Source organism: Rutidosis leptorrhynchoides, chromosome 9 (genome assembly GCF_046630445.1).
Source record: "Rutidosis leptorrhynchoides isolate AG116_Rl617_1_P2 chromosome 9, CSIRO_AGI_Rlap_v1, whole genome shotgun sequence".
NCBI lineage: Eukaryota > Viridiplantae > Streptophyta > Magnoliopsida > Asterales > Asteraceae > Rutidosis > Rutidosis leptorrhynchoides.
Genome location: NC_092341.1, coordinates 293,317,107 through 293,389,195, shown reverse-complemented (window position 1 = coordinate 293,389,195; position 72,089 = coordinate 293,317,107). Strand labels below are relative to the sequence as shown.

At 36.5% G+C, this 72,089-nt stretch overlaps 1 non-coding gene across 1 annotated transcript; it reads left to right on the top strand.

Moving 5' to 3' along the window:
• Positions 1–44,627: 44,627 nt before the first annotated feature.
• Positions 44,628–44,734, top strand: LOC139869779 (small nucleolar RNA R71). The gene has a single exon (XR_011766359.1). It is a non-coding gene; the product is annotated as a small nucleolar RNA R71 (small nucleolar RNA).
• The last annotated feature ends 27,355 nt before the right edge of the window (positions 44,735–72,089 follow it).

The following is a 72,089-nucleotide window of genomic DNA, read 5'->3' as shown; positions in this document are numbered from 1 at the left end:
GAAGTTGAACAAAATTGAAGAACCCTTACCCGAAGCTCCTCCTGAGACAACTACTGCTGCTCAAAAGAATGCTTATCAGAAGTTGTTTGATGAGCAAAAGAAGATAGCTTTAATCATGCTTGCTAGTATGACTTCTGACCTCCAAAAGGAAATGGAAGATCGTACAGCATATGATATGATGACTGAGCTGAAAAATATGTTTCAGAAACAGGCTAGTCAAGAGTTATATGAAACTTATAAGCTTCTTCAAACATGCAAAATGGAGGAGGGTCAATCAGTGAGCTCTCATGTCTTAAAAATGAAAAGCTACATTGACCGATTGGAAAAACTTGGAACTACCTTGCCACCTAACTTGGCCGTGAACACGGTTTTGGTTTCACTACCAAAATCGTATCACCAATTTGTGATGAATTACAATATGCAAGGTTGGGAGAAATCTCTGGCAGAGGTGCACTCGATGCTCAAAACTGTTGAACAGGATATTCCATATAAGGTTTCCAATCCAGGTGTCCTTATGATTAGGGAAGGTAGAGTGAAAAAGAATAAGCCGAAAACTTGGGAAAAAGGAAAAGGCAAGTCAATTGCTAATAAAAATATTTCACCACCTCCCAAGAAAGAAAACCCAGCGAAAGATGCCGAATGTTTCCACTGTGGAAAGGTTGGCCACTGGAGGAGGAACTGTCCTTCCTACCTATCTGAGTTGAGAAAAGGCAAAGCTGGCCAGACCAGCAAATCAGGTATATTTCATATACAGTTATATACTTTTTCTAGTGATTCCTAGATTTTTGATACTGGTTGTGGTACTCACATCTGTAACAATATGCAGGGAATGAGAAGAAGTAAGAGACTGAAGAAAGACACACTAGACTTAAGAGTGGGCAATGGGGCTCGAGCTGTTGTTGAAGCCATTGGCACCTATGAGCTTACTTTACCTAGTGGTCTTATTGTTTTGTTGGAACAATGTCATTATGCTCCTAGTATTACGAACAATGTAATTTCAGTTTCTCTTTTGAAAAATGTTGGTTTTGAACTTACATTTACGCACTTTGGTATTTCAGTTTCTAAGAATTGTATTTTATTTTAATGCTATTCCACGTGATGGTATTTTTGAAATTGATATGCATGGTGTAATTTCAAATAATAATTCTGTATATACATGTACTGCCAAATGAGTCAAGAAAGACTTGAATAATACCTATCTATGGCATTGTCGTCTTGGTCATATAAACAAACAACGCATTTCAAAACTCCAATCTGATGGGATTTTGGAATCAACTGGCTCTGAGTCATTTGATGTATGCGAGTCATGTTTATGTGGAAAGATGACAAAGGCTCCTTTCTCCGGTTTAGGTGAAAGAGCTAAAGATCTTTTAGGACTAATACATACTGATGTATGTGGCCCTTTTAGAACTATGTCTAGAAATGGTGAAACAAATTTCGTTACATTTACTGATGATTATAGTAGATATCGTTATGTTTACTTGCTGAAACATAAACATGAAGTTTTTGAAACGTTCAAAATCTTCCAAAATGAAGTAGAGAATCAACTTGGAAAGACCATTAAAGCCCTTCGTTCTGATCGGGGAGGGGAATATATGAGTCAAGAGTTTTTGGACCACCTGAAGAATTGTGGGATTGTCTCACAATTCACTCCACCTTATACACCACAGCACAATGGTGTGTCGGAGCGGAGGAATCGAACTTTACTTGATATGGTTCGATCTATGATGAGTCTAACTACTCTACCGATGTCTTTTTGGGGTTATGCATTAGAGTCTGATGCACGCATACTCAATATGGTTCCAACCAAGAAGGTAGATAAGACACCATATGAGTTATGGCATGGAAAGAGTCCTAAGTTGTCTTATTTGAAAGTCTGGGGTTGTGAAGCGTATGTGAAACGTGACACTTCAAACAAGTTAGAACCCAGAGGTATCAAATGTCACTTTGTGAGATACCTAAAGGAAACAATGGGTTACTACTTTTACTACCAAGCTGAAAACAAAGTGTTTACTGCTCGGTTTGTTGAATTCTTTGAAAGAGATCTTCTCTTACAAGAAGTCAGTGGGAGTAAAGTAGATCTTGAGGAAATTCAAGAATCACAAAGTAACATACCTTCTGAAGGCACTAGCCAACCGCACGTTGAAGCTGGATACACTGTTGGTGAGCCAGAACGTGTTGTACCTATACTTCGTAGATCTAGTAGAACTCTTCATCAACCTGAGAGGTTAAATCTTCTGATTAATTCAGATGTACCTCATCTAGGGGATTATGATGAACCCTCTAGCTATGATGAAGCCATGTCAGATCCACAATCTGACAAATGGGGAGATGCTATGAAGGCAGAGATGCAGTCCATGAAAGATAATCAAGTATGGGACTTGATTGATCTTCCACCCAATTGCAAGACAGTGGGCAGTAAATGGGTCTTTAAGAAGAAGGCTGACATGGACGGTAATGTAAACACTTTTAAGGCTCGATTGGTGGCAAAAGGTTATACTCAAACTCAAGGAATTGATTATGAGGAAACTTATTCACCAGTCGCGAGCATTAAATCAATTAGGATACTTATTGCCATAGCAGCTTTTCATGATTATGAAATATGGCAAATGGATGTCAAAACTGCTTTCCTAAATGGCGACCTAAGCGAGGACGTATATATGGTTCATCCGGAAGGGTTTGTGAATCCTAAGCATCCTACTAAAGTATGCAAGCTTCTAAAATCTATTTATGGATTAAAGCAAGCATCCAGGAGCTGGAATCTTAAGTTTGATCAGAAAATCAAAGAGTTTGGTTTTTCTCAAAACCAAGATGAGCCCTGTGTTTACATTAGAGCTAGTAGGAGCAAAGTTGTCTTCTTGATCTTGTATGTTGATGACATACTACTTATTGGAAATGACATTCCAACTTTGCAAGATGTCAAATCTTGGCTTGGAAAATGTTTTGCCATGAAAGATCTTGGAGAAGCTAAGTATATTCTTGGAATCGGGATCTATAGAAATAGATCCAAAAGGCTTATTGGTTTGAGTCAAAGTACATACATTGACAAAATCTTGAGAAGATTTAACATGCAAAACTCCAAGCGCGGAGCATTGCCCATGCAAAAGGGCATAACCTTGAGCAAGTCTCAAAGCCCTATCACACCTGATGATATAAGACGAATGAAATGTGTTCCGTATGCTTCGGCTATAGGATCCATTATGTATGCCATGTTATGTACTAGACCTGATGTGTCGTTAGCTTTGAGTTTGACGAGTCGTTATCAACAGAATCCAGGTGAAGAACATTGGATTGCTGTTAAGAGCATTCTTAAATATTTGCGGAGAACTAAAGATATGTTCTTGGTTTACGGTGGTTTGGAAGAAGAGTTGAGTATTAGATGTTATACAGATGCTAGTTTTCAAACTGATCGAGATGATTCTCGATCCCAGTCAGGGTATGTCTTTGTCATGAATGGCGGGGCAGTTGATTGGAGAAGCTCAAAGCAGAGCACAGTTGCACAGTCTACAACGGAAGCAGAATACATTGCTGCCTCAAAAGCTGCTCAAGAAGCTGTCTGGATAAGGAAGTTTATTGCTGAACTCGGAGTAGTTCCAAGCATTGAATCCCCTATGGAAATGTACTGTGATAATTCAAGTGCTATTATACTTGCGAAAGAATCACGTGTACGTAAAGGTAGCAGACACATTCTTCGAAAGTTTGACTACATTCAAGAAGTCGTTGAGAGGAATGATATTAGTATTCTTAAGGTTCATACAGATGATAATGTGGCTGACCCGTTCACGAAGCCCATGACACACAACAAGCATGATGATCATGCTAGTAGTATTGGACTTCGTTATGCTGCTGATATTTTTAATTTGTAATTTAGTATTTGGATATTTTTGGAACATTAAACAGTTTTATCATAATGAATTGATATATTGATGGTATGATCGTTTTCATATATATCATTGTGTTCTATATTAGCATGTTTAATCCATGAGTAATTGTTGATTATTCAAAATCTCCATAATTGTAGCGACCCCGACAAATCGTCAATTGACGGCGTCGACTACTTAGGTCCCGTTGCGTGGTCATAGGTCTTTAAAATGACATTTGACCAAAGATATGTCGCATTACTTTCAAAAAATAAAGATTGTTTCAAAGTTTACAAGAGTTGTTCATCCAAAAGTTTCGTTACAAGTTATAAGTACAAGTGAAACATATGCGACACAGTTTTAAAGAAAGCCAAAAGACGCTCCATGTATGCACATATACTCGACATCCAATGCAAGTATCAAAATAATGAGTGGAAGCATGTTTCACATATCGTTCAAAGACCTGAGAAAAACATAGAAATCTGTCAACGAAAACGTTGGTGAAATCATAGGTTTAAGTAAGTAAGTGAGTAAAAGTAAGTGAGCTAAAGTAAGTCGAACCACAAGATTTGCAACATTGATAAAATAATAGTACATTCTAAAAGTTAATATTCACGAGCACCCAATTATCAAGGCTTAACATTCCGTCCATTGAACCCCATCATAATAGTGCTAGAACAACACTGTTTCTCGAAAATATATTTCATCCATAGACGGTAGCGAACCGTCCGAGATGAGGGTTTGTCAAACCCATATGGCCATACAACATAAGTTCACGCCTACACTTACACCCTGCAAGTATAACTAATGATAATCGAATTGAGGATTTCGTTCTAAACTCGTATGTAGAATGTTTTCATGTACTTGTGTTCACTTAGTTAAAAGAAGCGTTTATGTTTTCTCATCCCAAAAGTAAGTTCAAAGAGTAAAAAGTGGGACTATGATCTCACCTTGAGTGCAAGAGTAATAAAGTACTTCAACAAGTAAACGCGTGCAAAGACAAAGCTAGTCTTGACCTAAACATATAGGTTGTATCAATAACGGTAAACATGATAGGTCAAAGATGTTCAATTAGTCCTATGGCTCGCTACGACTCGATTATAAAGCATGTGAATCAAATTGTCAAGTTTCATGCAAGATACAAGTAAAGAATCATGTTAGAAAGATTGCATAATCATTTGTTTAAGTTTGACAAAAAGTCAAACTTTGGTCGGTCAAAGTCAACAAAAAAGTCAACACGTTCGGGTCGGGTCCCGAACTATTTTTCTGAGGTTTTTAATCATATATGAGCATGTTAGAACAAGTTACATGTGAATCGGAAGTGCGTAGCATAGCAAACATTTTTCGAAAATTGACAAAGTTGGACAGCCCACTTTGGCGCGCCGCGCAGGTATATGCGCGCCGCGCCATTACCTGTGCAGAGAATTCTGGCAGTTTTCAAGTTTAATGCACGAACCTAACTTCAAATAATCACCATTTATGACCCGCAAACAACCAAACACATGTATCTTATATCATCGGAAAGGTATTTTGACAAGGAAAGCAACTAAACACATTTCATCAAGCGAAAACATCATTTACAATAACCGATTTCTCGCCAAGTGGTCATTCAAGGTCCATTTTCAAAGCTTCAAGTTCTTGAAATGCATTACATGATTTGGGAATCCGATCCACACATGTGATATGTCGTTTCGAAGGTAATTACTCATGCAATACAACTAAACACTTACTAACAACATTTCATGGCATTCAAAGTATCAAAAGTTCATTTCAAGTTCATCAAACCCTAATCAAAATTCACAAAATCACTAATCGTGTATTTGAAGTCTTACAAATTAACCTACACATCAAAATGAAGCTAGTGATACTAGTAACACAATTAAAACATGAACTTTAACAATTTAACAACATTTAATCTTCCAAAATCAAAGATTAAGCAAACCCATTTTCAAGAGTTCAAACTAGTTACTCAAAACAACAAATCGAACAAACAAAACATATATTCATGTTATACACGAGCCATAGACACTAATTAACACTTTTATAATTCAAAAAACATCAAGAACACAAAATCTAGTGATTTTAGAAAGTTACCCAAATGAGATGAAATTGGTATCAAGTCGAAGAGGATGAAGAGAGGATTCCAAATATGTAATTTGTTTTGATGTTAGCCTCCAAATCCGAAATTAGATGATGAATCTTGTTTGAGTTCTTGAGAGGAAAATGGAAGTATGAAAAGAGAGAAAGAGAGAAAATGAGAGGAGGAGGTTGAAGGTTTGACTAGTTGACCTAGTCAAATCTTTGGCCTCTTTGCAAGTTTAGTCCCTCTAGTTCGGGTGCGGGTGCGTGAATTAACCAAACGAATTATTTTGAATTACACGAGAGTACGAGAGATGTTATAACCCAATAACGAAAATATTTTAAGAATGTTAGCTAATGGAGGATACGAATCGAGATACTGAGGATATTATTAAAATAAAAAGATGGGCGTTAAAATAATTTAACGGAAAAATGCGGGATGTTACATTACCCACACCTTAAAAGAAATTTCGTCCCGAAATTTAGTTGGAAGCAATAGTCGTTGCTTCTTACTCGAGACCTTACGTTGTCAATGCTATGAATAAGTGAAGATACGTCCTTGGGCATTCCCACAAATTTTGACAGTCGAGATTTCAGTTTGTATTAAGACTTGGTTTTACGATCCAAAATTTCAACCAGTTTCCCATGAAGGGGAGTTTGCCATCAATAGTAAGTTTATCTAGGAGAGTAGCACGTTCCTGTTTCGTAGGACACGTCTCTAAGTTTTTTTCATGGAACGTAGGGTAAACGGAAACTTAATTGAGTCGGAAGTTCTAAACGGTAGGAGCGGTTCCAATACGCCTCAAGGTTTCAAAAGGATTAATATATCGCGGTTTTAACTTTCCCTGATTTCCGAAATGGATTACACCTTCCCAAGGTGCGAGTTCTCAATATTACACGGTTACTGACTTGGGATTCGAGAGGATTACGTCAAATATCGGTATAGCCCTTTTGGCGACTACGGGTCGTCTTGAGTCCTTCTCGGACTTGGATGATCTCAAATGTTATTTCTTGAATGAGTTCGGATTCGGTGATTTGCTTGCCACATGCTTTGGTCCAACGAATAGGGGTATGACATTTGCGGTCATATGGGGTTTCGGAAGTGCGACGTTAATACACAAATGGTAACTGTCGTTGTAAGAGGAACTACTAAAGGTAACAATACTAGTTTGTAACATGTCTTTCCAAGATTTGAGTCGTACGTTTGCTTGTTCTGTCAGTTTGCGGATGGTACGTGGTACCCATGTCTAAACGTGTTCCTAAGGCTTCTTGTAAAACTAGAAGTGAAACGTGTATTTCAATCCGGGATAATTGACAATGGTACACCGTGTTGGAATAGAATTTCTTAAGATATGCTCGAACAAGTTAGTTAGGGTTCGGAAACGTTGGTTGGGACAAGTTTCTGTTTCTCAAGGATTCCCACGCCGCAGAAGATTTATCGATTTTTGAAAAACGTTCGCCAGAGCAAGTTTCTTATCAGGTTCTGGAAATGTTCGTTAGGACTATTCACCCTTATGGCGAATACCAGTGTAACGTGGAGAGTCTCTCCCTCCATGGAGAATTTAGAATAAAAGATTTCCTTACACGGAAGTGCGAGCGATAAGACAGGGGTGAAATGAGAACTTAGAATAGGATGAGTTCACACCTTGAGGTAACCATGTCGCGCACTTAGTGTTCGAATGTTGAGGCTTGGTGGGATAACGAGATAGTACACGTAGTTTGTAACATCCCGCGTTTTTCCGTTAAATTTAATTTTAACACCGTCTTTTTTTTAAAACATAATCTTTCGTATTTAAATTAATAGTTTCCGTGAGTAACGTTCATTATATTCCCGCTATTTAATTTTGACATCACCCGTTTACTCGAGCGTTTTAAAAATATTCGTTTGGTTAATTCCCGCACCCGCTTTGAAACTTGAGGGACTAAACTTGCCAAGAGGGCAAAGAGATGACTAGGTCAACTAGTCAACCTTCACCCTCCTCCATTCAATCACCTCCACCTCTCTCTCTTTCTCTCTATCAAGAACACACACACAAACACCCAATTCAATCATTCATCATCTAAATTCAATCTTGGAAGCTCACAACAAATCCGATTACATTTTCGTGATCCTCTCTTCATCCTCTACATTTTGATACAAACTTCATCTCGTTTGGGTAACATTTCTAAAACTCTAGATTTCTTTAAATTCGTGTTTTTGACTTGAAATTGTGTTAGTTAGTGTCTATGGCTCGTGTATAACATGAATATATGTTTTGTTTGCTCGATTCGTTGTTTTGAGTAACTAGTTTGAACATTTGAAATGGGTTAGCTTAATCCTTGATTTTGGATGAGTTAATGTTGTTAGATTGTTAAAGTGCATGTTTTAATTGTGTTACTAGTATCACTAGCTTCGTTTTGATGCGTAGGTTGATTAAGGAAACTTCAAAAACATGAATATTGATTTTTGCGGATTTTGGTTAGAGTTTGATAGACTTAAAACGAGCTTTTGATGTTTCGAATGCCATGAAATGTTATTAGTAAGTGTTTAGTTGTAATGTATGCTTCATTACCTTCAAAACGGCATATCGTATGTGTAAATTGGATTCCCGAATCATAAAATACGTTTTACGAACTTGAAACTTTGAAAATTAACCTTTCTTGATCAATTGACGAGTTTTCGGTTATTGTAATTGATGTTTTTGCTTGTGAAAGGTAGTTAATTGTATTCCTTGTCAAAAGAGCTTTCCAACGATATAAGATGCGAGTTCTAAGTGTTTGCGGTTTGTGTTTTATGCATAAAAAGGTTTTGGGTTGAGACTTAGAAAACTGAAACTGGCCAGGTATCAGCTCGCGTGTAATGCCGCGGCGCGGCCAGCTTTGTCGCGGCGCGGCATATGCCGTGGTCAGATTCTGACCTACTTTGTCAAATTTCGAAAAATGTTTGCTATGCTACGCACCTCCGATTAACATGTAACTTGGCCAACATGCTCATATATGATTTCTAAGATTAGAAAAATAGTTCGGGACCCGACCCGAACGTGTTGACTTTTTCGTTGACTTTGACCAAGTTTGACTTTTAGTCAAACTTAACCAAACTTTTATACAATCGTTCTAACATGCTTTTATACTGGATTCTTGCATGAAACTTGACAACGTGATTCACATGCTATACTATTCGAGTCGTAACGAGCCATAGGACTAATTGAACACATTTCACCCGACCTTGTGTCGTAACCGGTTAATTGATACAACTTATTTGTTTAGGTCAAGGCTAAGCAACTTTCATGCACACGTTTACTTTGTGAAGTACATTTATACTCGTGCACTCGAGGTGAGATCATAGTCCCACTTTTTACTCTTTTGAACTTACTTTTGGGATGAGAAAACATAAACGATTCTTTTGAACTAAGTGAACACAAGAACGGGAAAACAAACATTCTACATACGAGTTTAGAACGAAAATCCTCAATCCGATTATCATTAGTTACATCAGATGGTGTAAGCGAGAACTTATGTTATATGGCCATATGGGTTTGACAAACCCTCATTCAAACGGTTCGCTACCGTTTACGAATGAAATATATTTTCGGGAACAGTGTTGTTCTAGCACTAATTGATGGGGTATTCAACGGACGGAACGTTAAGCTTTGATAATTGGGTGCTCGTGAATATTAACTTTTAGAATGTACTACTATTACTTCAACTTTGCAAATCTTGTGGTTCGACTTACTTTACTTTTACTCACTTACTTAAACCTATGATTTCACCAACGTTTTTGCGTTGACAGATTCTCCTATGTTTTCTCAGGTTTATACATGGCTACTTGATACATGCTTCCGCACTCCTTGATTACTTGATTGGAGTCTACCATGCATGCATACGCTAGGGATAACATTTTTGGATTCAAACTTTTGTCTACTTACTTACGCTATTTATAGCAACTGTGGTTTCAAACTAATTATGTCGCAAGTTATTTCATTCAAACTTTATAACTTTGTAAACTTAAACTTATTGTCGATCCGTTTGTTAAACTAAACTTTGTACCTTTCAAATGAACGCGACATAATTTTGGTCAAACGAGTCTCATATAGGGACTACGACCACGCAACGGGACCTAAGTTAACGACGCCGTCAATAACGGTTTTGGTCGGGTCGTTACAAGTGGTATCAGAGCGTTGGTTGTAGGGAACTAGGACGTGCATTAGTGTGTCTAACAGAGTCGTTAGGACGCATTAGTGAGTCTAGACTACAACCGGATAGTTAGCATTTGCATTTTGACATACATTGCTATAGATAGCACTTACTTGACTACTTGTGCATTATACTTGAATCATTCTTAGGCAAACTTTTTAATGGTACCCAACCTTCATCATACGAACTCGTATTCCGCCAATTTTTGGTAAAACACGTGAATTCAAGATTCATACGCGTACGGATGACCGCGACTTCGTTAGCTACTCTAGCTCGGGAACTCAAATTCTTTGGTTGTTATCCACCCCGTCTTAGCTTACTATCCATGAGTATTGTAAAGTCACTGTCATTACTCTAGGTGAGTATCGTCATCACTATTTATCGCTACGGTTGCGTACTACTCGCTATCATGACTCGTTACTCTTTTCATACCTAACTACTTTATTGTCTGATTCGAACCGCATTGACGTGAACAATCACTTATACACTTCCCTCGGGGAACGCATCTTTAGAGTTGCACTAATTCTTTCGATTCAATACGAATCATGTTTGAGACGTCGTTACATTTTGTTCATTTTAGATTTTCACGATGACACGAACTTGAACTCATGGAGTGATGTGGGAATGGAAGTATGATTTGGCGTAATATAACGACACTCGATCAACGTGGTTATATTACGGTAAGACATACCAAAGTTCTAGTGACGCGTGATGGTGGTTAGACTCGATCAACCTAAACACCACCATGTGCCATGTACATGACTTCATCCTTTCATGTTTGGACATCCGAAAACCCCGAGAAAAATTGATAACAACCATACCGGGGACACCCCTTCGACTTTTATCGAACTATACTTATGCTTCCGAATGAATTACCGATTCCTTTCGACTTCAACCGTATGTTACACGTGTATACTATCTCGTCCTCGCACAATCTTATTGATTAACTACAATTCACTCGTTATGCTTACATCGGGGCGGAAACTTCTCTTGCATCACCCTCAAAATTCCGGTTCAGGAAATCTTTTATTCTAAACTCTCAATGGAGAGAGAGACTCTCCACGTTATACTAGTATTCGCCTCGAGGGTGAATAGTCCCGATGAACATTTTTGGAAACCGATAAATCTTCCGCGACGCGAATATTCTTGAGAAACTTGTCCTAGCTAACGTTTTCAATTCCTAGCAAACTTGTTCAATATGTCTTAGGGAAATATACCCCGTTTCGGATCGAGATCCTCGTTTCATTTCTAGATTTTGGAGTACCTTACAAAAAGCCTCGGGACCGCATTCAGACATGAGTACCGCGTACCATCCACAACCCGACGGACCGAACAAACATGCGATTAAACCTTGGAAACCATAATACAAGTTGTATTACCAACTTCAAATTTACTTGAGAAAAGTATTTTCCTTTAACCGAATCCTCGTACTACAATGATTTTCATTCGAGTTTTAATGTCACTCCTTTTGAAACCACATGTGACCGGAAACGTCATTCTCCTTTGTCGAACCAAGTAAACGATGACCAATTCACCGGGGCCGAGGTTATTCATGAGCAACCGAGAAAATTTATTCATATTCGGGTAAAACCCTACGCGACTCGTAATCACCAAGAGCTACGCCGATGTTAGACGTAAACATTTCAAATTCCACGTGGGAAACCGCGTCACGTTAAGAGTCGCACCTTGGAAAGGTGCAATCCGTTTCGGGAAACGTAGGAAGCTAAATCCGCGATATTTTGATCCTTTAAATTCTTGGGGTGTTTTGGACCCGTCGCTAGCCGTTTAGACTTTTCCGACTCATTTTGGGTCTCCGTTTATCCTACATTCGATGTATCAACTCAAAGACGTGTTTTGCGAAACGAGAACTTGTTATCTCCTTTGATGAACTCACTATCGACGATAACCCTCACTTCCTAGGAGGACCGGTTGAAACCATAAATCGTGAAGCCAAACCTTAAAACAACATATGATCCCGACAGTCAAAATTCGTTGAAATACCCTAGAACGTACTTCTCCCTCATTCGTAGAATTGGCAACACAAAATCTCGAGGAGGAAGCAACGACTACTACTTCCAACTAAATTTCGGGACGAAATTTCTTTTGAGTTGTGGATAATGTAACATCCCGCGTTTTTCCGTTAAATTTAATTTTAACACCGTCTTTTTTTTAAAACATAATCTTTCGTATTTAAATTAATAGTTTCCGTGAGTAACGTTCATTATATTCCCGCTATTTAATTTTGACATCACCCGTTTACTCGAGCGTTTTAAAAATATTCGTTTGGTTAATTCCCGCACCCGCTTTGAAACTTGAGGGACTAAACTTGCCAAGAGGGCAAAGAGATGACTAGGTCAACTAGTCAACCTTCACCCTCCTCCATTCAATCACCTCCACCTCTCTCTCTTTCTCTCTATCAAGAACACACACACAAACACCCAATTCAATCATTCATCATCTAAATTCAATCTTGGAAGCTCACAACAAATCCGATTACATTTTCGTGATCCTCTCTTCATCCTCTACATTTTGATACAAACTTCATCTCGTTTGGGTAACATTTCTAAAACTCTAGATTTCTTTAAATTCGTGTTTTTGACTTGAAATTGTGTTAGTTAGTGTCTATGGCTCGTGTATAACATGAATATATGTTTTGTTTGCTCGATTCGTTGTTTTGAGTAACTAGTTTGAACATTTGAAATGGGTTAGCTTAATCCTTGATTTTGGATGAGTTAATGTTGTTAGATTGTTAAAGTGCATGTTTTAATTGTGTTACTAGTATCACTAGCTTCGTTTTGATGCGTAGGTTGATTAAGGAAACTTCAAAAACATGAATATTGATTTTTGCGGATTTTGGTTAGAGTTTGATAGACTTAAAACGAGCTTTTGATGTTTCGAATGCCATGAAATGTTATTAGTAAGTGTTTAGTTGTAATGTATGCTTCATTACCTTCAAAACGGCATATCGTATGTGTAAATTGGATTCCCGAATCATAAAATACGTTTTACGAACTTGAAACTTTGAAAATTAACCTTTCTTGATCAATTGACGAGTTTTCGGTTATTGTAATTGATGTTTTTGCTTGTGAAAGGTAGTTAATTGTATTCCTTGTCAAAAGAGCTTTCCAACGATATAAGATGCGAGTTCTAAGTGTTTGCGGTTTGTGTTTTATGCATAAAAAGGTTTTGGGTTGAGACTTAGAAAACTGAAACTGGCCAGGTATCAGCTCGCGTGTAATGCCGCGGCGCGGCCAGCTTTGTCGCGGCGCGGCATATGCCGTGGTCAGATTCTGACCTACTTTGTCAAATTTCGAAAAATGTTTGCTATGCTACGCACCTCCGATTAACATGTAACTTGGCCAACATGCTCATATATGATTTCTAAGATTAGAAAAATAGTTCGGGACCCGACCCGAACGTGTTGACTTTTTCGTTGACTTTGACCAAGTTTGACTTTTAGTCAAACTTAACCAAACTTTTATACAATCGTTCTAACATGCTTTTATACTGGATTCTTGCATGAAACTTGACAACGTGATTCACATGCTATACTATTCGAGTCGTAACGAGCCATAGGACTAATTGAACACATTTCACCCGACCTTGTGTCGTAACCGGTTAATTGATACAACTTATTTGTTTAGGTCAAGGCTAAGCAACTTTCATGCACACGTTTACTTTGTGAAGTACATTTATACTCGTGCACTCGAGGTGAGATCATAGTCCCACTTTTTACTCTTTTGAACTTACTTTTGGGATGAGAAAACATAAACGATTCTTTTGAACTAAGTGAACACAAGAACGGGAAAACAAACATTCTACATACGAGTTTAGAACGAAAATCCTCAATCCGATTATCATTAGTTACATCAGATGGTGTAAGCGAGAACTTATGTTATATGGCCATATGGGTTTGACAAACCCTCATTCAAACGGTTCGCTACCGTTTACGAATGAAATATATTTTCGGGAACAGTGTTGTTCTAGCACTAATTGATGGGGTATTCAACGGACGGAACGTTAAGCTTTGATAATTGGGTGCTCGTGAATATTAACTTTTAGAATGTACTACTATTACTTCAACTTTGCAAATCTTGTGGTTCGACTTACTTTACTTTTACTCACTTACTTAAACCTATGATTTCACCAACGTTTTTGCGTTGACAGATTCTCCTATGTTTTCTCAGGTTTATACATGGCTACTTGATACATGCTTCCGCACTCCTTGATTACTTGATTGGAGTCTACCATGCATGCATACGCTAGGGATAACATTTTTGGATTCAAACTTTTGTCTACTTACTTACGCTATTTATAGCAACTGTGGTTTCAAACTAATTATGTCGCAAGTTATTTCATTCAAACTTTATAACTTTGTAAACTTAAACTTATTGTCGATCCGTTTGTTAAACTAAACTTTGTACCTTTCAAATGAACGCGACATAATTTTGGTCAAACGAGTCTCATATAGGGACTACGACCACGCAACGGGACCTAAGTTAACGACGCCGTCAATAACGGTTTTGGTCGGGTCGTTACATAGTTGTATGATAAGTCAAAGAAGAGTGAAGTATCCTTGGATTGGGTGTTATCTTAAGTTCCAGTAATATCAGGCGGAAAATGGTGAAATAACAGAGCTATGTAATGTGGCATGTGTTGATGAGAAGGTTGATCGGGTCCATGATTAAGTATTCAAAATTTTTGAGCAAATTAACGAATTTCTGTTTCCTTGATTTCGAGTCGAGAGAGTATGTCTTTCAGGCGTTCAAGTAGAAATATTTCCATATTTGAGTTCCAGTGTGCTAAACGAATTTAGCTAGTAAGGTTTGTGTGAAAGATCATGTTCAAAGTTCGGACACGGAGAGGTTTAAATTTTTCCCTCAGTGAGTTAACGAGTTTAAAGGTCGTGCAACACGAGAAAATTCGGAAATGAATTTAACCGACGAGATCTAAGATTTTACGAATACAAGTCTGAGTCTTGAGGGTTTCCCGATTACGTGTGGTTCCGATTGCGAGATGTATTGAGATACTTTGACCACTAACAACATGGTCTAAAAATTGAAATTCGTTTAATCAAAATTCTCACTTGGAGAATTTGGTATAGAGTTGCTCTTTTCTCTAGTGTTCGAGCGTAAGTCGGAGACGTTGTTCGTTTTCTTCTTCGTTTGAATAGGTTTAGAACATCAATTATAAGTACGGTAACGATTTTTGTCTTAGATAAGTTTGCATACGCGGTGCCGGAGGTCTATGAATACAGACGGAGCCTTAGATAAACTGAACGGCACTAAAAGAAATTTATAACTATTGTAGCGAGTTCGGAAAGTGATTTGTGAGACATCGTCTCCCTTAAACCTCAATTGATGATAATCAGAATAAAGGTCGATTTTGGAATACACGCGAGATCCTTGTAACGGTTCAAGAGGTTGTTGATACGGGGAAAAGGATATCGGTTCTTAACCAGAAATTACTTAGTTCGCAATAATCTATACATAATTGCAGGGAAACATTTCTCCTTAACTAATAGGTTTTGAGCTCCTTAGTTCTATAGGTGTCAAGTCAAAATTTAAATTATCCACCCAATAAGTTTAACGTACATCCTCCGATAAAATTTATCGATACACAAAAATTTTTCGTCGGTCACTTAAATGGCGTAAGTAGTACCTAGGGAATATGGTGGAGTGCAAAGAGTAGGCTCCTAGCCTTGGATACAAAACATTTATCGACATTCGAATCGAATAAACATGAAACATGAGAATTTCGAGAAGAAACATACCCGTGACTAGTTGTCATCTCGGGCTTCCTCGGTGTTAATGTTGAAGTCGCGTGCGTTGGGGTTGATTTTCTTCTTTGGGCATTCATTCCTAAAATGACCCGTTTGGCCATATACGTAGCAAGTGACCGACTTTTGTGTGTTGGGTCCCTTTTGTGTGATGGGGGTGGCACTTCCACAATGTTTGGCCATATGACCCCTTCCTTGGCATCGGCAGCAAATTAGCTTGCCACATTCACCAAAGTGATGTTTGTGGCACTTGTTACAATAAGGTAGGTACCCGACGTAACCTTTCTTGCCGTCGGAGGTGAAAGACTTCTTGGTGAAGTTGTTGTTGTAGTTGCTCGATGGAGAGACTTCCCATTTTCTTTTGTTGTTACCCGGTTGGTCCTCGGTCGTTGGTGTCGGCGCTTCAATTTCATTCACCGTTTTTATAGATTGGCGGGCCATCGTTAAAGCCTCTTGTAGGTTGGAGGGTTTGGATGATACTACCTCATGGTGAATGCTCTTTGGGAGGCCTTCCATGTAAAGTTCAACTCTTAGGGATTCAGGAGTCATGAGGTTCGGGCAACTTAAGGCTAGTTCGACAAACCGTTGATTATAAGCTTCAAGGTCATTCCCGACTGTTTTTAAATTCCTTAGCCCCTGTTCGAGCCTTTGAGTTTCGTCGTGCGGGAAGTATTCGGTGATCATTCTTTCTCTTAATTCGGTCCAAGAGAGTGTGTGGGCTTCATCGATACCCACCGATTGTACATGCGTGTTTCACCATGAGAGAGCAACACCGGTTAAAGTGAGGGTGGAGAATTTGACCTTATCTCGGTCTCGACAACCGCTTATGCTAAAAACGGATTCCGTTTGATCAAACCATCGGGTGATAGCAACCGGTCCCCTGGTTCCATCGAAAGTGGGAGGATTGTACTTCATGAAGTTTTTGTAGGAGCAACCTTCGTTTGAATTACCGGCCCCATGATTGTTGTTGTTGGAAAAGTGATCGGCCACTGCCGCACCCACGGCAGTGGTTATCATTCGTTGAAGAGCTTGTTCTAAAGTTTCGAGAGGAGTATTATGTTGATCTTGGTGAGCCATTGTTCCTTCATGACACAAGAATATCGTTGATTAGTATTCTTAACAATACTAATCGTGATATGGAATAATGATGAAGAGAAAAATTTTCCTTGACTCGCCTTAAATTCTTTGTGTCGTAATGTCGGAAAGTTCATATGAGTCACCGTAATATAATCCCGGCAATTATATTACCCTGATTCATATGTGCATTCGACATTTTTCTATAAAGTCAAGGTGGCACGTCAATCAAATTAAACAACGAAAGATTTAGATGAAGCGAGAGTTAGTTATGAGTAGAAACGTTCGAGTATAAATGCACAAATAGTCAAGTAATTCCTACTTCAAGTCTATATGCCGGTTGTAGTCTAGATTCACTAATGTACCCTATGACTCGGGGTTGACACCAATGAACTCTAAATCCCTACAACCAAAGCTCTGATACCACTTGTAGCGACCCCGACAAATCGTCAATTGACGGCGTCGACTACTTAGGTCCCGTTGCGTGGTCATAGGTCTTTAACATGATGTTTGACCAAAGATATGTCGCATTACTTTCAAAAAATAAAGATTGTTTCAAAGTTTACAAGAGTTGTTCATCCAAAAGTTTTGTTACAAGTTATAAGTACAAGTGAAACATATGCGACACAGTTTTAAAGAAAGTCAAAAGACGCTCCATGTATGCACATATACTCGACATCCAATGCAAGTATCAAAATAATGAGCGGAAGCATGTTTCACATATCATTCAAAGACCTGAGAAAAACATAGAAATCTGTCAACGAAAACGTTGGTGAAATCATAGGTTTAAGTAAGTAAGTGAGTAAAAGTAAGTGAGCTAAAGTAAGTCGAACCACAAGATTTGCAACATTGATAAAATAATAGTACATTCTAAAAGTTAATATTCACGAGCACCCAATTATCAAGGCTTAACATTCCGTCCGTTGAACCCCATCATAATAGTGCTAGAACAACACTGTTTCTCGAAAATATATTTCATCCATAGACGGTAGCGAACCGTCCGAGATGAGGGTTTGTCAAAACCATATGGCCATACAACATAAGTTCACGCCTACACTTACACCCTGCAAGTATAACTAATGATAATCGAATTGAGGATTTCGTTCTAAACTCGTATGTAGAATGTTTTCATGTACTTGTGTTCACTTAGTTAAAAGAAGCGTTTATGTTTTCTCATCCCAAAAGTAAGTTCAAAGAGTAAAAAGTGGGACTATGATCTCACCTTGAGTGCAAGAGTAATAAAGTACTTCAACAAGTAAACGCGTGCAAAGACAAAGCTAGTCTTAACCTAAACATATAGGTTGTATCAAAAACGATAAACATGATAGGTCAAAGATGTTCAATTAGTCCTATGGCTCGCTACGACTCGATTATAAAGCATGTGAATCAAATTGTCAAGTTTCATGCAAGATACAAGTAAAGAATCATGTTAGAAAGATTGCATAATCATTTGTTTAAGTTTGACAAAAAGTCAAACTTTGGTCGGTCAAAGTCAACGAAAAAGTCAACACGTTCGGGTCGGGTCCCGAACTATTTTTCTGAGGTTTTTAATCATATATGAGCATGTTAGAACAAGTTACATGTGAATCGGAAGTGCGTAGCATAGCAAACATTTTTCAAAAATTGACAAAGTTGGACAGCCCACTTTGGCGCGCCGCGCGGGTATATGGCGCGCCGCGCCATTACCTGTGCAGAGAATTCTGGCAGTTTTCAAGTTTAATGCACGAACCTAACTTCAAACAATCACCATTTATGACCCGCAAACAACCAAAACATGTATCTTATATCATCGGAAAGGTATTTTGACAAGGAAAGCAACTAAACACATTTCATCAAGCGAAAACATCATTTACAATAACCGATTTCTCGCCAAGTGGTCATTCAAGGTCCATTTTCAAAGCTTCAAGTTCTTGAAATGCATTACATGATTTGGGAATCCGATCCACACATGTGATATGTCGTTTCGAAGGTAATTACTCATGCAATACAACTAAACACTTACTAACAACATTTCATGGCATTCAAAGTATCAAAAGTTCATTTCAAGTTCATCAAACCCTAATCAAAATTCACAAAATCACTAATCGTGTATTTGAAGTCTTACAAATCAACCTACACAACAAAATGAAGCTAGTGATACTAGTAACACAATTAAAACATGAACTTTAACAATTTAACAACATCTAATCTTCCAAAATCAAAGATTAAGCAAACCCATTTTCAAGTGTTCAAACTAGTTACTCAAAACAACAAATCGAACAAATAAAACATATATTCATGTTATACACGAGCCATAGACACTAATTAACACTTTTATAATTCAAAAAACATCAAGAACACAAAATCTAGTGATTTTAGAAAGTTACCCAAATGAGATGAAATTGGTATCAAGTCGAAGAGGATGAAGAGAGGATTCCAAATATGTAATTTGTTTTGATGTTAGCCTCCAAATCCGAAATTAGATGATGAATCTTGTTTGAGTTCTTGAGAGGAAAATGGAAGTATGAAAAGAGAGAAAGAGAGAAAATGAGAGGAGGAGGTTGAAGGTTTGACTAGTTGACCTAGTCAAATCTTTGGCCTCTTTGCAAGTTTAGTCCCTCTAGTTCGGGTGCGGGTGCGTGAATTAACCAAACGAATTATTTTGAATTACACGAGAGTACGAGAGATGTTATAATCCAATAACGAAAATATTTTAAGAATGTTAGCTAATGGAGGATACGAATCAAGATACTGAGGATATTATTAAAATAAAAAGATAGGCGTTAAAATAATTTAACGGAAAAATGCGGGATGTTACAATAATCAATCATGTTATGGGAATAACATGAATTAAGATTAATATGAAGTTTTGGTTATATTTATTGATGATAAATAGTTAACTTGTTTAGACCAAATTTCATATGTATTCATTGATGATGAATATTGGAATGACCCAACCATGAGATGTCACTACATGGATCGTAGTCAGTAGTGAATCTTTTAGTAATTATGTCTTTGTGTCCTTAGACTTGAGATGCACACCCATCTTGATGAGTGTAGCATTGTACTTTGATATGGTTAAACGCTGTCCTGAACAAGGCTGTTATAAAGGCCATTATTGGGTATAATGTAAAGCTCGTGATAGACACGTGTATGCAATATAGGATTTGTTCCTCCGAAATGTTTAGAGTTAGATACTTTTGAGCTCCTCGATGAATGAATAAGATATTTGTGTGGCCGCATCCAGATGTAATTAAGATGATACTTAATTAATTTGGTGATCTAATTCAGTTCTAAGATCGAGAAACAAAATTGTTAAACAAATGAGAATGATCGATGATCCATATCTCAAGTTTAACTAAAGTTATCTGAAACAAAAGGACGAATGACATTTAACACTTACCATAAACAGTTTCGAGAAACTACCCTCACATGAATTTGGGGACAATGACGTGTTGCTAGACGCTTACCATTGTTTGTATAGTTACTTGATGTTGTGCCATGCACAAGTGGGAGTCTGTAGGATTAATGTGCAAGGTACAACATATAACTATATGGCCAACATCATTTGAGCCTTCGGGGTCACACACATAAACACCGAGACGTCAAATAATATATATATATGATGTATATATATTACTCAAGTAACACAATAGTAAATCGAAATTAATTCATTTACTATTCATATGAATAGTAAATGAATCGAAATTAATTAATTTACTATTCACATGAAAGCGACATGATAGAAATTATTAATTATAAGTTACATAACATACCCCTAAAGTATTTGAGAAATACGACTTTTTAAATATATAAGATTTCAAAATCAACTTGTCCGTATCTTTAAAAACGCGGTTTACTTTGGCTATATATTACAATGAAAGAATCACAATTGTAAATATATATCATTCTATTATCACACATAAACCGAGAGAAAAACATCCTTTTGTTTTCTCTTTACCAAATCTTGAATACAGAGTATTATCATTTTAATTAATCAAGGGTTGATTAATTTGTTACTTGGGTTTGGACTAGCATCCATTGACGGTCATTTGAAGTGTAGTGTGGACTATCCAAAGAGACGGTCATACTTTTTGATCGTAGGTTTCTCTCCATTCATCAGTTTCTTCAAGAAAGGTATATCGTTTTCTCACTTTATGAATTACATATTTTGACAATTATTATGGTGTAACTGGATCTTTGGAACCGATTAATCGTGTGCATGTTTCATTAAATAAATGAAAATTTAATCTTGTTAAATTTAGTTCATAAAATAATAAAAGATTATTATTTTAACTATCCGCTGCGTTAATCTGTTTTGGTAAAAGTACACACAATTTTCCATCAGATTAACCCTTCCTTCTACACATCTTCGAATACTCAAAGGGTTGGACGGTTGAAGTTTACAAAGCTCGAGTCTCTCACCATTTCTGTATTACTCAACTGAATTGTACATTGTAGATTAATGGCCACTGTTACCTAAACATATTGTATACTAGGCTAACACTCGCGTTGGGTCACGGCCCATATTTGTACAATATAAACATTTCAGTTAATATTAATAAAGTTCTGCTTTTCACAAAGAAAAAAAAAAGCCCCCAACGTTTAACCTTTTACCTAGGCAATGGCTTTACATATAGAAGATTTAACATTTCAATTCATTACTTCACTAGTAAAAGACCCGCGACTTCGCGAGTTTTTAAGAATTTTTTTTAAATAAGATATTTCGTACTTAATGTTTGAAGTTTTTGATGCTGAAAATGAAATAAGCTGATAATGAAAAATTGACCCGTTAACCAATCTACCTGACCGACCCGTCCAGTTTAACACCTCTAAAATAACAGTTCAAGCACACAAATATGTACATGGAATCATCTAGACGGGGAGTACATAATGTTATTGCTGCTTTTGTCGCACGTGACTGCAAATCAACCGCCGAGTATTATGGCATCTTTATCACAAGATGCTTTGAATAACTCCAACTCCTCATTGATATCATCATTTGACTTCTCTTGTGGAATTGAACAGTAAGCATAAGTTTTATCCATGTCGTCCTTATAAATCCTTTATTATATAGCAGTCAATATAAATAATTCATACCATCTACTTCCTAACAAATCAATAGAATTAGCCAATATAGCGGATATACGTCTCCATTTATGACAATCGTCACAGCATACCCAAGCCTTCTATGGTGATTTTGAAGACTATAACCATCATTAGGGACCACAAATGAGTTGCATAACAGTTCAATAATGCTTCCAAAACCCTCTTCTAGTCCTCTAACATTATTCACTTCAAGATTACCTATACCGTCTAAAGAATACAAGTGAGAACTTCCACAATTTGAACACGTGGTCGACTACAAATTCTCGTTTATTGTTGTATTCTCGTTTATTGTTGTATGTTGATCCGTAACGAAATTGAAACAATTGAAATGATCTCCTTGAAGGAGGGACGCTCTTTTAGATTTAGGTCTACATATAATAAAAACACATTTAATGGTTTAGAAATAATAGTTGCACTTTAATTGCTCAAATATGAAAATTTTCACTAAAGAAAAATAGAAAAATGACTACTATCCATGATAAAAGTAAGTTGACGTGAGCTACATCATCCCCTTTATTCGCAGATTAAGTTAAAGTAAAAGATATATGATCTTAAACATTCATTTGTGTTTATCACCTTATAATATATGTATATGGCATGGTGTAAACATTTATGGAAAAATAGCTACCCATTCTATTAGTTCACAGTAATTCAACTATGAACACCAGACTCTTAATTTCACACAAACAATAGGAATTAAAGTGCAGAAAATTAAGAGAACACGAATTAGAAGAAAACCAATAATATATTAAGCACAATCGTGTTTTTGATATATTTATAAAAACTGCAAACATAAACGTGTATTTATACAAGAAGAACCAAATCTTCCAGATTTGGTTTCTTAACAAACTACTCTACAAAATAGGAAAAGATATACAAGGATCAAAGCTAAACTTAAGGAGATTAATTCTGGAAGATAAACACAAAAACGCATCATCATATATCTTCTAAATATAAAAGAGATCTTCCAGAATCTTCAAATGGCTTTATCAACAAGAAATCATTCGGCAGTTGACTTTTGAAAACTTCAGACTCTAACATCATCTGCTCCTCAGACTCTAACATCATCAGACTCTAAAATCTGCAAAATACTTTGACTCATCAGATTAACTTTCCCAACAATCTCCCCCTATCTGATGATGTCAAAACAATTCAAGCTACTAACCCATCAACTTCTTGACCTCTCTTTCAATCAGCTTGCACTTATGCTTCATGTGTGAGATCTTCTTCATCATACTGATCTTGCTGTACAAGTGCATCAACAACTTTCTTCGAAAAGGTAAGGTCTGCAGAGATTCACACCTTGTCATCAAACTTAATAGCAGCTCAATATTAGCATCCTCAAACTGATCCACTCTAATCAACATTCTCCTTCCATTAGAAGTTTTAACCAGCAATGCATCCAAATACTCAACATAAAAATCATCTATAAACTCCATATGTTCAGGAACAGCATATGTATCAACTATCCTCTTGACCCTTCTTTCTTTCTTTCTCAAATTAAAGGCTTCACAGAAAACTTCATAATCCTTCAAACTAATAAACCCTTCTTCAAACACCAGATGCACAAACATAAAAATCCTCTTAAACACCTCACTTAAAATCACCCTGTCACCTTCACAACCTCTCAAACCAAATGCAATTCCTCTCCATTCACAAAATCCTAACCTCAATATTTGATTCAACTTCACCCTTAATCTTTTATCAGAAGCATGAGATAAAGTCAGAAACAAACACACTCCATCATACTCAGTCCTATCAATTTCAACCTTCAACACTTCTCCTTCATACCTTCTAAATCTAAACCTTTTATTCAATTTAGCTCTCAGATCATTCAAGACCGCAGGATTTTCAGAAATATCACCAGCAGATTCTGCAATCATCTCACCAACAGCTGCAACATTTTTACCCTTATCCTTAACACCACCAGCAACAATTTCATCACCAACAGTAACATTCTCAACCACATTTTCTGAAACCACAACCTCATCAACAACAATGTGCTCCCCCTCAATTTGATTCTCCCCCTCAACAGCAGCTCTCTTATTCTTATCACCAGCAACCTCTGCATCATCAACTCTCTTTCTTTTCTCCCCCTTTTTGACATCATCCACCTGAAGAGAAGATATGATTTCCCAGATTTCAGCTTGTTGATTTTTTAAAGTAACCAAATCAGAAGCAAACCCTGTAAAACAACTTTCTACCCCATCAACTTTCTTTTCCAATACATCCAACCTGTCATTAAACATCACCACAGAATTTGAATTACCAGCACCACCCTGCAACTCCCCAACCAACCTCCTCACCTCCATCAACTCTGATTTTGAAACAAAATTATTATTAAAGTTTTTAGAAAGATCAGACTGCACAACAGATAGTTTGTCATCAAACTTCTTAGTCAAATTAGTCAAAGCCTTATTCAAGCCAACCAATTCAACTGGTGCCCCAGTCTGACCTGCAGTGTCAATAGATGTGGGTATGGTTGGTATATCCTCATGACTTTCCTGTTGTGAAGAAAAGCAATCCTTGGATAAAGAAGGTGTTGAGGCCTGTACCACACCCTGTGACATGAGTGTGGCATTGGCAGCCTGTGCAAGAGTGTGTAAGGATGACATGCTCTGGAAAGGTAGTGACAGACTTAAGTCTGAGGTAGAAGTAGGTTTGGCCATTTCAGTAGGTTGTTGAATTTGGTTTGATGAGTCCAGGATTGGGACCTCTGTTTGTAAGTTAACTGAGGGGGTTGCATCAGTAACTGTAATGTGGGTATCCAAGTTAACTAACCTATCAGGTTTGGTTAAGGTCAAAGCACTGCTTGCAACAACCTCTAGCAGAGGTGAAGAAACAGTACTAGCACCATCTTGCCTAGTGAATTGTAATGGTGAATTCACAGGTGCTGAATCATCTAAGGGTTCAAGTATGGTGGTATTCTCTGTATGAACTGGTGAGTTCATAAGGTTGTTTGATGAAGATATTTGCTCAGTAGCAGTGGGTGAAAATGGGTTAGATTGAAGTGGTGTTTCTTCAACCATATCTTCAGCCTGCTCTGTTTGATTGACAATATGGGGTGGAGTAATTGGGGGGGTAGAAACTGAATGTTCAGATTCTGTTGAATGTTGTTGACCATTGTTGTGACCTTCTTCAGATTCTGATTGCTCAGATCCTGAAGAAGATGCCCCTTCAGATTCTGATTGCTCAGGATCTGCAGGTTGGTCTGCACGGCCCAAATTGACCCAATGCATCATAGCAGCTGTAAGAGGGACTTCTTGACCATCATCAATGTGCCTATGAAACATTTTGACACTGCATTCAGGTAAATACCTGTACTCATAGACATTAAAAGTTTGCAAACCATTGTACAAAATTGGTGTCATTGCTTGTTCAAACATTAGACTCATAAATCTTATGAATGGCACATTGTGATCTCTTAAAGGTTTTTCAGTAAGCACTAAGAGTTCATTAAAATACAGACGTGCAAAGTCTATATTTCTCCCTGTTACCATGGCATCAAAAATATGAGCCTCAAAATCATTTATTTCAGTTAGACTCCCACATTTAAAACTCAAACTTCTGATTATATTTGACAATAGAAACATCCACCTTGGACTGAACATACTGATTTTGACACTAGAATTGGTTAAGGGCTGACCAACTAGGTTAAAACAATTTCGTACAGCAGATTTTGCTGCTGTTCGAACAAAATTCTCATTAAAAGGAAGGTTTAAAGCAGCCCTTAAATGATTTTCAGTAATTGTTAAGGTGTTGTTACCATTCCTGTAAGTACCAGTAATTGACCTTGCTTCTCTGTTCCCATTACAAGTGTACCAGAACTCAGCCAGCATCTCAGGATACATCACCGTTGTCTTAAAGAAGGCATCCTTCAAAGGATGATTCCTCATAAATAGCATCAATTCCTCATATCCCTCATTAGCAAACCCTTCTGGAATTCTACCACAAGCTACCCTATTGTTCACCGATACCTGTACCTCCTTATTACCTCTAAAATCCTTTGCTCGATGCATCCTTTCAGTTGGTTCCAGAACAAAAGGGATGAATTTCATGTTCGCCATTGTAATCGCAAGAGAATTTCGAAAAACAGATGAGGGTTTTGAGATGATCGACTGATTTGACAAAAAAAAAATTTAAAATTTAAACCCTATTAAATAATTCTGACACCGCCAAAAATTTTACCATTTACCTCCTCAAAAAGTTACAGTTTTGACCCTTTTATTATAAGAAATAGAATAAAGAAAAATAAACTTACCTAAAACAGAACAAGAAAAAAAAAAAAAACTTTATTTGACTCAAGATAGAAAATAATTTACACAAAATTACATCAAAAATACACCAGAGTCACACCATCTCAGACTCTGAAATAGCATTACCTCATCCAGACTCATTAAAACATCAGACTCCGGAAGAGTCATCACTAGACAACATTTCACTAGATGGATTTAACATTCCAAGTTGTCCAAGAAGATAAAAATGCCTTTCTTCATTAAGTGCCTTAGTAAAAATATCTGCCAATTGATCCTTTGTACCAATATGCTTCAAATACACTTTGCCCTTTTCAACACAATCCCTTATAAAATGATGTCTGATTTCAATGTGCTTTGTTCTTGAGTGAAACACTGGATTCTCAGTAATAGCAATTGCACTCTCATTGTCACACATGATTGGAGTGTTGGACAATGTCAACCCAAAATCCAAAAGTTGATGTTGCATCCAAAGTAATTGAGCACAGCAGCTTCCTGCAGCAACATATTCAGCTTCTGCTGTAGAAGTAGCAACAGAGTTTTGCTTCTTACTAGATCAGCTAACCAGTTTTCCACCTAACAATTGACATCCACCAGAAGTGCTTTTCCTGTCTAACTTGCAACCTGCATAGTCTGCATCTGTGTAACCAATTAGATCAAACCCTGAGTCTTTGGGATACCAAAGACCCAGGTTAGGGGTACCTTTTAAGTACCTAAAAATCCTTTTCACAGCTTTGTAATGAGACTCCTTAGGGTCAGATTGGTAACGTGCACAAAGACATGTAGCAAACATTATATCAGGTCTACTTGCAGTTAAGTATAACAAAGATCCAATCAAACCTCTATAGGTTGATTGACAAGTGGGTTTACCAGACTCATCCTTATCAAGTTTTTCAGAAATGCTCATTGGTGTTCTTATAGAAGAACAATTTTTGAAACCATATTTGTCTAACATGTTAGCAATATAGTTACTCTGGTTTATAAAAATACCCTCAGAACTTTGTTTTATTTGCAACCCAAGAAAATAGTTTAATGTACACAAATTACTCATTCTATACTCTTTTGACATAATATCAGAAAACCATTTTCCCAAGTTAGGATTAGTAGACCCAAATATAATGTCATCTACATAAATTTGAACAAGTAGCACATCACCTTTGTCCTTTTTGACAAACAAAGTCTTGTCAATAGCTCCTCTGGAAAAATTATTTTCTAGAAGAAATGTTGACAAGGTATCATACCAGGCTCTTGGAGCTTGCTTCAGACCATACAATGCCTTTTTCAATTTGTAAACATGTTTTGGAAATTTCTTACTTACATAACCAGGAGGTTGTTTCACATACACCTCTTCTTGCAAAACTCCATTCAAGAAAGCACTCTTCACATCCATTTGAGATACCTTAAACCCTTTGTGAGCAGCATGAGACAAAAACAATCTGATAGCTTCAATTCTAGCCACAGGAGCAAAAGTCTCATCATAATCTATCCCTTCTTCTTGCCTGTACCCTTGAGCAACCAACCTTGCCTTATTTCTGATAACAATACCATCTTTATCCACCTTGTTCCTGAATACCCATTTTGTGCCAATGATAGTTTTATCATCAGGCTTTGGAACCAATTCCCATACTTCATTCCTTTCAAACTCTGTAAGTTCTTCAGTCATAGCCTCATTCCAGTCATCATCACCTAGTGCCTCATCAATCTTCTTAGGCTCAATAAGTGAAAGAAAACTTGAAAACAAACAGAAATTAGCTATGGCAGATTCAGACACAGCAGCCTGATTAGAAGAACTAGTCTTGGGTAACCCTGTAGTATCCACAACATAATCATCAAGATGCTTTGGATGAACTATGCTTCTTGAAGATCTTCTGATAGGTACAATGGGATCTGAGGTGGTATCTGATGATTGGCCACTCTCTTGATTAACAACAATCTCTTCTTCTTGTGTAGATTCTTCTGTATGAACACCTTCAGCAATAATATTTTTAGAGTCTGACCACTGTTCATCAGACTCAGACTCTGAATCCAGAGTCTGAACAATGTTCTCTGAAATTAACTTAGACATTTCTTCAAGTGCAGAATTCTCAGAATTGGATGATTGATCCATTTCTAAGGAGCTTTCATCAAAAGAAACATTGATAGATTCTTCAATCTTCATTCTCCTCTGATTGTAAACTCTATAAGCTTTAGATACAGAAGAATATCCCATAAAAATACCTTCATCAGACTTTGGCTTCATCTTATCAAGCTGATCTCTTTGATTTAAAATGTAGCACTTACACCCAAAAACTTGAAAATAATGAATAGTAGGCACCTTTTTGTGATATAACTCATAAGGAGTTTTACCATGTTTCTTCACAATCAGTGACCTATTTTGAGTGTAACATGCTGTGTTTACAGCTTCAGCCCAGAACCTTAAAGCTACATTCGATTGACATAGCATAGTTCTAGCTGCTTCAATAAGGGTTCTGTTTCTTCTTTCAGCAACTCCATTCTGTTGAGGAGTTCTTACAGCAGAGAAGTTTTGACCAATTCCAGATTCTTCACAAAAATCAATTAAAGTAACATTTTTGAACTCAGTACCATGATCACTTCTTAACTGTTTAACAAGAATACCCTTTTGAACCTGCTCTCTTTTGATCAACCTGATGATTTCTTCAGGAGCATCACTCTTTGCAGCCAAGAAAATAACCCAAGTAAATCTGGAATACTCATCAACAATCACAAGAGTATACCTTTTTCCACCCAAACTACTAGTATTCATTGGACCAAACAGATCCATATGAAGCATGTGAAGTGGATCACAAATGGTAGCCAGGGTTTTTGAAGGAAACTTGGTTTTGGTTTGTTTACCCATAATACAAGCAGAACATGGCTTATCTTTCTTAAAGGGTTGCTGTGGAAGACCTCTCACCAATTTCTTCTTAGACAGCTCATTTATATTCTTAAAATTAAGATGAGAAAGTCTTTTATGCCACAGCCAATTTAGCTCATTTACAGTCTGAGAATACAAACATGTCTCAATACCAGAATTAACAGAATTCAGATCCAATACATACACATTCTGATGTCTCCAGGCCACAAGTGTTGGCCTACCTTTTGGATCATAAATAATACCAGCTTTCTTTCTGATTCTTATTTCACAGTCTTCATCAGCAATTTGACTAACACTTAGCAGATTATGCATCAACCCTTCAACTAAGGCAACTTTCATCAAAGTAACACTACCAGCTTTCACAGTACCATAACCAACTGTCTTTGCAACAGAATTATCACCATATCTCACAGGAGGACCCTTCTCTTCTACAAACTCTACAAGATGTTCTTTGCATCCAGTCATATGTCTTGAGCAGCCACTATCCAGATACCACTTACTACCCTGCTACACAAGACACAAACAACTACACAATTAATTCTTGGAGGGAACCCACTTTTCAGTGGGTTCAATAGGAGAATCTTTTACTCTCCATACAAAAGCTTTGTTACCAATCCAGATCAACTTGTCTTTAACAGATTTCAAAACACTTTCACTTTCACAGACTTTGGGTTTCCAACACTTTTCAATTCTCTTTGGAAGACAACATGTACTCTTAACAGGAGATTTCTCTTTACTTTTGATTACATTATTAAGTTTTGAAATTTCCTTTTTAAGTTTTCGAATAGTCTTAGTCTGTTTGGACTTTGACTTTCTTTTTGACCTTTTAGAATCTGGACTGGTACTAGTAACAGAAGATAAATCAGATATGTCCTTGCAACTTGACTCATGGGTGATAGACTCCTGGTCAGAACATTCACTTTTAATTTTCAAATCTAAACTGTTAGAGTCTGAAGATTTCTCAAGTTCAGACTCTGATTGACTTTTACTTTCTGACCAGTTAGAGTCTGATGGTAACAAAATTTCAGACTCTAAAGGATCTCTGCTCTCAAGTACAATGATGTCTAAAGGCTCAACAGGATCTAATGATTTTACAAAAGCATTTGTCAAAATCTTTTTATCACCATCAAACTTTACAAAAGTATCTGGTAAAATATCAGGTTTAAATCTATTAGGATCAGCTTCCACATTATTGTCTAATATGTAGTTTTCACCTAATATAGCCTTAACATCATCTGGAATTTGTTTGGCAATAGCATCAGAATTCTTTTTAGAAGATACACACCAAGATCTACAAATTGACTCATAATGTTTTGACCTTTTAATTGATCTTCCTAATTCTGTATTTAATCTTTTAGTTTCTTCAGCATATGCCATTTTATAAGTGTCTAATTCAGCCTCACACGATTTTAATCCTTTAATTTCAGCATCTTTTTCCATAATTGACTGTTTAAGATCAAAGATTTGTGTTCTTAACCTATCAATGTCTTCTAAACACCACTTAAAGTCAAGCAACAAGTACTGAAACATTCTCACTTTTTCATTATCAAAATAGTTCACAAAGTTTTGTACCTTATAGGCAGAAATTTTATTACAAGAACTATCCATATCCATCTTCTCAATAGCCTTCAGATCCTCTTCAAAATTACTGGATCCACCAACCATTTCAGTTAAAGCCATAAAACACTTGTCTTCCTCATCATCTGATGATGAATCTTCATCCTCCCATGTTTCAGTATACAAAGCCTTCTCCTGTTCTTTACCCTTTGCCTTCTCAGCTTCATTCTTTAATTTCTTGTACTTCAACTTGTACTTTCTTGCTTTGTCAACAGACTTGTAGGAATCTGAACCTCCTTCAACCTTAGACCAGCAATCAGCAGCTATATGCCCTATCTTACCACACTTGAAACACTTAGCTTTCTTTGGATCAAATGAACTCTTACCTTTACCCTTCTTAAAACCAAACTTTCTTTGCTCAACTCTCTGAGCCAAAAGAGCTATCTGGGCCTCCAGATCATCATCTTCCTCATCTTCTTCAGATTCACTATCATCAGAAGTTTCATCATCCTCAGATTCAACCTTACTAGAGTAACTGGAGAACAACTGTTTGTTCTTCTTTGTAGTAGCCACCAAAGCTGCCTCTGGATCTTTAGCAACCTTCTTAACATTGATCTTGTTCTTCAACTGTGTTTCTTCAAAATTTGATAGAATACCAAACAACTCACTTAGCTCATACCCTTCAATCTTCTCACTTATTACCATAGAAGTAATAACCGATTCAAAGTTTGAAGGTAGTAATTCAATGAACTTTTGACACAAAACTTGTTGTGTCTTTTCTATACCAACACTTTCAAGATCATTTATCAAAACCTGAAACCTTGAGTGGAGATCACTTAAGGATTCTTTAGGCTCAGCAGCAAAGTTTTCATAGCATCTGATCAGATTCTTTCTCTTTTGAGTCTTAACAACTGTGACTCCTTCATAATCATTAAGTAAAAGATCCCACATAGCTTTAGCAGTCTTGGCATGACTAATTTTCCTGAGAATAGGAACAGTGACAGCATTACCAATAATACTTCTTATTTTGCTGTCAAGCTTAAACTTTATAGCTTCTGCTTCTGTCCATCTTTCTCTTGGAGTTGAACGAAAATAAGCAGGTTGTGCAGCAACAGTATCTGATCCAGGAACAGCATCGACCATTTGACCTGGTGTAATGGGTCCTGTGGTAAGGACAGTTTCTGCATCTTCATGAACAGATCCAAGAAACCATAGAACTTTTAGCTTCCATGTTGCAAAGTCTGTGCCATCAAAAATCGGCACACCTTTTCCAGCCATGACTGGAGTAACAATTGTACTGGTAGACATCTTGATTTCTTCAAAGATGAAAAATAGATCGTTTTAAAGATTACCTTTGACGGATTTACACCTTAACCTGCTCTGATACCAGTTATTAGTTCACAGTAATTCAACTATGAACACCAGACTCTTAATTTCACACAAACAATAGGAATTAAAGTGCAGAAAATTAAGAGAACACGAATTAGAAGAAAACCAATAATATATTAAGCACAATCGTGTTTTTGATATATTTATAAAAACTGCAAACATAAACGTGTATTTATACAAGAAGAACCAAATCTTCCAGATTTGGTTTCTTAACAAACTACTCTACAAAATAGGAAAAGATATACAAGGATCAAAGCTAAACTTAAGGAGATTAATTCTGGAAGATAAACACAAAAACGCATCATCATATATCTTCTAAATATAAAAGAGATCTTCCAGAATCTTCAAATGGCTTTATCAACAAGAAATCATTCGGCAGTTGACTTTTGAAAACTTCAGACTCTAACATCATCTGCTCCTCAGACTCTAACATCATCAGACTCTAAAATCTGCAAAATACTTTGACTCATCAGATTAACTTTCCCAACACATTCCCATAAATAAAAGGTTGAGCAACGTTTTTGAGCTCAAGTAGCACAAAGACAATCATGAAACTTGATTCAATGAATCTTCAAAGTTATAAATCAGTTGAGATCAATACATTCATATTCATACGCTGATTACAATAAAACGTTATTATGAAAATTAAAGACTAATGATATCTATGAGTAATTAAAAAGTCAGAGGAAAATGATTTATACAATTAAAACTTGATATCATGTTATGTAATATATAAACCATCAAAATTATGACGTAAAAAGGCAAAACGTTTTGGTTAGTCAAACCAACCCATTTTGACCTGCCACCTGACCCGCCCATTACTTCAGATGTATTGTTGATCTATCTAATTCAGTGGTTAAGGGCTACTTTCTTATATCCAGTCTAGATGCTCTTTGTATATATGATTAAAAGCTGGTCATATATCCATTATCTTAAGCAACCTTCCATGCATCAATATAACAAAACCATGGTTCAATTCAAGTGCTGTGTATTATAATTTAATATTATCTAAAATTTTGAATTATATAAATCATTAGAGTTTAAAGCTTACACCAGCATCCGCAGAAATAGGCTTTTCGAGATGACTCAGTTCATCTACAAGATCAGTTATTGTTTTGCTAATTAAGTGTTAGAATAAATCAACAAATGGTCAACTTACCATTTTAGGTAAGTTGACTTTGAGATCAGAAGTGGTCCACTTCATCATATCTCTTTTAAGAAGATCACAAGACAACCAATTACAATCTTGTCCAAGAGTTACAACAACAACAGGTTTCCTTCTATGATAAAGTGGTTCCAAAAGCACTAATGGATCCTAACTTCATTTACAAATAGCTGTTGGTAGTATTGTATATAAAAAGAATCCGTTTGTAAATGTATTAACATCAATTCAAGTGAAAATGTTACTCACCGATCAATATTAATCCAATTACTCTATCAATACAACAATTCTCGTTTATATTGTATCAATCTAACATGGTATTAGAGCTAACGGTGTCGATCTGGTGATTAAAATACTCGTTCTATGTCTCAATCATTTATCATTAAAGAGTTTCAAGCTGCCATGTCTAAGATTGACGGTAGCTCAGATCAAACTGCCATGTCAATCCTAGACGCTAGCTCAAACCATATTAAAAAGGGTTACCTGGATGCTCTTTGCCACCATAAATCACCACCTGTTGCCGGAACAGAAATTATCATCACAAACCGCCATCAACCACTACAACAACTGAGTTGTGTGTATTGTGGAATGTAACGACACACAATACTTCAGTGCTTCATGATCATCGGGTACCCCAAATGGTGGAATAAACAAGAACGTGGTAGACGGGTGATGACAGTAGCAGAGGTGGCCGGCAACGGCAGCACTAGATCCAAACTTCAAATCGAACGATCAACAAGCGGTACTTCCAATTTATTGCATCAATCTTACATATCAACCAAATGGGTGAGGGTTAAATCCTCAAACCCTAAATTCATTAAAACCGGTCATAGAACCATGAAAAAGGGAAAGTCTGAAGACTTTAACCCTAGGGCTTCAATCGACCAAAAAGAGAACAAGGGAAAACCGACCAAACAAACAAGGGAAAATCCCTGTGTTCAATCGACCAAAAAAGGAAACCCTTGGTTCCCTGAATCGAAATCTTTCAATCACCCAAACAGATTCAATTGTTTGCAAACAATTGAAGAAGAAGGATTAGACATCCTTCTTCAATCGAAATCACCAGAAAAGATGAAGAGAGATGATATGATTAAGAAACATAGCATGAACCCTAATTTGGGTGATAGAAATAAACACGGGTGTTTCTCAACCAACAACCTTGTTGATGATAAAAGAAATCTGGTCGAGGATAGGGTAAAAAACAAGGGGTCCCTTGATTATTTGGGTAAAAGGTCGGCTCAACACCTTTTTAAGGCCTATGACAGGCCTAAAACTTAAAAAAAAAAAAAATGGCCCAACACCTGATCATATATATAGGCATATATATGTATATTTTAAGTGCAAAAGGCAACTCAAGAGAAAAAGTAAACAGAACCGCAGAAGTGAACAAGCAATTATGCGCGGTGTTTAAACTTTGCGGAATCATGCGCAAAGAATATCTGCGAAAGTGTCCCGCACAATTACTGCGGGTATGTCGGTGCTGCGCGGTTGTTAGCTCCTCGGAAATCCGAAGCCTATAAATAGGGAGCTTGGCCTCTCATTTTAGGTTGTTGATTCTGTGCAATTGCTAAGGTTTTTATGGTTCGCTTATGAATACGCCCAAGCCTTAATTATAATCAAACCAAGGTAATGCGATCAAGACTGGGACATGGTGATTGATCACTTGAATCTAAGTGAAAGACGATCGTAAGGTCCCAAAAACATTATCAACACCACCATCCACCCCTCATTGCACTCAATTCCTAAATTAGATCTTAACATCTAGTTTAGGATTGATCAATTGGCGCCATCTGTGGGACATGAATTAAAATTGAATTCAATAAATCTACTCTGTGTAATCGAATGATTTAATTGCGAATTCAATTATAGTCATGTTCTTGTTTCATGATTTGCAGGTTTCTACGATTTAATTGAAAGTGTCAAGCTAAAATGACAACACACAGTAAGAAGAAGAGCAATAACATAGCTGATATCTATGATTTTAGAAATTCAACGTCATTCGATTTTCAAACAAGTCCTGAGATCAGCAAGCAAACAAAAGATTTGCTTGCTAAATCATCAGGAAGTGTTATTGCTAATGAAGGAACGCAGCAAAGTGTTGTAGTTGAAAAACGATTGCAGCTAAACGCAACGCTCAGCAAGTTATAAATAATCGCGTCGAAAATACCGCAAAAGTTACTTCTGCTAATCCTCAAGGAAATGCAGAAAAAAAATTGGCGAATGAAAGCATTGTGAATGTTGCTAATAAGAACGCAGAAAAAGATGCAACAAATAAAACTACAAAGCGTGTAATACTGCCTTACTTTGCTTGTACGAAATCTTTCTAGCATCCTTGAAATAGATCAAAGTTGATGAGTACCGAAAACCAACCTCAATAGGAACGCGAAGGACCCTTTCGTTCCCTCTACCGCTCGCTGGGGTAGGCTCAGAACTCTTTTGTTTTTAAAAAAAAGTAAAGGTCCCAATCCAAAAGCTCTTCTCAATACATGCAACAAATAAAACTACAAAGCGTGTAATACTGCCTTTAGAGGCAAAGCAATTACTTCAAGAGAAAGGTCTTGATCTTCATATACCACTAAACTATGAATGGCCGCTAAATGACACCTTGTTGCAAAAGCAGCAATTGGTCATATATAGCAGTGTTGCTTTAACTGAAGATACGCGTGATTGTAACGCGTTTGGATCGCCTGTGCTGCTTTTAAAAAAAGAAAAGCATTCAAAAGTACAGCGTCAGCTCTCTGATAATTCAGAGAGTGATCCTGAAATCATTGAAGTAACAAAGTTAAAAAGCAGAAGGCCTGAAACGCCAATTCCACAATATATGGAAGAGGGCGAAACTTCAAATGTTGCAGAAAAGGAAAACGCGCAATTATTTTTAGCAGATATATTTCACAAAATTGCGCCGAAGGATATGCAACATAAATTTGATCAACCTGATGTGATTTAAAAGATGATTGAAAGATATTGTGCAGAAACAAAAGAAACGCGCAATGAAACTGCGACAGAAATTACTTCGGTGACATATAAATTTGTACCGCATATTTCTGATTATCCAATCACAACACCGCCAATTGTCCCTGCAACCTTGGGCGTGTATTCCGGCTTAACTGATCCTCAAGATTTCTTACATCGGTTCGAAGGAGTCGTGAGTACATATAATTGGGATGAACCTATCGCATGCAGAGTTTTCCCCATGGATTTACAAGGCTTAGCGCGAGAATGGTTCCATAATTTGAATGCGTGAAGCATTGCTGGCTTCATTGACCTGCGTGAAAAATTCCTTTTGCAGTTTCAAAACTTGCTGCCGCAGAAAAAGACGCACATCGAGTGCCATGATATCAAGCAAGGGTTTAAAGAAACTCTAGGTGGGTTGCTTACGCGCTATGTTTATGAATTTCAGAAGATACCAAATCTGTTCGAAGACCAAAAAATCTCTGGTTTCGTTCATGCAATTAACCCGCAGAAACACCCCACATTAGTGCGGAGATTGGGTAGAGATGTGCCACAAACCTTTGCAAAGGTTATGCAAGAAACTTATGATTATATCCGCTGTGGGGAAGATAGCAACATTACGCAAAACTGTAATTGGGGAAAGGAAAGGGGCTGGCGAGATGATCATGATTATTATCGAGATGGTAATCAAGATAATTACCGTGATGACAATCATGGATCAGGCTATCAGCGAAGAAACAATAATGGCGGTTATCAGCGTAATGATCAACAGCGCAATAATAGTGATAATGGTAACCATGGGTACAACAATCGCAATTCATTAAGAAAATGGAGTAATGATTCATTCGATGTAATTCAGGCGTTATCTAAAACGCCAAAAGAGATTTTGATACAAGAGAGGATTGCGAAAGCTTTCCCAGATACAACACCGCTGTCAGAAAACAACAGACGCGATAAATCTAAGTTTTATGTTTTTCATGATGATTACGGTCATGATACAAACAGATGCCGTGATCTGGTTGAGTTGATTGCAGAAGAAACAACGCAAGGCAAATTGAGTCACTTGTTAATTGATAAAACAGTAAGTTCTACAAATGTAATGATTGCGCCATGTTTAAATAACACACCCAAGACGCTAAATGTAAACGCAACTGTTCAACAAGAACGAAAAGCTCCTGCTGTCAAAAATTTGGGTACAAAATTTGTTGGAAAAAAGGAAAATTTGCAGGAAATTAAAGTGATTAATATGGTGCAAATAAACAATGTTGCGCAGAAAAGAAAAGATGATGAAGTACTTGAAAAATGGCAACTTGCGTCAATAACTTTTTCGCCAGTGCAACACTGCGGATTGTCAGAAGAGCCTATAATCATCTCATGTAAGATTGCAGATTCGACAATTCTTATCCGAAAAGTGCATATTGACACTGGAAGTAGTGTTGATGTCATGCATGAGCAATGTTTCACTAAATTGCCAGAAAACATTAAATCAAAACTGCTACCAACCGCAGTATCGCTCTCTGGATTTTCGGGCAAAGCAACACGGCCTTTGGGCAATTGGAATTAGATGTTGAATTAACTGATGAGGTGGACGCAAAAAAGGGCGCGAAAGGCGACTTTAAATTTATATGTTATGCGGTCCATTTCACGTTTTAATATCCTTATGGGACGCACTGCGCTATGTAAATTAGGTGTTATTTCATCCACAATTCATGGAATGGTTAAGTTTGCAACATGCAAAGGCATAGCGACAGTTACATCTGCATAAAGTGAGCCAATGTGTGCGTTAATTACTGCGCAGGAAAATGTGGGTATCAAAGGTCGTGGGGTTGTAACTAGCTGCATTGTTCTAAAAGAAAGTGATGATAGCTCAAGTGAGGTCATGAGCTAACAAACAATAGCAATTGAGCATATCATGTGTGATACAGTTAATTTCACCAAAGATGTGCCACGAATAGATGGCAATAACAGTTCATCAGCGACAGCTTTTATGCGCATAATGCATACTTCTGCGGAAAGATTGCTCAGATTAAAAAGGTTTATTTGCATGGTTATGCATGAATTGAAAAATTGATGAGTAACAATAGCAAGGTTTCGCACTTCATTTTGGTATGCACAACAATTTGGCAACATTGTTGCAGAAACGGAAATACTTGTGAAAATTTTTAAAAATTGTTGCCCTATGTGAGGGATATTTGATGTGTGCAGGGTAGTATACGAAATAGTTATATTTTTATTACGAAATACTTTTAAATACGATACAATTTTACACAAGTTATTTATTTATTTATAGAGTGGATATACCTAAACCTTGCTACAACACTTATAGGCAGTGTACCTAATCGTACAGTAGTGTAGTTTTTAGTAAGTCCGGTTCGTCCACAGGGAACTAGCCAAGTTTAACGCTATATTTTTAAAACTATATATATATATATATATATATATATATATATATATATATATATATATATATATATATATATATATATATATAAGTAGTATTATTATTATTATAAAAGGGGGGTTTTTACCGTTTAATGACCGGTTTGTCGATTTTAAAACTTTAGTCGCAGTTAAAACCTAATGTAAAATATTAAAAATAAAAATAACTTAATTTAAAGCGTAAAGTAAATGATAATAATTAAAGTGCGATAAATTAAAGTGCGATAAATAAAATAACAATAAATTAAAAGTGCGATAATTAAAAAGTACGATAATTAAAAATGCGATAAGATATAAAATAAAGGAATTATGCTTATTTAAACTTTCGTAATCATGATGTTTGACGTGTTGATTTTAATTTATTACCATGGGTTAATTGTCCTTTGTCCTGGGTTATTTGATATGTCCATCTGGTTTTTTTCCATAACAGTCCATCAGTCATAAATATAAAGTGCGAGTGTCCTCGTCAAATTATCATTATACCCGAAGTCAAATATTCCAACTAATTGGGGACTTAAACTGTAACAAGGTCTTAATACTTTGTTTAATAATTACACCAGGATATCGACTGCGTGTAACCCAAGGTTTTAATAATTTGTTAACAATTACGCCAAGTGTCCTTGTACATAATTCACCCCTGTTTTAATGAGTCCATTGACTATTAATCCATTCCCGTGTCCGGTTAAATGAACGATTATTAGTATTTATAAATATCCCGCCCATCCTGTCCTATCGAGTGTATATGGTTATTTATAGATACGTCAAATTGTAAATCTCTATATTAAATTATCGAACTATCATTCAGTTAAACAAATATAAAGCCCATTAATAGTCCATAGTCCAATTTCCACAAGTGTCGGTCTTTTGTCCAAACCCCAATTATGGTACAAAGCCCAATAACCCCGTCTTTAATATTTAGTCCAACATCATGATTACTTCGATTTAAATAAGCATAATAATAACTTAGCTACGAGACATTAATTTAAAAAGGTTGAACATAACTTACAATGATTAATAATAGCGTAGCGTTACACGGACAGAATTTCGACTTACAACCTTAAAACATTCGATAACATAACCTTATTATTATTAATCTTAAATTAAAATTAAAATTATAATTATAAATATAAATATAAATTGAGAGTAAGAAGTAGAAAAAGGATGTGTTTTATCGATCAGAATGCGCGGCCTTTTATAGGCCCACGTTTCACTGTACAGCTCTGCGAGTGTGGAGCTTTTGTGCTTCACAGATCCGCGAGTGCGGAGGTCTGGATTCCAGCTCATAGATTAAATCCAAAACGTGGGCTGCGTATAATTATAATATATAATAATATATATAATTAATTATATATTACATTATTTTCTTGTGCATAGTTGACTTGTAATTTTTGGTCCGTTGCGTCGCGCGCTAAATGTTGGTTCATGTCTCGGTTCTGGATTTTCGAACGCCTTTTCGTACGATTTAATATCTTGTACTTTGTGTTCCACGGCTTGTACTTTTGTAATTTTTAGACGTTTCTCATCAATAATTTGAACCACTTGGATTGTACTTTGTACTTTTTAGCTTTTTGGTCATTTGCGTCTTCAATTCGTCGAATCTGTCTTTTGTCTTCACCTTTTATTATTCAAACGAATATCACTTGTAAATAGAACAATTGCAACTAAAAGCTTGTCTTTCTTGAGGGATAATGCTATGAAATATATGTTCGTTTTTAGCATTATCAAATATTCTCACACTTGAGTGTTGCTTGTCCTCAAGCAATATAGAACTTGAAATTAAATCACACTTCACTCGAATCACTTTTTTATTCTCACACTTTGTACAACAGTGATTTTAATACGGTGGTATAAACAATGATAGTAACGATGTGGTTTATAGTCCCACATGACTTATAAAAATTTAGATCCTTTAAGGAAATTGGATCTTTATGAAAATATTTGATCTTTTGAAAATTCAAGCTAGATTTTACCCTAGACAAGTTTTCTGAAATAACCCTTCACCGGTGTTTGCAAAAATATTTTTGTGGGTTTTGTTGGTTTCAGATTTTAAAATTTTAGCTCAAAACTCGTGGTTTTGTGTCACCCACTTGCTAACCTTGTATTAGGAAAGCAACACATCCAATTTACTTGCTCTGTATATTACCTTTCGGTAAACTACCATCCGGTTGTAAAGAAAAGCATTGAACAAGCACCTGTTAAGGCAATGTCCCGTGACATGCTTTTGATTATGGTCTATATCGTGTCGGATGCAATTACTATCCTTGGTAGGAGCAATAGTAAAGATCACCCTATAGTTTTTTGGTCTAGCACGAGGTCCTGTCTTTGACCATGCTATGTAACCACCGTTCATGCGGTTGACACCTGATTTGGTTCAGGTGACCTAATGAATTCCAGGTGAATTCTTAGGATTTTACGTTCAATGGTAATGAACGCATTGAAAATAGGTTTTCAGAAAACACATCGGTTTTAATTTGATCAAAATATTTTCTCGTTCAAGCTCGAGTTTAGATATCATCGAATTTCATGAGTTTGTAATTCTCAATCTTTAAGGTCAATCTCAACGATTGAGTAATATCAGGCTTAAAAGTTAATTTTTAATCTTTAAAAAGATTATTCTTTCTGGGGGTCTGATTCATTAGTCTTATCAAGCTAATTTGCACGGTGCCCTCCCCATTTTACGAGACAGATCCTCTCATGGTTAGGATAAGTCTGACCACTTGGCGACCCTGTTTGATGCTGAGGTCCATGGATTTCCAGCTAATTTTCGAGAAAACTTTTCAAGTTTTTTCGTAGACTCTACAACTGGTTTAGACGACAACTTCCTGACCTAAATCAAGAAGCGCGTGTCTTTTTCGGAAGACTTTACTTCCTTTTAATGATGAAATTGATTCATCGTGTAGATCCATCTTTCTTTTAAATATATTACACTAAATCGGGTAAAACTGATTATTATCGTCCAAAACAAAAGTACCTGCAATAATCTTGTACAAAATATGTGATATATGTTTTAAAGAACTTGGTAAATTCTTCCTACACTTGGCTTTTATTTCTTTCTTTCTTTGCCTTTTTATTCTCCTCTATTCCATTTTAAATGAATTCAAGCGTTTTGGGTTGTTTCTCAATTTATGTCATTTTCGAGGTAACAATAATTTCGGTAATAAAACCTACTTTTATCGTTCATAAATATGTATAAACATGATTTTGAATTCATTTTATTGAATTTTTTTTTTAAATTTTCACAAAATTTGGCAAATAAACTAAGTGTAAACCCGAGAGAATTTATAACCCTTCCCCACACTTGAGATCTTGCAATGCCCTCATTTGCAAGAAATCAGTAAAAATTTAATTCATGAGGGTGATTAGTGTAAAAAAATGATTAAAAATACCGAGTTTGCAAACATATTATTTTATATCACATTTGATATTTTACGTCTTGTCGTTAAAATTAGTAGCTTTTGCTGAACTTAATGTCAGTATTTAAAAATGCGCTGTTTTTCCCTATTTTGTACATAAGATAAACTACAAACATATATAATATATATTTTTTTTTATAAAACCTTTATTTATTAAAACAATTTAAATGAATAATTAAAATTTGTCGTTTTAAAGCGAGTTTTTTAAAAACAAAGATTTTCGGTTTTTTTTTAATTTTTTTTTGGTATACTTTAGATCAATAATATTAAAAATAATGATAACAAAATTTTTCGCCCCACCTTCGGGTAAAGCAATTTCGATTCCATGACCTAGTCTTTAACTTACGACTAATTTTAGAAATCATTTTTTTAAACTGAATGAAATAAAGTAAATTTTGTTTTTAAATTCACACAAAACTTAAATTTAAAAATGCATATAAATTTCATATAAAACCTATAAAACAAAAAATTTAGAATGGGGGGAGAAAACTAGTTCTTTAGTGTCTGCTAGTGTAAAAAACCAATCGGATTCCATTCTCGGAACTACATGAGAATAGAACAACTAACTCTAGACAGCGTTTTCTTTTTAGAACATTTGAATCTCCCCATACTTAGGTAGCTGTGGTGTCGAAATTGTGATTAACTTCATTGTCAATTTCTCTTGGACCATAATCAACTGTATATCTGTGACTTTTGCTTTAAGCCATTGGTCGGATTCCTGTGTAATATCCACAAATTCAACTAGTTTTGCCTTTTCTTTAGGCGATAGATTGGATACTAACCGGTTACATAACTTAAAGTTCCCCTTAATTCTAGCATCGCGAATCCGTTTAATAAGTTTCTTCATTAAACTGTTAATAACGGAGTCATTTAATTTCGTATCAATAACGGGGTTCTTTGTTATCAAGTCATCATTAGGTGTTACTTCATCTTCCCCACACTTAGGCATTTTATTATTGCTAAGTACTACCGTTGGAGTTGGTAAAACAATATGGTTCTTACCAATCGGTTTTATTTGTTCAACGGTTTTGGTTGGTGGAGATTTAGACTTTCGACTCACAAAGGTGATCGATTTTTCATCATTACTAAGTGTCATTCTACCCTCTCTTACATCAAATAACGCCCCGGTGGACGATAAGAATGGTCGACCTATAATTAGAGTAATGTTTGGGTCCTCTTCTATGTCAATGACAATAAATTCGACTAGAAAGGTTAAATTACCTACTTGAACGGGTAGGTTGTCAGCAATTCCAACTGGGTGCCTAATGGTTTGATCAAAGAGTCGAACACTCATTTTCGTTGGACTTAACTCACCTACTTCTAATCTCTTATATAATGAAAGAGGCATAACACTCACACTCGCACCTAAATCTGCTAGTGCATCATACATGACACAATCACTAAGTAGACAAGGAACAATAAATTCACCCGGATCACCCAACCTTGGTGGAAGTTTTGGTGGAACTGTCTTCATCGGGTTTACTTCTACGGTTTTTGTTTCTTTCACTTTCTTATTTTTCTTCTTCTTTCCAGAGGTATCACAAACTTTATTACCTATTACTTGCTCATACTCAACTCCTTTTCTTGAAAACGGGATGGGTGGTCTGTATGGTGCCACCACTGGCTTTACATACTCGGGTAGTGGTGGTGGCGTAACTTCTTCATTGTTACTCACATCGAAAACCTTCTCATCTTCTGATGCTGGTTTTTCAGAATTCGTTGATACCATATTAACATTCTCATTCCGAGGATTTACTTCAGTATCACTCGGTAGCTTTCCTTGTTCCCTCTTACTCATCAAGCTAGCAAGAGTACCTACGTGTTTTTCTAGATTCAAAATGGAAGCTTGTTGAGTTCTTAATGACTGATCAAACCTCTCATTCGTTTGGGTTTGAGATGTAATGAATTGTGTTTGAGATTGCATTAGCCTTGCCATCATTTCTTCCAGATTTGGCTTTTTCTCTTCGGTTTGTTGTGGTGGTTTATACAAGCTAGGTCTTTGTTGATTGAAAGTGTTGTTTTGAGTTGGTTGGTTATTCGAACCTTTTTGGTTGTACGAGTTATTGTTGGGTCCATTTGGATTGTAAAGAATGTTTTGATTTCGATTGAAGTTTGGCCTTGGCGGTTGATAATTATTTCCCGACCTTTGGTTCATGTAGGAAACATTCTCTCGTTGTTCCATGGTTTGTTCAATGTGACAATCTTTCGTTAAGTGTGGTCCACCGCATTGCTCACAACTGATTCGTATTGCGTGAATATCTTTAGTCATCTTTTCCATTCGTCTCTCGAAAGCATCTATTTTTGCGGAAACGGAATCAAAGTCATGGCTAGAATCGGCTCTAGCCGCTTTAGATGAACGAAAAATATCTTTTTCCTGGTGCCACTCATGTGAGTGGGATGCTGTGTTATCAATGATTTTGTGAGCTTCGGTTGCAGTTTTTTTCATAATAGAACCACTAGCTACTGTGTCGATGTCTTTTCGTGTAGCAACGTTGACACCTTGGTAGAATATTTGTACTATTTGATAAGTGTCTAAACCGTGTTGAGGACATCCTCTCAACAACTTCCCGAATCTTTTCCACGCCTCATATAGTGTTTCATTTAGCTTTTGCGTGAACGTAACAATTTCTCCTTGAAGTCTCACGGCTTTAGATGCCGAAAAGAATTGTTTAAGAAAATTTTCAACTAAGACATCCCATGTATCAATCGCCCCTTCAGGTAACGATTGTAACCAATCTTTGGCTTCTCCCTTTAAAGTCCAGGGAAATAACATGAGATAGGTCTATTCATCCTCAACTTCTCTAATTTTAAATAGAGTACAGATCCTATTAAAGGTTCGAAGATGTTCGTTTGGATCTTCTTTTGGCGTACCACTATATTGACATTGATTAGTTACCATGTGTAGGATTTGTCCTTTGATTTTATAATCTGGCGCATTAACATCTGGCTTAATAATGGCGTGACCTTGGCCCATGCGTGTGGCTCTCATTCGATCTTCCATACTTAGAGGTTCCGTTACTTTCATAATTGAATTTGTTGAATTTGAATCACTAGAGGATTCTGATTTAATGGTTTCTTCCTGTACAATCTCCGGTTGAATGATTTGTGATTCAGGAGGAATAATTAGTGGTTCAGGATCTCGGAATTGTCCTTGAATATCCTCCGAGTTCTTAATTGTGAGGTCGGGTTCAAAGAATGGATTATCGGAAATTTGAATTAGAGTACTTGGTCAACTTGATGACGATTCTAAAGAAAAATCAACGGCGACAATATTGGCTAGATGTCTTGATCGAGTTACAGGTGGTGAACGTTTGAAAGGTGGTGAACGTTTTGCTCGGTGCATTCAATGAATATCCTATTAGTTATAAAAATAAAAATTATATAAGTTATCAAATTAATAGACTTTTCTGATTTTGCCCACGTTTCGAATAGCCAATAGATGTAGCAGGTAGGCAGGACCCTTTAAATCGAAAGCCCACAACTCGCCACTAACAAATCCAACTATTACTACGAACCAGAAAATTTTGGATGTCTATCAATTTAACCGCTTAAAATAATTTTTCATCGAAATTTTGAAGATAAAATCTATGTCCTAAAAACTAGAGCGTCGAGAAATAAGAGATAGAAAAAGAGCGTTGAAAAATAAGAGGCGAAAAACAAACGTCGAAAAACAAACCGTCGAAAAATAATAATAAGAAAGTAGAGCGTCGAAACTTAAAAGTCTAAAAACTAAAAATTAAAACTTACGTCTAAAGGTATTAAAGCTTAAAGGAATTCTAAATCTAAAACGGCAATAACTTAAAAAGGCACTAAAATTTATAAACTGCGTCGCAAAATTCTAAAGCGCCTAAATCTTAATCTAAAGAAAAAGCACTTAAGGGTTTTTACGGCAAAGCTTAAAAATCTAGAAATATATAAATAACCACGGCAAAAACTAACTTAAAACTAATTACGAACGATAAATATTACGAAATAAACGATAAAAACATAAATTATAACTAAAATGATAAAAATAAAAATTTTATAAAAAATACTATTTTTATATTATTTTTTTATAAAAATATTAATCTTAATAATAATATTTAAACTTAAAATTACAAATAAAACTAAAACTAAAAACAAATATATTAATTGTAAACCTAATTAGGGTATAATAATAATATTAATTAAAAATATAACCCTAATTCCGTAATTAATGAAGTCCAATGTTCATCCTGTCAAACGGCTCCGCGAGTGCGGATGGTTTTTGCCCAAAAAGCTCCGCGAGTGCGGAGTTTGCAGATTCAGATGCTGTGCAGGCTCAAACTAGTTCAGCAGATTCAGTTTATTATTATTATTATATATATATATATATTTTTTTTTGATTTTTATTTTATTTTTGTGATTTTAATTTTTAGAAAATATAATTTAAGTAAAACTTATATTTTAACAAAAATTACTTATTAGTTTTTGTAACTCAAAAAATAAAAACTTTTTAATTTAACAATTATATATATATATATATATATATATATATATATATATATATATATATATATATATATATATATATATATATTTTTTATATTTTTAGAGTGAGAAAGCTCAAAATAAGGAAGAAGAAGGTTGAATCGGGTCTAAGTGCAAGCTTTAAAGTTGTTCATCTACCATCTAGCTACGTTTTGGTGGTAGTGGTATGCTCTAATCTTGATTTCTTAATTTTAATTTGATTATGGGTTTGGGTTTGGGGTAAGTGATGAACCTAAAACCCATTTGTTAGTAAATTGGGTGTTTTGGATGAATTTGGGTCATGTAGACCCAAAGAAGATTAACTAGGGTTTTCAAAGTAGTATACTATGTTTATGAGCCTAAATTGGTTAGTTAAAGTACTAGCACACTTATATATGTGTAAATGGGTGTTAAGTGGGTTAGTGGGTGACCCGAAATGGATGTATTGACTTTTAAGTGGTCAAATGGGTCATAATGGACCTAAGATAGTTAGTGTATGTTTAAGATGCATAGACCTTGTGTTGAAAAGTGTTTTAAGACCTAATTTGGTAAATGTTAGGGTTTTGGTTATGATTGACCCAAATACTAGGGTTAAGGGTGCAAATGGGTCGAGATTGCACCATGGGTCAAAATGACTATAGAATGGAGTTTGAGTTGGTTGACCAACTTGAGTTTGTGATTGATATTATGTATAATGTAATAGGTACGTTACATTGAAGATTTCCGAGCTTGTCTATCTCTCATCAAGACTTTGAGGTGAGTGGAAAATCTATATATGTATGTATATGATTTACGTGCCGTATTAATGGTGTCACATAGCTGTTTTGTGACCATGGTTGTGAGGCATAGCCATTTTATCCACGTTTTATATTTATGCACATAGCCGTGTTTGTGCATATAGTGGCGAGTAATAGCCGTCTTTTACTCCCACGATATTATCCGAGATATTGTGCACATAGCCGTGTTTGTGTACGTGATTGTGAGTAATAGCCGTGTTTTACTCACACGTTGATCAAGTGATGCCATAGTCGTTTTTGGGAACACTTGGGGGTGATGCCATAGCCGTTTTTGGAACACCTCGGGGGTTAGCATACCATAGCCGTTTTTGGGAGCTAACGGTTGTTATGAACATCGATGACTTATTTCGCGAAGTCATTCCCTTGCGAAGATATTGGTTAACCATGGTTTATAGTTGTTGACATTAGCATTTAATTATCATTATGAATATTATATTATGCTATTGATGTTGCTAGTTGTACGATTTGATAGTACTAGCTTGTTTATTGAGGCGTTATGCGTTTGTATGCGTTATATGATATCGTGGATGCGAGTAGGTAAGTCTTATATGCATGTATATATTTATTCTACTCAGTAAGCGTTAGCTTACCCTCTCGTTGTTTACCATTTTATAGGTTTTGACGTGGATAAGGGTAAGGGCATACGGTTGGATTAGAGATCCCGCTTGTTAAGGGACGCCTTTTGGATGTGTTAGCTTTTAGAGTTTGACCATGACTTGGGTAGTTTAATCCCAAACACCATGCTCATCGTGTCGTTTAGTACTTAAACTTTTTGGTGGTCGAAACTCACGTTATGTATTAAACTCGTAAAACGGCCAAAGTGGGCCCCGCTTTGTAAAACTTATTTTATGTTTGAATTGTGTTAGTTTTACATGTTTGAATATGTTGTTAAAAGCGTATTGTCTAATTATGTCGGGAAGTAGCCGATCTTTTTCGCATTTCATGACTTTTGGGACAGTCCAGTTTGGCGCGCCGCGCCATATGCTGTTCCAGCAATTTTTTTTTTATTTTGAGATTTTAACGCGGGTTGTTCGTGGTTTGGTTTGGGTTGTTACAAGTGGTATCAGAGCATGGTCTAAGGGATTTAGGCGACTTGAGATAGGTGCCTAGACTTAGACTTTATTGTGTGTACGCTTTATGCGGGACTTGTAGGACTTTGGGTCTAATCGGGAATTGTTAGTACTTTGGTTTATGTGAACTAACCTTGTGCTAATGGTTTTGTGTTGTGTTTAGGAATCATCAAGCGAGATGGACGTGGTACTAGCAAGTTAATGCGAGTGCTCGCGTAACAATGATTAGCTACCGTTGTTACGGGTGCAAATCGTGTCAAACAAGTAATGTACGACGATTGTCGAGCAAGATGGAGTAGTGTGGTGTATATGTATATACATATGTGTTAAGTCCTTTCGTTTCGTTGTTTAAATCTTTTTCGTTTTATAGAATGAAGATGAGAAATGGACACGACACCAATGACGGAAGTACGAGTGAGGACGTTGAGTTCACAGCCAAAGTTGAGGCCATCTTTAAACGTCAAAAGGCGGATTTCCTCGAGGATGTTAAGAAAATGTTTCTAGATAAAATTGACGAGCAATTAGTCAATGTAGTCAAGGAGCAAGTGAAGGCCGTTCTTCAAGAGGATAATGTGGGGAGACGGGACTTATTCTATAAGAATTTCAAGGACTCTCAACCTCCCACCTTCGATGGTAAACGGGACCCACTTAAGAGTGCCCGTTGGATCTCCGACATGGAGGGGGCTTTTCGTACGTGTGAATGCCCTCTTGATAAAAAGACGAGATATGGTTGTAGCATGTTAAGAGGTGATGCTAAATTGTGGTGGGACGCGAAGATCCGACTTTATGGCGAAAAACAATGCATGGAGTTCACATGGGATGAATTCAAGGCGGAGTTTTTCGATGAATACCGAACTTCGGCCGATCTTACAAGGCTTAAGGATGAACTACGTTCCTTGAGGCAAGGGTCGATGGATTTGAACACTCTCAAATCTGTGTTTTTATCCAAGACCCAATTTTGCCCAGAGTATGTCGGGAATGATAAAATGTTGAAAGAAGATTTCTATCGAATCTTGAATGATAACTATCAAGAGAAAATTAGTGTGAACGTGGTGAAGAGCTTTGATGAATTGTTCAATATGGCAAAGGGTTTTGAAGCGCTTGTGTTGAGAAAGAGTAGTTTTACTTTTGGAAAGAGGAAGTTCGAGAATTCGAGTCAATCGAGCTTTTCCCACAAAAAGAACAAGAAGGGGTCCGAAAGCGTCGGAAGTGTGAAGAAGGGTGGTTCAAATACTTTTGCGCCTACTTGTTATAGTTGTGGGAAGTCGGGTCATTACCCCCGTGATTGTTTGACCAAGCCGGTCACGTGTTTTAATTGTGGGAAGGAGGGGCACAAGAGGCCGGAATGTCCCGATTTGAATAAGGATCAAGTCAAGAAGTTAGAAAAGGTGGCGGGCACGGCTAGGGGTCGCGACTATTTGATGACGAATGAGGAGGCCAAGCAATCCAACGAAGTTGTTTCAGGTACTTTTATGGTTAACTCAAATCCGGCAAGGATCCTATTTGATAGCGGTGCAAATTTGTCGTTTGTATCTCCAAAATTTGTGCCTAGACTTAATAGACCGTTAGCTAAGTTAAGTCGTCTGGTAGAAGTCGAAATAGCGGACGGCAAGACGGTGCTAGTGGTTGATGTGTGTAAAAATTGTGATGTCGTTTTTGGTGCCGAAGACTTTAAGATCGATCTTATCCCGATGACTTTGGGCGATTTCGATATCGTTGTTGGTATGGATTGGCTCGATCATAATAGAGCCGATATTTCATGCCATGAAAAATTTATACGTGTAAAGGCCCCAAGCGGGGGAGAGTTAATTATTCACGGTGATAAGCGTAGAAGACTTGTGCCGATATGCACTTTTGCACGGGCACATCGTCTCCTCGATAGTGGTGGTATGGCTTTTCTTGCCCATGTTGTTGATACTCGTCATGAGCCACCACCCATTCATGAAATTCCGGTGGTTAGTGAATTCGAAGACGTTTTTCCGAATGAGTTACCGGGTGTTCCGGCGGAAAGACAAGTTGAATTTCGCATTGAGTTGGTTCCGGGGGCTACCCCCATTGCTAAAACTCCTTATCGTTTAGCGCCGACGGAAATGCAAGAGTTGTTAAATCAAACCCAAGAGTTACTTGAGAAGGGTTTCATTCGACCGAGTGCTTCACCATGGGGTGCTCCGGTTTTATTCGTAAAGAAGAAGGATGGTAGTATGCGGATGTGCATCGATTATTGGGAGTTAAATAAAGTAACGATCAAGAATCGTTATCCATTATCTCGGATTGACGATTTGTTTGACCAACTCCAAGGTGCAACGTATTTCTCAAAAATCGACCTACGATCCGGCTATCGCCAAATGCGGGTCCGTGAGGAAGATATCGAGAAAACGGCGTTTCGCACTCGTTATGGGCATTTTGAGTTTGTGGTAATGCCTTTTGGTCTTACGAATGCACCGGCGGCATTCATGGATCTTATGAACCGAGTGTGCCAACCTATGTTGGACAAGTCGGTGATTGTGTTCATTTACGACATACTAGTCTACTCGAAAAGTATGAACGAACATGAATGTCATTTGCGCGAAGTATTGAAGACATTACGAAAGGAGAAGTTGTATGCTAAATTCTCCAAATGTGAATTTTGGCTAAGGGAGGTTCAATTCCTTGGCCACATTGTGAACAAAGATGGTATTCAAGTAGATACGGGGAAGATAGAGACGGTGAAGAGTTGGGAACGACCGACTATGCCTACGGAAATCCGAAGTTTTCTCAGATTGGCCGGTTACTATCGTCGGTTTATCCAAGACTTTTCCAAGATTGCTTCTTCATTGACGAAATTGACGAGGAAGAACGAGAGATTTACTTGGGAGAACGAGCAAGAAATTGCTTTTCAATTGCTAAAAGAGAAGTTGTGTCAAGCTCCGGTGTTAGTTTTGCCGGAAGGAGTGGAAGACATGACGGTTTATTGTGATGCTTCGCTAAATGGGCTCGGGTGTGTTCTTATGCAAAGGGGTAAAGTCATCGCTTATGCCTCTCGACAATAAAAGGAACACGAGACGAGATATCTGACTCACGATCTTGAGTTGGCGGCGGTTGTGCATGCATTGAAAATTTGGCGCCATTACATGTATGGTGTTAAGAGTACAATTTATTCGGATCATAAGAGCTTGAAACATCTCTTTAATCAACGAGATTTGAATTTTCGTCAATGTAGGTGGATGGATGTGGTAAAAGATTATGATTATGAAATACTTTATCATCCGGGCAAGGCGAATGTGGTCGCGGATGCGTTAAGTCGAAAGAGTCATCACCCGGCGTTACGATTGGGATTGTTAAGTATGATTATTACTAACGATTTTCTTGAAAAACTTGGTGTGATTCAAATAGAGGCCTACGTTCACAACAAGCATGCGGAGCGAATTGTGGGGCAATCGGAATACATTACTATGGGTTCGCGTGGTTTGTTGTCCTTTCAAGGAAGAGTGTGGGTGCCTAAGATGGGTAAGTATCGACAAGTGCTACTTAATGAAGCACATAAGTCAAAGTATTCCATTCATCCGGGCGCAACGAAGATGTATCTTGATTTGAGGAAGGATTATTGGTGGCCGGGCATGAAACGTGATGTTGTAAAGTATGTTGAGCAATGCGTCACGTGTTTGCAAGTTAAGGCCGAGCACCAAAAGCCGTATGGTAAGTTACAACCGTTAGAAATCCCGAAATGGAAATGGGAGCACATTACCATGGATTTCATCACAAAGTTACCTAAAACGACGAGAACCCAATTTGATTCAATTTGGGTGATAGTTGATCGATTGATGAAAAGTGCTTTGTTTCTTCCCGTTAAGGAAGCGATATCGTCGGAGACCTTGGCTAAGTTGTTTATCAAGGAAGTCATCTCTCGACACGGAGTTCCTATATCGATTATCTCGGATCAAGATACTCGTTTTACATCTCGGTTTTGGGAAAAGTTTCACGAAGATATGTGTACACAATTGAAGTTGAGCACGGCGTATCATCCTCAAATGGACGGTCAAACCGAACGTACGAATCAAACTTTAGAGGATATGTTACGGGCGTGTATTATTGATTTCGGTGGTAGTTGGGACGAGCACTTACCTTTGGTGGAATTCTCGTACAATAATAGTTATCATACTAGTATTGGGATGCCACCTTATGAGATGCTTTATGGGCGTAGGTGTCGAACCCTGATTTGTTGGGGTGAAGTGGGACAAAAGGAAATCAGGAGTACCGATTTAGTCCTAGAGACGAATAGCAAGATTGATGTGATTCGAGAGCATTTGAAAAAGGCTCAAGATAGGCAAAAGTCGTATGCCGACAAACGTAGACGAACGATTGAATTTCAAGAAGGTGACATGGTGATGCTTAAGGTTTCGCCATGGAAAGGTATTATTCGATTTCGAAAACGGGGAAAGTTAGCTCCTCGGTTTATTGGACCATTTAAGGTTTTAGCTTGGGTTGGTGAAGTCGCGTATCGTTTGGAATTACCCGAAGAGCTTGCGGGGATCCATAATACATTTCATGTTTCCCATCTCCGTAAGTGTCTCGCGGATGATTCATCTTGGGTACCATTAAACGAGATTGAGCTAAATAATAAGTTAGAGTATATTGAGGAACCGATTGCCATACTCGATGAAAAGGTCAAAAGGTTGAGACATAAAGAGGTTAGGACCTTTAAAGTTCAATGGAGTCGTAGTAAAGGTTTCGAGTTTACTTGGGAGCCCGAAGAGTTCGTGTTGGTCTATCTTCCCTCTTGTCATGCGGCTTGGATTGCGAGGACGCAATCCGAATAAGTGGGGGATAGTTGTAAGACCCTATTATTTCATCGTACATATGTGTAAATACGGTATGGGTTGAGTGGGTGTTCGTTTCATATTTTAAATAAAAGGAAGAATCTGGACTGGGCGACTGGCACGCCGCGCAGCCTTTTGGCGCGCCGCGCCGATATGCTGTGACAGCTCACTCCCTTTTAAAATTAGATATTTTGGGGGTAAATTGGTAAAATCACATGGGGTCCGACTTTAAGGCCCTAAACCAGTTGTTGGGCCCTCATTAACTCCATTTCCACCTACATCAACCTCATCCATTCAATTTTAGAGAGAGAAGGTTTTTCTAGAGTGAGAGAGCTCAAAATAAGGAAGAAGAAGGTTGAATCGGGTCTAAGTGCAAGCTTTAAAGTTGTTCATCTACCCTCTAGCTACGTTTTGGTGGTAGTGGTATGCTCTAATCTTGATTTCTTAATTTTAATTTGATTATGGGTTAGGGTTTGGGGTAAGTGATGAACCTAAAACCCATTTGTTAGTAAATTAGGTGTTTTGGGTGAATTTGGGTCATGTAGACCTAAAGATGATTAACTAGGGTTTTCAAAGTAGTATACTATGTTTATGAGCCTAAATTGGTTAGTTAAAGTACTAGCACACTTATATATATGTAAATGGGTGTTAAGTGGGTTAGTGGGTGACCCGAAATGGGTGTATTGACTTTTAAGTGGTCAAATGGGTCATAATGGACCTAAGATAGTTAGTGTATGTTTAAGATGCATAGACCTTGTGTTGAAAAGTGTTTTAAGACCTAATTTGGCAAATATTAGGGTTTTGGTTATGATTGACCCAAATACTAGGGTTAAGGGTGCAAATGGGTCGAGATTGCACCATGGGTCAAAATGACTATAGAATGGAGTTTGAGTTGGTTGACCAACTTGAGTTTGTGATTGATATTATATATAATGTAATAGGTACGTTACATTGAAGATTTCCGAGCTTGTCTATCTCTCATCAAGACTTTGAGGTGAGTGGAAAATCTATATATGTATGTATATGATTTACGTGCCGTATTAATGGTGTCACATAGCCGTTTTGTGACCATGGTTGTGAGGCATAGCCGTTTTGTCCACGTTTTATATTTATGCACATAGCCGTGTTTGTGCATATAGTGTGTAACATCCCGCCTTTTTCCGTTTAACTATTTAAATCCCGTTATATGTTTATAACATCTCCCGTTAATACGTGTTTTAAAAATATCTCGTCTAGGTAATTCATGCATCCGCAGCCGAACTTGAGGGACTAGTTTCGCCAAAATGCCAAAGAGGTGACTAGCCTTTGACTAGTCAACCCCCACCCCCATCTTTTCTTTTTCATTTCCCTTTTCTTCATCTACTTCCATATTTTCTCTCAATTCTTCAAACAAAGAATCATCATCTAAATCCAAGCTAGTGGGTGTCTTGCAAAACAAATTACATATTTGGAATCCTTGCAACTTCCTCTTCGATTCCATACCGACTTCATTACATTTGGGTAACTTTCTAAAATCACTAGATTTGGTGTTCTTGATGTTTTTAACTTATAAAGTTGTTAATTAGTGTCTATGGCTCAAGTCTAACATGAATATATGATTTATATGTTCGATTTCGTTATTTGAAGTAACTAGCTTGAGTATGAACTTTGGTGTGTTTGATTTGGTGATTTAGTTGCTTTAATGTTGATAAATGTTATAAATGCAAGTATTAAATGTATTCCCAGTATCACTAGCTTTAAGTTGATGTGTAGGTTGCTTGAGAAAACTCCATGAACTTGATTAGTGATTTTGGTGAATTTGGGTTAGGGGTTGATAAGCTAGAAATGAATATTTGATGCATTGAACGCCATGAATTGTTGTTAGTAAGTAGTTAGTTGTATTGTATGCTCGATTACCTACAAAACGGCGTGTTGTATGTATGTATTAAATGCCCGAATCACAAATGTGCATTTGCATTAAATGTGTGCATTGATTGATCATTTGATTTGAAATGTCAGTTATTACAAATAATGTTTTTGGTTGGTGAAATGTGTTTAGTGGTGTTCTTTGTCGAATTAGCTTTCCAACGATATAAAATGCGAGTCATAAGTGTTTACGGTTTGTGTTTTGTGTTCAATCGAAGTTCGGAAAAAGACTTGTAGATTTTAGACTGACCAGGCACCAGCTCCCGTGTATTGTCGCGGCGCGACCATCCTGGGTCGCGGCGCGGCCTAAGCCGTGGTCAGGTTCTGACCTCCTTGGTCAAATTATGAAAAATGTTTGGCACCCTATGGACCTCCGATTCACATGAGACTTGTTCTAACATGTTTATATATGAATAAAAACCTCAGAAAAATAGTTCGGGACCCGACCCGAACGTGTTGACTTTTTCGTTGACTTTGACCGACCAAAGTTTGACTTTTTGTCAAACTTAACCAAATGATTATGCAACCTTCCTAACTTGTTTCTATACTTGTATCTTGCATGAAACTTGACAATTTGATTCACATGCTACATAATCGAGTCGTAACGAGCCATAGGACTAATTGAATATCTTTGACCTATCGTGTTTACCGTTATTGATACGACCTATCTATTTAGGTCAAGACTAGCACTATCCTTCACACACGTTACTTTGTGAAGTACTTTTCATACGTGCACTCAAGGTGAGATCATAGTCCCATCTTTCAAAAAACTTTTATGCTTTAAACTATGGGATGAGAAACATATACGTATCATACTTTTACACATTGAACACAAGTACGAAAACGAACATTCCACGTACGGGTTTGAACAAAAATCCTCAATTCAATTATCATTAGTTACACTTACAGGGTGTAAACGTGAACTTATATTATGTGATCACATGGGCTTGACGAGCCTCATTCGGACGGTTCGCTACCGTTAGCGGATGAAATATATTTTCGGGTCTAGTGTATGTTCTAACACTACGCAAAGGGTGCAAAACAGTTAAGTTTGATAATTGGGTGCCAGCGAAACAAATAACAACTTTGGAATGCAAATGATTTAGATAATCATATTATATTAAATCTTGTGGTTCAAATGCAACGTTTACTAAAACACCTATGATTTCACCAATGTTTTCGTTGACAGTTTTCTATATGTTTTCTCAGGTCCTTGAAAGCTACTTGATACATGCTTCCGCACTCTTTTTGATACTTGCTTGGATGTCGAGTATACATGCATAGTTGGAGCGTCTTTTGACTACTTTAAATTGTGTCGCATAGGTTTCATTCGTACATTAAACTTTGTAATGTAACTAGTCTTTTGAACTACATTTGTAAACTTGAAACATCCTTTTACTTATGAAATGAATGCGACATATTTTGGTCAAATGTCATGTTAAAGACTTATGACCACGTAACGGGACCTAAGTAGTCGGCGCCGTCAAACATGATTTGGTCGGGTCGCTACAGATGGTATCAGAGCATTGGTTGTAGGGATTTAGAGTTCATTGGTGTCAACCCCGAGTCATAGGGTACATTAGTGAGTCTAGACTACAACCGGCATATAGACTTGAAGTAGGAATTACTTGACTACTTGTGCATTATACTCGAACTCGTCTATCATATCTAATTCTTATTCAATCTTAATCTCACGTTACTTGATTTAATTAACGCGCCACCTTGACTTTATGAATTAGTGTCGAATGCACATATGAATTAGGGTAATATAATTTCCGGGATTATATTACGGTGACTCATACGAACATTCCGACATTATGACATAAAGAATTTAAGGCGAGTCAAGGAAAATTTCTCTCTATCCTTATTCCATATCATGGTTAGTATTATTAAGAATACTAATCAACGGTATTCTTGTGTTTTGAAGGAACAATGCCTCCTCGTCGTGTGCCACGCCATGAGACTCCCGAACAAGCACTACAACGAATGATAGCCACCGCCGTGGAAGCGGCCATCGCCGATCACTCCTCCAACAATAACAACAACCACAACAACAATCAAGGGGCCGGTAACTCAAGCGAAGGGTGCTCCTACAAAGCCTTCATGGGGTGCAAACCTCACACTTTTGATGGAACCGGGGGACCGGTTGTGCTCACTCGATGGTTCGAACAAACGAAAGCCGTTTTTAGCATAAGCGGTTGTCGGGACCAAGATAAAGTCAAATATTCCACCCACACTTTTGCCGGTATCGCCCTCACGTGGTGGAACACGTATGTACAATCGGCGGGTACCGATGAAGCTCACACCCTCTCTTGGGCCGATTTGAGAGAAAGGATGATCGTCAAATTTTTCCCTCGTGAAGAAACCCGAAAGCTCGAACAAGAGCTAAGAACTTTAAAGGCGGTCGGAAACGATCTCAAGGCCTACAATCAACGATACGCCGAGCTATCCTTGATGTGTCCCAACCTCATGAACCCCGAATCTCAAAGGGTTGAACTCTATATGGATGGTCTTCCAAAGAGCATCAAATAAGGAGTGATGTCATCCAAACCTGCTAACTTACAACAAGCTTTGAACATGGCCCGCCAATTGATTGAAACGGTTGACGAAATCGTAGTTCCAGCACCTAAGGCCGAGGATAAATCGGGCGGCAACAAAAGAAAATGGGAAGCCCCCCAATCAAGCAACAACTACAACAACAACTTCACCAAAAAGCCTTTCACCTCCGAGGCCAAGAAAAGTTATGGCGGAAATAAACCCTTTTGCAACAAATGCCACAAACACCACTATGGTGAATGTAGCAATCTATTTTACCATCAGTGCCAAAGGGGTGGTCATGTGGCCAACGATTGTAGAAGTACCGCCCCCGTCGCTCAAAAGGTGCCCAACGCACCAAAACCAGGTACTTGTTATGAATGTGGCCAAACGGGTCATTTTAGAAATGTGTGTCCGAAGAAGAAAGCCAACACCAACACGCGCGGACGAGCTTTCAACATCAACACCGAGAAAGCCCGAGATGACAATGAATTAGTCATGGGTACGTTTCTCCTCAACAACACTTATGTTACTTGTTTATTCGATTCGGGTGCCTATAAGAGTTTTGTATCCAAGACTTTAACTCATTCTTTTAATACTCCACCACTTCCACTAGATACCACTTATACCATTGAAGTGGCCAACGGAAAACTATTGAGTGCTGACACATATTACCGGGGGTGTACGTTAAACATTTTGGGAAATGAGTTTGAAATTGACTTGATACCCATGGAACTAGGAAGCTTCGATGTAATAATCGGTATGAATTGGATAGCCAAAACGAAATCTCACATCCTTTGTAATCTTAACGCAATCCGAATTCCTATCGAGAATGGTGAACCTTTGATCATCTATGGCGATAAGAGTTGCACCGGACTCAACCTCGTTTCATGCATTAAAGTTAGAAAACTACTCCGTAAGGGTTGTTTTGCGATCCTTGCTCACGTTAAGAAAGTCGAGTTCGATGAAAAGCACATCGATGATGTGCCAATTGTTAGTGACTATTCCGATGTATTTCCCGACGAATTGCCGGGTCTTCCACCTCATCGACCGGTTGAATTCCAAATCGATCTTATTCCGGGAGCCACACCCGTAGCACGTACACCATATAGACTCGCTCCATCCGAAATGCAAGAATTTCAAAGTCAAATCCAAGAACTACTTGATCGTGGTTTTATCCAACCTAGCCATTCACCTTGGGGCGCTCCGATTTTGTTTGTTAAAAAGAAAGACGGATCCCTACGAATGTTCATTGATTATCGTGAACTAAAAAAATTGATGGTCAAGAACCGATATCCTCTTCCTCGCATCGATGACCTCTTTGATCAATTACAAGGGTCTTGCGTATATTCAAAAATCGATCTCCGCTCGGGTTATCATCAATTAAGGGTTAAGGGGGAAGATATCTCCAAAACCGCTTTCCGAACTCGTTATGGTAGTTATGAATTTCTTGTAATGCCATTTGGTCTCACTAACGCACCGGCGGTGTTCATGGATCTTATGAACCGCGTGTGCAAACCGTATCTTGACAAATTCGTTATCGTGTTCATCGATGATATTTTAGTTTATTCTAAAAGCGAAGAAGAATATGAGGAACACCTCTGACTTGTGCTTGAACTTTTAAGACAAGAACGACTCTATGCCAAGTTCTCCAAGTGTGAATTTTGGTTGAAGGAAGTTCAATTTCTTGGTCATATTGTAAGTGACCAAGGTATTAAAGTCGATCCATAAAAAATCGAAGCCATTAGTAAATGGGAGACTCCTACTACACCTACTCATATTCGTCAATTCTTGGGTCTCGCCGGATACTACCGTAGATTCATCAAGGATTTCTCTTTGGTTGCTCGTCCTCTAACCGCTTTAACTCACAAGGTAAAGAAATTCAATTGGGCGACCGAACAAGAATCCGCATTTCAAATCTTGAAAACAAAGCTAACCACCGCTCCTATCTTGTCACTTCCCGAAGGCAATGACGATTTTGTTGTATATTGCGATGCCTCGAAACATGGTTTTGGGTGTGTGTTGATGCAACGAACGAAAGTCATTTCTTATGCTTCTCGATAACTCAAAATTCATGAACAAAACTATACGACACATGATCTCGAACTCGGAGCCGTTGTCTTTGCACTTAAAGTGTGGAGACACTACCTTATGGAACCAAGAGTACTATTTTTACCGATCACAAAAGTCTCCAACACATCTTCGATCAAAAGCAACTAAACATGAGACAACGAAGGTGGATTGAAACCTTAAACGATTACGATTGCGAGCTTCGTTACCATCCTGGGAAGGCAAATGTAGTAGCCGATGCCTTAAGTCGAAAAGAAAGAACGGTGCCTCTTCGTGTCCGAGCTTTAAACATCACCATCCACACCAACCTTAATAGCCAAATTCGGGTAGCCCAAGATGAGGCTCTCAAGGATGAAAACGTTTCACACGAGCTCTTGAACATTCTCGTCTCTCGATTCGAAACTAAGGAAACTGGACTCCGATATTTCGCTGGAAGGATTTGGGTGCCTAGTTATGGGGACCTACGAAGTCTTATTTTAGATGAAGCCCATAAGTCACGATACTCGATTCACCCCGGTGCCAATAAGATGTACCATGACCTTAAACAACAATATTGGTGGCCGAACATCAAAAGGGACGTAGCTACTTATGTTTCCAAGTGTTTGACATGTTCCAAAGTCAAAGCCGAACAACAAAGACCGTCCGGACTACTTCAACAACCTGAGATCCCGTAATGGAAGTGGGAAAGGATAACAATGGATTTTATTACCAAACTACCAAAAACGACGGGCGTTTATGATACCATTTGGGTTATTGTTGACCGTATCACCAAATCCGCACACTTTCTCGCTATGAAAGAAACCGACAAAATGGAGAAACTTGCACAACTTTACATCAAGGAGATCATAGCCCGACACGGTGTACCTTTATCGATTATCTCCGACCGAGATGGCCGTTTCGTTTCTAGATTTTGGCGTACCTTGCAAGAAGCATTGGGAACGCGTTTAGACATGAGCACCGCATATCATCCCCAAACCGATGGACAAAGCGAACGCACAATTCAAACCTTGGAGGACATGTTACGAGCTTGCGTGGTGGATTTTGGAAAAGCTTGGGACAAGCACTTACCTCTCGCCTAGTTCTCTTACAACAATAGTTATCACGCGATTATTAAAGCCGCCCCATTCGAAGCGTTATATGGCTGAAAATGCCGTTCTCCTCTTTGTTGGGCCGAAGTAGGCGACGTACAAATCACCGGACCCGAACTCATTCACGAAACCACCGAGAAGATCGTTCAAATCCAAGATAGGCTTCGGACGGCCCGGAGTCGTCAAAAGTGCTATACCGATAAAAGACGCAACGACCTTGAATTTCAAGTCGGTGACCGCGTAATGTTAAAAGTCGCACCTTGGAAACATGTAATCCATTTTGGGAAATGCGGGAATCTAAATCCGCGGTATATTGGTCCTTTCAAAATTTTGGAGCGTATTGGAACCGTTGCTTATCGTTTAGATCTTCCGCCTCAATTGAACTCCGTCCATCATACCTTCCATGTATCTAACTTGAAAAAGTGTCTTGCCGAACCCGATATCGTCATCCCTCTCGAGGAACTTACTATTGATGACAAACTTCATTTTGTGGAGGAACCGGTTAAAATCGTGGACACCTTCGTCAAGACATTGAAACAAAGCCGAATTCCGATCGTTAAAGTCCATTGGAATGCCAAAAGGGGACCCGAGTTTACTTGGGAAAGGCAAGATCAAATGCAAAAGAAATACCCTCATTTATTCCCGATTCCGGAAACGCAGGATTCCGAGGAAGAAACAACGACTACTACGCCTACTTAAATTTCGGGATGAAATTTCTTTTAAGGAGTAGGTAATGTAACATCCCGCCTTTTTTCATTTACTTTTCCGTTTAACTATTTAAATCCCGTTATATGTTTATAACATCTCCCGTTAATACGTGTTTTAAAAATATCTCGTCTAGGTAATTCATGCATTCGCAGCCGAACTTGAGGGACTAGTTTCGCCAAAATGCCAAAGAGGTGACTAGCCTTTGACTAGTCAACCCCCACCCCCATCTTTTCTTTTTCATTTCCCTTTTCTTCTTCTACTTCCATATTTTCTCTCAATTCTTCAAACAAAGAATCATCATCTAAATCCAAGCTAGCGGGTGTCTTGCAAAACAAATTACATATTTGGAATCCTTGCAACTTCCTCTTTGATTCCATACCGACTTCATTACATTTGGGTAACTTTCTAAAATCACTAGATTTGGTGTTCTTGATGTTTTTAACTTATAAAGTTGTTAATTAGTGTCTATGGCTCAAGTCTAACATGAATATATGATTTATATATTCGATTTCGTTATTTGAAGTAACTATCTTGAGTATGAACTTTGGTGTGTTTGATTTGGTGATTTAGTTGCTTTAATGTTGATAAATGTTATAAATGCATGTATTAAATGTATTCCTAGTATCACTAGCTTCAAGTTGATGTGTAGGTTGCTTGAGAAAACTCCATGAACTTGATTAGTGATTTTGGTGAATTTGGGTTAGGGTTTGATAAGCTTGAAATGAATATTTGATGCATTGAACGCCATGAATTGTTGTTAGTAAGTAGTTAGTTGTATTGTATGCTCGATTACCTACAAAACGGCGTGTTATATGTATGTATTAAATGCCCGAATCACAAATGTGCACTTGCATTAAATGTGTGCATTGATTGATCATTTGATTTGAAATGTCGGTTATTACAAATAATGTTTTCGGTTGGTGAAATGTGTTTAGTGGTGTTCTTTGTCGAATTAGCTTTCCAACGATATAAAATGCGAGTCATAAGTGTTTACGGTTTGTGTTTTGTGTTCGATCGAAGTTCGGAAAAAGACTTGGACATTTGAGACTGACCAGGCCCAGCTCCCGTGTATTGTCGCGGCGCGACCATCCTGGGTCGCGGCGCGGCCTAAGCCGTGGTCAGGTTCTGACCTCCTTGGTCAAATTATGAAAAATGTTTAGCACCCTATGGACCTCCGATTCACATGAGACTTGTTCTAACATGTTTATATATGAATAAAAACCTCAGAAAAATAGTTCGGGACCCGACCCGAATGTGTTGACTTTTTCGTTGACTTTGACAGACCAAAGTTTGACTTTTTGTCAAACTTAACCAAATGATTATGCAACCTTCCTAACTTGTTTCTATACTTGTATCTTGCATGAAACTTGACAATTTGATTCACATGCTACATAATCGAGTCGTAACGAGCCATAGGACTAATTGAATATCTTTGACCTATCGTGTTTACCGTTATTGATACGACCTATCTGTTTAGGTCAAGACTAGCACTATCCTTCGCACATGTTACTTTGTGAAGTACTTTTCATACGTGCACTCAAGGTGAGATCATAGTCCCATCTTTCAAACAACTTTTATGCTTTAAACTATGGGATGAGAAACATATACGTATCATACTTTTACACATTGAACACAAGTACAGAAACGAAAATTCCACGTACTGGTTTGAACAAAAATCCTCAATTCAATTATCATTAGTTACACTTGCAGGGTGTAAACGTGAACTTATATTATGTGATCACATGGGCTTGACGAGCCTCATTCCGACGGTTCGCTACCGTTAGCGGATGAAATATATTTTTGGGTCTAGTGTATGTTCTAACACTACGCAAAGGGTGCAAAACAGTTAAGTTTGATAATTGGGTGCCCGCGAAACAAATAACAACTTTGGAATGCAAATGATTTAGATAATCATATTATATTAAATCTTGTGGTTCAAATGCAACGTTTACTAAAACACCTATGATTTCACCAACGTTTTTGTTGACAGTTTTCTATATGTTTTCTCAGGTCCTTGAAAGCTACTTGATACATGCTTTCGCGCTCTTTTTGATACTTGCTTGGATGTCGAGTATACATGCATAGTTGGAGCGTCTTTTGACTACTTTAAATTGTGTCGCATAGGTTTCATTCGTACGTTAAACTTTGTAATGTAACTAGTCTTTTGAACTACATTTGTAAACTTGAAACATCCTTTTACTTATGAAATGAATGCGACATATTTTGGTCAAACGTCATGTTAAAGACTTATGACCATGTAACGGGACCTAAGTAGTCGGCGCCGTCAAACATGATTTGGTCGGGTCGCTACATAGTGGCGAGTAATAGCCGTGTTTTACTCCCACGATATTATCCGAGATATTGTGCACATAGCCGTGTTTGTGTAAGTGATTGTGAGTAATAGCCGTGTTTTACTCACACGTTGATCAAGTGATGCCATAGCCATTTTTGGGAACACTTGGGGGTGATGCCATAGCCGTTTTTGGAACACCTCGGGGGTTAGCATACCATAGCCGTTTTTGGAAGCTAACGGTTGTTATGAACATCGATGACTTGTTTCGCGAAGTCATTCCCTTGCGAAGATATTGGTTAACCATGGTTTATAGTTGTTGATGTTAGCATTTAATTATTATTATGAATATTATGCTATTGATGTTGCTAGTTGTACGATTTGATAGTACTAGCTTGTTTATTGAGGCGTTATGCGTTTGTATGCGTTATATGATATCGTGGATGCGAGTAGGTAAGTCTTATATGCATGTATATATTTATTCTACTCACTAAGCGTTAGCTTACCCTCTCGTTGTTTACCATTTTATAGGTTCCGGCGTGGATAAGGGTAAGGGCATACGGTTGGATTAGAGATCCCGCTTGTTAAGGGACGCCTTTTGGATGTGTTAGCTTTTGGAGTTTGACCATGACTTGGGTAGTTTAATCCCAAACACCATGCTCATCGAGTCGTTTGGTACTTAAACTTTTTGGTGGTCGAAACTCACGTTATGTATTAAACTCGTAAAACGGCCAAAGTGGGCCCCGCTTTGTAAAACTTATTTTATGTTTGAATTGTGTTAGTTTTACATGTTTGAATATGTTGTTAAAAGCGTATTGTCTAATTATGTCGGGAAGTGGCCGATCTTTTTCGCATTTCATGACTTTTGGGACAGTCCAGTTTGGCGCGCCGCGCGGCCATATGGCGCGCCGCGCCATATGCTGCTCCAGCAAAAAAAAAAAATTTTTTGAGATTTTAACGCGGGTTGTTCGTGGTTTGGTTTGGGTTGTTACAAAAAGTCAACAAAAGTCAATTTGACCCAAAATGATTTCCAAAATCTATACATGTTTAACATATAACTTAAATATAGTCATTTTATATATTTAAATATATTTATCAGATTTTATTACAAGTCATTTATTAATAAAAAATTTATATTAAAATTTATAAAAATATACTTTTATATATCTTAAGTAATAATATTTATAAAGTTCACCTAATATCATAAAATATAGTGGTATGTGTTATTAATAATTATATTACATGTGGTAAAATATCTTTGTATTACATATTTATTTGATAAAATAATATTGATAATAATAATAATGAGTAAAAGTTGTATTATTTTGTAATAATAATAATAATTATTATTATTCTATTAATATTAACAATGACAATAATTATTTTTACTAATGATGATAAAATGATTATTCTAAACATGATAATTTTAATAATAACGATACTTTTTATTATTAACTGTAATAATAATAATATTTTATAAAAATAATAATTCTATTCAAAATGATAATAATACTAAAATGATAATAATAATGATATTTAATAATAACAATGATATTTAAAAAAATGATAGTTTTAATATTAATGATACTTTTAATAATAATAATAACGATAAAAATAATAAAATGATAGTTTTGGTAAAAATATTAATTATTTTAATAATAATAAATAATAATAATAATATTGATAATATTAATAATAACCTTAATGATAATAACGATAGTAATAATAATAACAATAATAATTTTTAATGATAATACTTATATTAATAACGATGATGATAATAATAATAATATTATTATTAGATAATAATATTAATGACGATAATAACGACGATAACGATGATGATAATGATAACGATAACGATAACTATAACGACGATTGTAATAGTATTAATAATAATAATAATAATAATAATAATAATAATAATAATAATAATAATAATAATAATAATAATAATAATAATAATAATAATAATAATAATATTAGAATTAATTATAATTCAGGTGACTAAATCTTTTAATCCGTTCAACGAAAACACACGACTTCTAAATGAAAAGTTATTAATTTTTCGACAGCTTTCCAACGACATGCATATCATACACCTTATATTAGTAATATATGTACTAAGTTCGTGATTCAACATATATTATCTAACGATAAAATTAAATATACAAGCATGCATAATCAAATATACTCGAGCACTAGTCGGGGATACACTATTAATATATAAAAGATAAGATTTGAATGCTCACGTATTAATATTGAGATTCAATATTATAGGAAAGGTACATAGATGCAACGGAGATGATAAACACTAGATTGACCTCACAAGCATACCCATGAACCATACCCATAACCTCTAAAGCTATAACCCATATTTTTCTTAGCTCTCTCCCGCTCGAAAACCCGTTTTGAAAGTAACTCGTTCATGACCTTGTCGTAATATTTTATGTACTCCGTATAATAATACTAATAATATCGCTCCTTAATACTACTAATGTTAAAATAATAAGATTAATATTAATAATCTTAATATTATTATTAATAATAATAATATTAATAATATATTTATATTTATATATGTTTGCGGAGTGTGTGTGGAATGAATCAGAAACACAAAACGTTCGATATTTATAGAGAGTTCCTAGCCAGCCATCCCATGCGATCGCATGGGACTCAAGGCATATATCCTTGCGATCGCATGGCTTAGAATTCCAACTCAGGTTCGTTTGTTTTACTCTGCCGACACTCGTATAATATTATTATATATATAATATATTTAATTTATATAATTAATTATATATTATATTATATTTACGTGCATAGTTGATTAGTAAAATTAGTTTCGATGACTCGTACGTTTACTCTCGACTTAAGTCCTGGTTCCAGTTTCTCGAACACCTTTTCATATGCTTAGAAAACTAGCACTTTATCTTTCGCAACTTGTACATTTATTAATAATTAGACTTAATTCACCAATAACTATATCACTCAAAGTGTAACCTGATCATTCAAGTGTTTTGGTCATTTGCTTCTATAAATCAATGCCTCGTTATATATACATATGATAATATAGTTTTAAATTAAAACGTTTTGTATCTAATTAATATTATATTTAATCATTTTGCAAAATATATAACTATATACATTTTTACATATATATATATCTATATATCTTTATTTAGAAATATATTTTGTACATATTATAATTAAAATATTTATTTAATAATATATTATTTAGCTTTTCAAAACTAATTATATTTTGAAGTTTATTAAAAATCGTTTTTTCATAATATAACATAAATTGGTATGAAACATTTATGTACTAACCTTTACTCTGACTTGTCAAATATTACTTATTTAAATATCAATCGACTCACTAATCAAATACTAATATCATTTATTAATAATTCGAAATATATATAAACACGTTTAATTACAAGTTGCAAGTTATTTATATATTTATATTCAATTAAATCACTAACCGTTATTATTTATAACTTTGTCAAAAGGTTTCTAGAAAGATTCTAAATTTTAAGATAACGTTAAAACCTTTATCCTTATTAAAATGACTCGGTAAAAATTTGTCAAAAGTGGTTCCAGACCTTTATAAAGTTATATTCCTTTTTAAAGAAGACGTGACACTCAAATCATTGTATATAAATTCTAAAATTTATAACAGTAAAAGATAATGATATTAACTTTAATAATTTACTTCTTGACATATTGTAAAATGTACTAATCTTTCGAAACATATCGTAGTATGTTTTATATCTATTAATTGTATTCGAAACCACCTATATATAAGCTCAATATACTTTGTCTATATATATATATATATATATATATATATATATATATATATATATATATATATATATATATATATATATATATATATATATACACGTTTCATATAACACTTTTTATTACGTAGATGTTTAACTAAAATGAATAAGTATAACGTTATACGTTTAATACCATGTTAACGTTTCAAGTCATATAATGGATTTCATAACATATTTTCATAGCAACCAAACCGTTTAATGCTTTATTAATATATCACAATTTAATACACACACACACACATACACACACACACACATATATATATATATATATATATATATATATATATATATATATATATATATATATATATATATATATACATATCTATTCACACATAATTGTTCGTGAATCATCGGGCACGGTCAAAGGGTAATTGATTACATGAATGTAGTTCCAAAATTTTGAGATTCAACATTACAGACTTAACTTATCGCGTCGGAAACAAAAAAAGATCAAGTTTAAATTTGATCAGAAATTTCCGGGTTGCCATAGTACCTACCCGTTAAAGAAATTTCGTCCTAAAATTTGATTAGAATGGTCATGGCTGACAATAAGTATGTTTTCATGACGCATACGAGCTGAAAATTAAAGTTTTATCATCAGCGAGTAACATGGATAAAACAATTCGTTTATGTGAAGAGTATAAGTGAAGCTATCGCAAAAGAGTGAAACGAGTAAATGCAGGTTCGTTTTAACTGATGACGTAGTCACGGTTGATTTCCGGAATTCAAGGGATTTTAGAGGAAATCTTTGTAATAAGATTTGGTTCTTCGGTAATTAAGGAAATTAGGATCTTCTTAGGTTATATGCAATAATCTATATCTATTGTTCTGCCAGTTATTTTACTATAAATCCACCCTCTTCGTTTCCTTAGTTCTACAGCTCATACCTTCTATTCTTTCTCCCTCCGTTCATACTTTAAGGCATTCATCAATATGATCCACCCGGTTCTAATTCTTGATATACTCCTAACTTTCATATCTATTGTTCTTCTTTTTCATCTGTCGCCGAAAGAATCTATTCACTTCTACTATACTCTGGGTTTTATAGTGTTTTTAGTTCTCCCGTGTCTTTATATTGCTATACGCATCGATATACATGGTTTGTAATTTCTGGGTTGTTGTTGGGGTTTATATCCTTCCTTATTTTTCAGAGTCCCTGTTTCTGATTTTCTATAATCATTGACATCTACGGTTAATGCTCTCTTCTGTTTGCTGCAATTTATACTCCCAATTATATTTCAAAACTTCATTCTTTCGTTTTCTCTTCTTTCCATTAAGAACCGCACGTAATGGTCAAGAATTCGTAGATATGAATTTCGGAATGAACATGGTTAATGTTCTAAGAAAGAAATTGTAATGGCACGACCTTGATTTGTCAAATTACCAGATTACCTCGGAAAAGACCGAATCATCAAGAAAATATTTTCTTGATATGTTTAGAGTTTAAGTAGAATACAAGAGTCATGTAACATGGCAAATGATGACGTTATGATCTGTGAATCATCACGTTCCATTTAGAAACTCAGCATGACTTACTGTAATATAATCACATTGGTCAAGTGTCATTATATTATACTAAATCATGCTTCAGTTCCCAACACTACTTCAAAAACATTCATATTTTAAACTCGAAGGTTTCAGAATTTAGAAACTAAAATAGTTTCTTTTATGATGTAACACAGATAACACGAGGAGGTAAATGATTTCGGATAACAATAGTTATGAAGATATCTTTAGAAATATCGAAAATATTTATAATGGAAGATATGATGATATCTTAGAATTTCTAACATCGATGGATGATGATGAAGATTTGTCCGTAAAGGTTTAGAGTCAGGAGTAAGGTATTCGCTAAAGACCTCAGTAGACACTGAATCATTTGGATTCTTTGAAGGTAGATTTAGTCGTTGTGATTTGTCCACAGCCTCCTTCATGGTTTGCTCAATCCATTTTCCAGTTCCAAACCTTCTCTTTTTCTGAGCTTTGCCAACACACTATTCTTTATCATCAAACTTTTAACTGTTACAGTTGTCTACAGTTTCTGCTGCTTCATTCAACTTTCCCAAAAATTCGGAGAACTAATTCGTAGATTGGGGTGTTTTTCAGAAACTTCACATTCGAAGTATGTAAGTCTTGTAGATAGACGTTATATGTATATATATATAACTGTTGGCGTAAAATTGCTGCGAAATTTGAGAATTAATGATGCAAGCTTTTTGGTATGGTAACTACCATTACAAGATGCAGATGAATACATGATAGGGTTTCAATGAATAAGTATCGTGATTTTTTTCTTGAGAGGCTTAAAGATCCATGAAGTTGTTGGTAATTTTACCGGTAATGTGGCGAGATATAACAAGTTTCCCGGTAACAATGATGAAGGGGTAATCGTTATAATAAGGCTTATTCGAATGAACAATTGAAGTTGATTTGTTGGAGCTGTGACAAAACTGTCTACTTTGGAAAGGGATTGAAAAGTCATTTTTTTGCTAATAAATGCCAAAGGATCTGACACAGATACGTGTTAAACTATGACTTTGGTTTCGAGAGTTTTTCAGGTGCATGACTGTGAGTAACATGTGGTTAGATCATCATCTCGATTGTTCATTATTTGAAGTGTCTTTCGGAATTTCGAGGGGTTTAAACCAGTGTTGTAAAAGTCGGCCGACTTGGCCGACGCGTCAGCCGATGCGTCGTTTTTTGGGTTCTCCATCCCGTTTTTTCTGAAAACGACTCAAAAGACGGTCAAAGCTAAAAATTCGGTCAAATTCTATCAAAGACGGTCAAAGTTGGTCAAAACGATCAAAATCAGTCAAATTTTCGTCAAGATGTGATATGCTTTAAATTTAGGGTTTGTTTTCATTTTTTGGGCCGCTCTTTTTTCTGTGTCCTTACTGATTATGTACTTGGTAACATTAATTGAGTTTGAAGTTTGATTGTATTTAAATTCATGGTACATAATCAACTATTTTATACATATATAAATATATATTTAAGAAATTATTAATAAAGTCAACGTTGGTCAACGACCGATGCGTCCCCGACACGTCCCCGACTCGGACGATGCGCCCTTTTTAGGTCTCGACCGATGCGTCCCCGACTCGTGACTTTTACAACCTTGGTTTAAACACAGATTATAATCGTTAATATACATATGATGTTGAATTATACAAATATTTTTCTGGGTTCTATGAATAGAAATGATGTTCTAGCATAGTTTTGAAGTCAAAGTATAGCTTTGAAAGATGTAGGAATCTAAGACTGATGATACCGGTTATATCTCAATTTAAATTCCAAGATTTCAAAATCAGAATATGTAGTTAGATTTGAATAAGTATGGTTGTTTTGATTTCTATGAAAGAATGTATATCGTTGTGAAAGTAGTGAGTCTAGTTGATGATTTGTTGAATCAGAATTAAAGAATGTAACATATTAATTGTGAATTTATATAACTCTCGGGTATTACCTACCCGTTAAAAGTTTCGCAAGTAATATGTTGTATCAGAGAATTTTATTGCCGTCTTTATGAAAATATATGTATATTTTCTTCAGATGCAATGCAGATTTAATGATTTAATATCATATTAAGCTCATTTGATTTTCAGTTGGAACTAGAAATGAATAATCTCTATAACTTTAAAAATTTCGTAAATTTTCGTAGATTATCACATCAACGTAAATGAAATTATGAATCAATACTTCATTATTCATTTTTATTGATATTTACTCGGTGATTGATGTTGGTGTCCGTGGAATTCATGTGAACTTCGCAAGGTACGAATGATGTTGTCTAGAAAGTTTCGAATACATCGAAGATGAAAATGTAAAATCAAACATGTAATTGATTAATACACTTGATTTATTATGAATTGGAATTCATTGAGTTTGGGACAGAGATAGTAGTTAACAATGGTTAAGTCGTTAACGGAGGATGTACATCATTGCATATTAGTAATACGAATTAACCGAGTAGTATCTACCCTTATTTAATTCATACATAATAGCTTAGTACGGAAGATATATTATGATTTCAAGATATATATATTTAAGATATACATATAAATTCTTCAGTGTAAATGGGTTAATACTTCATAACTCGTTGATACAATATACGCGTTGTTGATTTGTGATGATGTTTGCGGTGATTATGGATCTGGTGGAGCTTGTTATGTTGTAAATGCTGCTGATCTTGACGATGCTGACGGCACTGATGGTGCTGATGATGCTGACGGTACTGTTGATGATGCTGGTAAAACAAGTCTAACTTGTAATTCGTGCACTATCCTTGTCAGGGTTTTTACTCTTCCTTTTATAATCTCGGTCCACACATCTGGTTTATGGTTAAGGCTAGAATAGATAATCTCTAAGACTTTAGAGATTACATAATCGCCGCAA